At 41.7% G+C, this 64657-nt stretch overlaps 1 protein-coding gene across 3 annotated transcripts; it reads right to left on the minus strand.

Moving 5' to 3' along the window:
- Positions 1-2096: 2096 nt before the first annotated feature.
- On the minus strand, positions 2097-57255 carry rhbdd2 (rhomboid domain containing 2). 3 transcript variants are annotated; one of them, XM_060848263.1, is made up of 5 exons: positions 56848-56970; positions 47367-47490; positions 46829-47227; positions 45620-45776; positions 2097-3052 (listed from the first exon to the last, which is right to left on the minus strand). In XM_060848263.1, the coding sequence occupies exons 1-5, from the start codon at positions 56890-56892 to the stop codon at positions 2491-2493; spliced, it is 1287 nt and encodes a 428-aa protein (XP_060704246.1). In that variant the 5' UTR covers positions 56893-56970; the 3' UTR covers positions 2097-2490. The 3 variants fall into 3 exon arrangements, with proteins under 3 accessions (XP_060704246.1, XP_060704245.1, XP_060704247.1); XM_060848262.1 differs by lacking the exon at positions 47367-47490 and having other exon boundaries at positions 56848-57248; XM_060848264.1 differs by lacking the exons at positions 2097-3052; positions 47367-47490 and adding an exon at positions 39998-40213 and having other exon boundaries at positions 56848-57255.
- Between the last annotated feature and the right edge of the window lie 7402 nt (positions 57256-64657).

Genomic DNA, 64657 nt, shown 5'->3' on the forward strand with positions numbered 1-64657 from the left:
GTTTCGGGCATAACACTTCTCCAGTCCTGAAGAATACGAAAGAAAGTCAATGGCAGGACAAAAGTTAATGGCTTCAATCTTCCCATTATGTAATTGGTAAAAACATCTGTGCATACACTTCTGCATGTCAGATAAGCAATGTGATAAATTAGAGACAGGGAATCCCTAAGAAAAGTGGCAATGTGGTACAGCTATGTGTGATCATTGTAAGGCTCAATGTAAAACAATCTTACATGACCTAGTCCGTTCTTCCAGCACTTTGTCTTTGTGGCCTACACAGATTTGCAGCATTGAACATGAGGAGGTACCTGTACCGTCTTTTGTTTCTACTAATTGCCAGATAGCTTCAGATGGTAACACAAGCTTCAAACAGTGCTTTAATTTCAGATTCCCCCACCGTTCAGGCATTGCTCATTTCTGAGCCTCAACATTTGCACAATTTAATTCAGCAGTTAACAAAGTAAAAGGGGAGGTGGAAGGCCGACCACAGTTATCGATATTTGAATCATAGTCACATAGGAGTAAAAACAGTTGGCAGAATTTCATTTTAAACAAATTGCACTTTAATTTCATTCTTCAAAACGTTCTCCCTCTTCTGGCACGTTCACCTGCTCTGCTTATTCTCACTGTTGAAGCAAATCTTTGCCACTGTTTCCTTACCTTCAGCAGATTACCTGACTTATATGAGGCTTGAACAAAGGTGAAATAGTAACAGTAAACAAGGGCTTTCCACAATTGCTTTCTATACCAGTCAGTGAGGTACTTGGAAGACCAGCATTTCTCTTCCTCTCTTTCCTTACTTTCTATCGTACATGGCTCAAAGTTAAAAGACAGAGGGTGATTGTTTTTCAGACTGGCAGACTGTGACCAGTGGAGTGTCACAAGGATCGGTGCTTGGTACCTTACTTTTCATCACTTATATAAATGATTTGGATTTGAACATGGGAGGTATAGTTAGTAAGTTTGCAGATGACATCAAAATTGGAGGTGTAGTGGAAAGTGAAGAAGGTTACCTCAGATGGCAACGGGATCTTGATCAGATGGGCCAACGGACTGAGGAGTGGCAGATGGAGTTTAATTTAGATAAATGTGAGGTGCTGCATTTTGGGAAAGCAAATCTTAGCAGGACTTATGGTCCTTGGGAATGTTGCTCAACAAACAGACCTTAAGAGTGCAGGTTCATAGCTCCTTGAAAGTGGAGTCGCAGGTAGATAGGATAGTGAAGGCGGCTTTTGGTATGCTTTCCTTTAGTGGTCAGAGCATTGGGTATAGGAATTGGGAGTTCATGCTGTGGCTGTACAGGATGTTAGGCCACTTTTGGTATATTGCGTGCAATTCTGATCTCCTTCCTACCGGAAGGATGTTGTGAAACTTGAATGGGTTCAGAAAAGATTTACAAGGATGTCACCAGGGTTGAAAGATTTGAGCTATAGGGAAAGGTTGAATAGGCTGGGGCTATTTTCCCTGAAGCGTCGGAGGCTGAGGGGTGACCTTATAGATGTTTGTAAAATAATGAAAGGCATGGATAGGATAAATAGACATACTTCTCCCTGGAGTGGGGAGTCCAGAACTAGAGGGCATAGGTTTAGAGTGAGAGGGGAAAGACGTAAAAGAGACATAAGGAACTTTTTCACACAGAGGGTGGCGCATGTATGGAATGAGCTGCCAGAGGAAGTGGTGGAAGTGGTACAATTGCAACATTTAAAAGGCATCTGCATGGGTATATGAACAGGAAGGGAGGGATATGGGCTGGGTGCTGGCAAGTGGAACTAGATTAGGTTGGGATATCTGGTCGGCATGGACGAGTTGGACCGAAGGGTCTGTTACTGTGCTGTACATCTCATGACTCTATGTAATAGCCTGCCCAGTTAACAAAACTCTCAAAATTGTTTCCCATAGAGGTTCTAAGACTCAAACTCAAGACTAGTTTAGTTGGAGGTATGTCCTTCAGATATCTTGACCCATCAACTGTCAATTCTTAATTAACACATTTATCAAGTATAAATTGAACCATTTCAATTGCTCTGATATCCTAGCTTAGCTAATGTTGGTGCGTTGGCATTGCCAGTGCAGACTGAATGGACATTAAGCCAGTATTAAGACAAGATAAAAACTTTATGGTACTTTGCAAACAGAAAACAATGTTCCAATCTGTGCTAATAGTGATAATTAGAATACAGGTACAAACAAGAAATAATTAATGACTGTTAAAATAACCAGAAGATGCAATCTAGAAAAAAAAGCAAGATTTTTGCACTGAATTTGATGCCAATGATATGACTCACTATGAATCAATACACACTTTTCTACTTTCGCTTTGGCTTGAACCAGCATTTGGAAAATTTTGCATTTCTATTATCTGACAAGTGGAAATTCAAATAATAATTTTAAAACAAAGGCATCTTTGGCATTGAGTGTTGACTCCGTGATGGTGGCATGAACTCTCCGTTTTGCAGAGGTCTGCTCCAACTCAGGACCAAAGGGTAAGACCTAGTTCATGACCACAGAACAGGAATCTTCAAGGTCTTTTCTAACAGCTGGGGTCTGATCGTCACTGTGCTGGAGCCCAGGTGAATTACACAAAACCTTGGCAGCATATTGATAATCACTTTTATGATCACACGTATGTGCATGTCCAGGATTATGTGTAAGATTATGGCTATGCCCATGCCGAGTTGTGCATCCAAGATCATTACCGTGCCCTTCCCCAGGTGTGCATCCAAGATCAGGGCTGTGCCCATGCCCAGGTGTGCGTCCAAGATCAGGGCGGGGCCCATGCCCAGGTGTGCGTCCAAGATCAGGGCTGTGTCCATGCCCAGCTGTGCATCCAACATAATGGTTGTGTCCTAGTCCAGATGTGGAGCCAAGATTATAGTTCTGTCCATGTCCAGCATCATATTTAAGTCTAGGAACATATTCAAAACCATAACTAGGATTGTGCTGATGCTCAGGTCCAGACCAATATACCTTTGAATATTGGTAGTGCTGGGAATCAGTGGTTGGAGGAAAGTAATAGGTTTGTGTGGGATAGGACCCTGGTTTAGGATTGCACCTATAATAAAGAGAAGAAGGTTATTGCAGTGCTAAACTGTCATATGTATTTTTATCCTGTAGTTGTTGTCTCCCTATACGCAAGCCTATTTCAAGTTTTAGACTGTGAAGTTGTGAATAAGAAAATACCATGAATTATAACATCAAGGATGAATGCCAAAGCATAAAAAAAACATTTTTTCTTTGTAGGAAACTCGATGCTGATGAAACAGTCTGCATTCCAATTGTACCAAGTAGCCCATATATGGATTGGTGCACTGGAACTTTTGGCAAATCCTAGCTCAGTGAAAATGTATACAGGCAAGTATGTTATGAATTCTGTGTTCTATCAACACTGGAATTAATCGCTGGAGCAGTGTAAGGCTTATGACAAATAGTCAGAAATCACATGAAGTAGAAACACACAACCATTTCCAAATAGTGAATGCACTCAAATTAATTCTTTCAGACATTTTGCAGATTCCTTCAGTAAAGCCCAATTCTGACTTCCCAAGATAAAATGATTGCAAAGTTAGTCCCCTGTACTCGAGCAACTGGAATTAGATAGGTACTTCCTTGCACACCCATCCCCACACCAGCCATTCTGGATGACAGACAGGTTTTCCAATCCAGAGGTATACTCAGGCGTGAGGTATAACTTCTGGGCACAATAGAGACCCGGGTTCAATTCCCGCCTCAGGCAACTGACTGTGTGGAGTTTGCACGTTCTCCCCGTGTCTGCGTGGGTTTCCTCCGGGTGCTCCGGTTTCCTCCCACAGTCCAAAGATGTGCGGGTCAGGTGAATTGGCCATGCTAAATTGCCCGTAGTGTTAGGTAGGGGGTAAATGTAGGGGTATGGGTGGGTTGCGCTTCGGCGGGTCGGTGTGGACTTGTTGGGCCGAAGGGCCTGTTTCCACACCGTAAGTAATCTAATCTAATCTAAATTATCCTAGCCCTTACCTCATTCCTCTCCTGCCTGGCGGAATGCAGCCATTCCTACAATATCAACCAGACTGAGGGATGTTTAATATCCATCCAGATCTGTGGATACACCCAACAGGCATTGCCCCATTCCTGGAGGTGGGATTAGCTTGATCCCAATCCCACCAAGTCCCTCACTGAAGAATCCAATCCAGCGACAGTGACTCACCTATCAAGGTAGGCAATCAACACCACCAGCACCCAATCAGTTGGACTACCTGAAGACTGCACAGTCATAACATCCCAAATGCCACAATCCTTGCCTTTCCTAACATATATTCACGATCTTGATCTTGGTGTGCAGGGGACAATTTCCAGATTTGCAGATGACACTAAACTTGGAAGAATTGTGAACTGTGAAGAGGACAGTGTGGAATTCCAAACACATTGACAAGTTGGTGGAGTGGGAAGATAATTGGCAGCTGAGGTTCAATGAAGAGAAGGGCAAGGTGATGCACTTTGGTTAAAGAATGTTGAAAAGCAATATAAAATAGGTTACGCAGGAACAGAGGTGCCTAGGTATATATGTGCACAGATCATTGAAGGTGTCAGGACAGGTTGAGAGAGCAGTTAATAAATCACACTGTTTTTGGCTTTATTAACAGGGACATGGAGTACAAGAGCAAGGAGATGATATTGAATCTGTACCAGGCACTTGTTAGACCTCAACTGGGGTACTGTGTACAGTTCTGGGTCCCACATTATAGGAAGGATGTATTGGAGAAAGTGCAGACACAGGAATGAAGAACTTCAGTGATGAGGATGGATTGAAGAAGTTGGGACTGTTCTCCTTGGAGAGAAGAGTATGAGAGAAGGTCTGATTGAGACTTTCAAAGTCATGAGTGGCCAGGCAGAATAGGCATGGTAAAGCTATTTCTGCTTGTAAAAGAAACAAGAACATGTAGACATAGATGTAAAGTAATGTGCAAATGGAGCAAGGATTATGTGAGAAATATCTTTTTCACACTGCAAGTTGCTAGGGTATTGAATGCACTCCCTGGAAATCTGGTGGAGGCAGGTAAAACTGAGGCATTCAAGAGGGCAAAAGAATGATTCTTGAGATAATAAGAATGTGCAAGGATATGAGCAGGAGATTGGTCCCAGGTAATAGAACCAGACTAGCTAGTAGAGTCAGGGCAGGCATGAGGGGTATATGGTCTCCTTCTGCACCGTAATGATTCTGGAATTCTATGTTTGTGAAAACGTAAACCCCATTGATAAACAAGAGCCAATATGTAGAAGAACAAAACCTTGGGATGATTACACAAAGACTAATGGAAAAGGTCAATAGAGGTGGCATTTGAAACTTGGAACATGCCAACTCCAGTCAGCTGATCTCAGATAGGCCAGTTTGGAGCAGCTTTCTTTGGTTTGATTTACTATTGTCACGTACCAAGATACAGTGAAAAGGGTTGTTTTGCACACTGTAGAGGTATGATCATACCATGCATCAGGGAAGCAGAATGGATTGCAGAATATAATGTTACAGCTGCAGAGAAGGCATAGAGAAACAGATCAGAATCAGAAACATTTGAGAGGTCCATTCAAAAGTACATATAATTGAAGAACACCTTCTTCTGTTATGGTATTCAAACATTTATATCTTCTGCCTGATGGAAGAGGGTGGAAGAGAGTGTAACCAGAGTGGGAAGGGTCTTTGATTATGTTGGTTGCTTTCCTGAGGCAACAGGAAGAGTAAATGGAGTCAATGGATGGAAGGCTGGTTTGTGTGAGGAACTTGGCGATGTTCACAACCCTCTGTAGTTTCTTGAGAAGAGGAGTTGCCATACTATACTGTGATGCAGCCGGGTAGAATGCCCTCTATGCTGTATCTATAAAAACTGATAACACTCTTTGTGGACATGCTGAATCTCCTTAGCCTCCAGAGGAAATTGAGGCATTCTTGAGTTTTCTTGTGCTTTGTTGTGTGTTCCATGTGGATGGACTAAGACAGATTGTTGGTAATCATCACTGCCAGGAACATGACGCTCTTGACCATCTTGACTTCAACACCATTGATCACCAGCTCCTTCATGTTACTGATGTTGATGGAGAGATTGTTGTCTTTACACAATGCCGCTAAGCACTCAATCTCTTTTTTTGTATTCTGTCTCGTTGTTTGAAATCTGACCTACAACAGTGGTATCGTCAACAAACTTGTAAGTGGAGTTGGCAGAATTTGGCCACATAGTCACTAGTGTATTAGTACAGTATGGGGCTGAACACGAGGCCTTGAGGGGCATGGATATTGAGGATTATGGTTGGAGGAGTTATTGTCGCCTATTACAGTCTATGGTTCAGAAAGTCAAGGATCCAGTTAGAGAGGGGAAGCTGAGAGCTAGGTCTCGGAGTTTAGAAATGAGTTTGTTTGGAATTATGCTGTTGAAGGTGGAACTTAAGTCAGTAAGTAGGAACCTGTCATGGGTATCCTTATTATCCAGATGTTCCAGAGATGAACGTAGAGCCAGGGAGATGGTATCTGCTGTGGATCTGTGCCCTGGTAGGTGGATTGCAAAGGATCAAGGTACTTTGGTAAGCTGGAGTTGATGTGAGCCATGACTTACCTCTCAAAGCTCTTCATAATGATGGAGGTCAGAGCCATCAGATGGCAGTCATTGAGGCATGCTGCATGATTTTTCTTTGGCACCGGGATGACGGTGGTCTTCTTGAAGCAGATGGGGACTTCAGATTGTAATAAGTAGAGGTAAAGATGTCTCCGAATACTCCCGCCAGCTGGTCAACACAGGATTTGAGTGCACGGCCAGGGACTCCATCTAGGCAGATCGCTTTCCGTAGATTCATCTCAAAAAGGCCAATCTAACGTGTGCAGTGTGACCATGTGTACAGGTCCAGCTGAGGCTGTTGGGAAAGCTGATATCATTTCACTGACCTTGGACAAACCCAGCATAAAAAGCATTGAGCCTATTGGGTTAAGGTGTATTGTTGCACACAATTCTATTCGACTTTGTAGCTCATAGTCTGGTGTAAGCCTTGCCACAAATGATGGTTGTCTGTGTGATTAGCGAGGAGACAACTGGGTAGGCTCGTTTGATCATTGATGATGTAGACTGAAAGTAAATATATACCCCATAAAAAAGGGTGTGAATCTAGTACATGTGGTGGGTTCTCAGACTCAAGAGGGAGCTGCATCTGTCCAGATGAGGGGTACAGGTCGCATCGTTAAAAAAAGGTAGATGATTACACAGTGATTGCAATATGATCTCCTGGACTTGTCCTGAGAGCAAATCCAGAGTACATTAATCCCTCATTAGCCCTGGGATTTTATCTTTCCCAGGGTGTGGTGGTGGTGGTGGTATTCAGGACTATAAAGTTTCTAGCCATGAAACTCTTGCCACCATGAACATGGAGCCCTCCTCAAAGACTAGTCTGCCTTTTCTTACTCATTATGTTGCGTGCAGCCAACAATTGAACAGCCCAATGATACACACTGCCAATATGGAAAACAGTATGTTGGCAATGAAGCCAAATAAAACCTGTGCCTACTGGGCTCTAACGGTGCTGTGGTAGTGCCCCTACTTCTGAGCCAGGAACCACAAATCTTCCAGAATTGTGTAATAACATACACAATGGGATAAAGAAGCATAGAAGGGAGAGAATGAATTGATACTTTTGTCTGGCCAATAAATTGCTGTATTTCAACTATGTTAATCAACCTGTTTAATATATCCAATAAATTGATATGTCAAAGGATCACACTACAACTTGATATGATTAATTACAAGTTAATGATGATGTGAAGAAATCAGATAGTTTAATTGGTACAGTAATAGAGTGATGGATAACAAGAAGTAACAAGACAATAATCTGAGTGGCTCAGATGGACTGATATCTGTGACTTGCACTGTCCTTCTGCAGTTCAGTGTCATTTTGTTTTTTTGTGAAGTACCTTGGGATGCTAACTGCACTACTGAATATAAGTTGTTTTGTTGATAGGATCTCAATCAGGAGAGTGGATGAATGACTTCAGGACAGTGTGCTCAACCCAGAAGTGGGTTCATCATGAGGTCCTTCCAAGGGATCAATCATTCATTTTTGCCGTACCTCTGGCCAACATTCATGAAAGGAGAAGTGGTGGCCAAATGGTCCATCGCTAGGCTCTCCATCCATAGACCCAGGTAATGTTCTGGATACCTAGGTTTGAATTCTGACATGGCAGCTGATGGAATTTGAATTCAATTTAAAAACACTTTGGAATTAAGGCTTTAATGTTGACCCTGAAATGGTTGTTAGGAAAAAAAAACTCATCTGGTGTTCATTAATGTCCTTTAGGGAAGGAAACTTCCATTCTTATCTGGTCTACATGTGATTCCAGACCCACAGCAATGAACTACCCTCTGGGAGAAAGTGAGGACTACAGATACTGGAAATCAGTGTCAAAATGTGTGGTGCTGGAAAAGCACAGCAGCACATCAGGCAGCATCCGAGGAGCAGGGGAGTTGACATTTAGGGCATAAGTCCCTCCTGCTCCTCGGATGCTGCCTGACCTGCTGTGCTTTTCCAGCACCACGCTTTTTGACTATTAACTACCCTCTACCCTATTAAGGATGGGCAGTAATGTTGGCCACTACTAATGAATAAAAAAATCCATTTTGAATCTCCAGTGGATCACTAGCCATGCCATCTAAACAAGACACTCCATTCTATCCTTGGTCACCCACTTTACAAACTGTCTCTCTGTGAAGTGATCTGATGACATGATAAATGAGTTCTCATGTATGTAGAATGCACTAATTCACCGCTCAATCCACCCCCTCCCCTCCAAATACCTTAATACGATCAGGTTGCTTATCCAATAATCTAGTTTTGATTAATCTGTACATTTCGTCAACTAGCCATCAAGAAGATCATTTGGTGGCATCACAAATTCCATTCCATTCGTTCCTTCATTGTAATTGTAAAGAGATTAAATCAGATTTCTCCCATCGTATGAGGTTCAAAGCTAGACTTCCAACCTCATTCTCTCTCTCCATCTACAACACCTAACTTTATCTCCATAATTCACCCATTTCTACATAGCTTCTGCCCCACTGCTGCTGAAAGTACCTTCCTTCTTATTATTTTACCTACACTCCATAAATGCAATTGTTTCCAGGCCAGACTATCATTCAATGTCCATAAACTTGAGTTGATCCAAACCCCTTTGCCTATATTCTAATTCACAACAATCCGGTTTATGGGGTTGCAGCTTATAGGCCTACTTTGGCATACAGTCCACTAACATTTGGATTAAAATATTTGTGTCTTCATGCTCAACACACTCCAAAGCCCACTCTGCAACCTCCTTCAGTACCTACAATCCTTCAAGAACTCTGCATTCCACCAAATCTGGTCGGTTATGCATTCCCTCACAACAACTCTTCTAGCACTGGCAATTTTCAAAGAATCAGTTCATAGGATCCCTACAGTGTAGAAAGAGGCCATTCAGCCCATCAAGTCCACAGCAATTCTCCAAAGAGCATCCTACCCAAACCCACCCCATTTAGCACAGCCAGTCCATCTAACCAGCACATCTTTGGGAGAAAACTGGAGCACCCAGAGGAAACCCACGCAGACACGGGGAGAGTATGTAAATTCCACACAGAAGGTCACCCAAGCCTGGAATCGAACCCAGTTTCCTGGCACAGTGAGGCAGCATACTAACCACTGAGCCACCAGGCCACCCACAGAGATTTCTTCACTAGTGGAAACATCTTACATAGAATGTAGGAATAGGCAATTCAGCCCTTTTGAGGTTGCTTCATCATTCAATGTGATCATTGCTGATCGTCCAATGCAATTCTCTGTTCTTGGTTTCAAAGTTAAAAATCACACAGCACCAAGTTATAGTCCAATGGGTTTATTTGGAGTACAAGCCTTTGGTCGAAAGTTAGTGTTGGACTATAACCTGATATTGTGTGATTTTTAACTTTGTCCACCCCAGTTCAACACTGGCACCTCCAAATCGTTCTTGATTTCAGCTGTCTATGCCCAACTTAAGGAATTTCCTCCCTAAATCTCTCTCTGTCCAAAATGTTCCTTCAAACCTACTGTTTTGATGATCACATCCTGAAAGCAATCATCCCTTGATGTGGTGTCAATTTTTGTCTGATTACTCCCAAGTGAAGTGCCTTGGAAAATTCTCCTACATTAATGGTGTTACATAAATCCAAGTGTTTTTTTGTGACTATCCATTATATTTAAGGTCGGAAATGAGAAACTGTTTAACCAGACTTAAGAGATTAAGTGTGTACAGTTTCTAAAATTTGAAACAGAAAGGATCCCCATTTCTGTATAATGTCACAGTCCAATAATAGGCTACTATGTAATCAAATCAGAATGTGGTGTAGCATTTTCTGACTTGGCAGTGACTTGCTTCTTGCAATGGGCTCAGTTTTCCATCATATAATTATAATAATTGAACAAATTGAATACAGACAATCATTCTCTGCAGCGAATTTAATAAAAGCAAACTACAGGTTTTCACATCACATAGCCGTAAAGCAAATAATTCATCACTGTCATGACAAACATGTGTGTCCCTGTGGACAGTGGTTCTGTGAATGTTACAAATTAATTCTGTCAAGCATACAGCCATTGCATTTCAGAGAACTAGCTGGTTATCAAAACAAGCTCTGCTGAAGCGAGCAGGTGGTCTAAAGACCAATGCACCCAAGAGAGGTTCCACAGAAAGGAAATCTTTCATGGGAGATTGGGGCAAAAACAATAGAGGAATACTGAACATACACTGTGCTGTTCTGCATCCCATGAGCATCAACTGGTCTGTGACATCTCATCTGAAAATGATCCATCAAAATAAAGTCCCCATTGTACAAAACCAATGCTCAAAGAACTTTGATTTTGCTTTTCGCAAGGGTTCATAGAATCATCATAGAATCCCTATTGTGGAAACAGGCCATATGCACCATCGACTCCACACCAACCCTAAGAACCACCCCCTACCCTATCCCTGTAACCCTGCATTCCTCTGGCTAATACATCAGGCTACACATCCCTGGACACTATAGGCAATTTAGTTTGGTCAATCCACCTAACCTGCACATCTTTGGACTGTGGGAGGAAACGAGAGCACCCGGAAGAAATCCATACACAGGGAGAACATGCAAACAGTCGCCCGGGGTGGAATCGAATATGGATCCCTGGTGCTGTAAGGCAGCAGCGCTAACCACTGAGCCACCATGCTGTCCTGTTATTGTTGTTATTTTTGAGTTTATATTTCTACAATACTGGATTTTGCATGTAAAGGGTCAACGCCCAGTGCTGCATGTGACCTCTTTTTAAATGCAAAGCCTTAATGTGAAGTCTGAATTATGCAATCTGATTCATTTCATGCAAATTTGGGGAAATAGCTCCCTTGCCACAACAGTGATCCCATTCTGTGGGAGGCTCAGGAAAGACCACTACAGTGGAACCATATGCTTACCCTGGTAGCTGGATGGACCATAAGAATCAGGAGCAGGAATAGAACATTCAGCCCACTGATTCTACCTAATTATTCAAAAAGATTGTGCATGATCTAATTGTGTCCACAAGAACATAGGAGATAAGAGCAGCCATAGGCCATTCAGCCCCTTCAGCTTGCTCCAGTATTCTCTAAGATCTGCTGGGGCATCAACTCCCTTCTTGTGCCAGCTCCTCATAGATTTTTGAAATATCAGGAATTGACAGTTACCTATCTCCTCTTAAAATACCGGCAGTGAGTTAACCTCAGACATTCACTACTCTCAGAGAAGAAATTTATTCGTGGTTCAATTTTAAATGGTATCCCCTTATTCTGTAACTATGTCCACAAGTTCAATACTCCCCTCCAGAGGAAACATGTTATTCAGAAACACAGAATATAGACTTGTGCTTTGTAGATGGTGAAAAGGCTTTGGGGAGTTTGGAACTGAGGTACTCACCTCAGAATAAACAGCCTCTTACCTACTCTTGTTGCCATGGTATTTATGTGACTGGTCTGGTTAAGTTTCTAGTAAATGATAATCCCAAGGATGTTGACAATGGGGGATTCAGTGATTGCAATGTCACTGAATTTTAGGTGGATATTGTTAGACTCTCTCTTGTTGGAGGTAGTCATTGCTTGGCATGACTTGGTATGGTGCAACTGTTACTTGCCACTCAACAGTTCAAGCTTGAATACTGCCCAGATCTTACTGTATATGGACACAAATGCTTCAATATCAGAGGAGTCAAAATGGAAATAATGATAACTGTCCAATCATTAACAACAACCTCATTTCTAACTTAGGGTGGCAGAAAAGTCATTGATGAAGCTACTGAAGATGGTTGGGCCTAGGACACTTCATTTAGGATATACAGTAATGCCTCAGGGCTGAGATGATTGGTATCCACCAACCACTAGCATCTTTTTTTGAACCAGATAGAAGTGGAAAATCCCTTCATACTTGGTTCCCATTGTCATCAATTACCACACTTAGTCAAACACTGACTTTATGTCAAAGGCAGTCACTCCCATCTCATCTACTAAAGCTATAATGAGATCTGACACAAAGCCATTCATCGCCTTTACCCATCCACTAACATATTAATAATCAAATACTCTCTTAAATGCATTGATTGAATGTCCCTCCAACACACCTCCAGGTAGTGCATTCCAGACCCTAACCACTTGTGGTGGGAAGTTATTTTTCACAGCACATATGCTTCTTTTTCAAATTGCTTTAAATCTGTGCCTTTCATTCCTGTTCCTCTTAGAGTAAACAGGGAGAAACTGTTTCTATTCAATCTAAATCTCTCATGGTTTTGAAACCTTCTATCAAATCTCCTCTTAACTTGAAATTGTTCATCCCTGGAACCATCTTGTAATTCTCTTTTGCACTCTCTCCAATGCACTTCCTGAAGTGTGGCACCCACAGTATTCTAGCTGAGGCATTACTAGTGTTTTATACAAGTTCAGCATAACTTCCTTGCTCTTGTTCTCTCTGCCCCTATTCATAAAGTCTAGGATTCAACATGCCTTATTAACTGCTCTTGCCACTGCCAGTCACCTTTAATGATATTATCCACATTTACACCCACATTGCTCTGTTCCTGCATCCCCTTTAGAGTTGAACCTATTTTATACCAACTCTCTAAGTTTCTTCAAAATATATCATCTCATATGTTTCTGCATTGAACTCCAACTGCCATCTACCTGCCCATTCCACCTATTTGCATATCATCATTTTCAGTTCTACACTATTCTCCTCTCAGTTTACAACACTTGCACAATTTTGAACTACTTGCAATCTTTGAAATTGCTTTACGTACACCAAGGTGATTAATATATTAGAAAGAAAATTCCAACTGACCTTGGGATGCTCCACTATAAATCTTGCTCCAGTCTGGAAAAAAAATTAATTAACCATTTCTGTCTGTTTCCTACCACTCAGCCACATTTTTTTTAACCACATTGCTACTGACACTTTGCTCACAAGTCTGTTTTGCAGCCAGTGTATCAAATGTCTTTTAAAAGATCATGTACACCATAAAAATTGCATTACCCTCATCAGCCTCTGTTACTGCTTCCAAACACCAGTTCTCTTATAATATTTGTACCTAGTTGGGTGAAATGGTGGCTCAGTGGTTAGTACTGCTGCCTCACAGTGCTAGGGATCTGGGTTCAATTTCACCCTTGGACGATTGTTTGTATGGAGTTTACAGATTCTGTCCATGTCTGTGTGGGTTTCCTCTGGGTGTTCCCACAATCGAAAAGATACGTAGGTTAAGTGGATTCGCCATATTAAATTGCCTCATAATCTGCAGGCTACTTGAATTAGCCATGGGAAATGTAGGGTTAATGGGATAGGGTGTTTGGGGGGATATTCTTTAGAAGAGTGGTGTGCACTCCATGGGTGGATTGGCCAGCTACAAGACTATAGGGATTCTGTGATTCCAGTTCTGCAGAAACTACTCTCCACCATTCCAGTCAGGATGTCATCAGGGACCATAGCTTTTGCTTTATCCAATGCCCTGAATGACTCCTTGAAGTTGCTAGGCGTTAGCTGGAGACTGACCTTATGGTGGTAAAGGATCTCAGAGGATGATTGCAAATGCTTCAGCATTACTTTTTATACTTATGTTATGGCTTTTGCAATCACTGAGAATGGGGAAGGTCCAGGGAACAACCTTCTCTTCTGGTTTATTGTTTATTTACTCAGTGTCATTCATGACTGAATATGACTGAACAGCAGAGCTTAGATCAGATCTGTTGGTTGTGGAATTGCTTAGGTCTGTGCAGATAACTCTGCTCCTGTTGTTTCGCATGCATGAAATCCTGTGTTACAGATCCACCAGGCCATCACACTTTTTGTAATGAAAATATGAATTTGAAGCAGAAGTAGACCATTCAGCCCCTTGTGCCTGCTCCACCATTTAATGAGATCGTGGTTTGTGTTTCAAATTCCAGATTTCAGTTTACCCTAGTTACCTTCAATTCTCCTGCCTCTCAAAAATCTATCTCCTGCTGTCTTAAAAACACTTAATGCCCTCCACCTCCATCCCTGATAAATGAGGGGAGCTCCAGAGTCACACCCCCTTCTGAGAGAAACCATTTCTTCTCAGCTCTGTCATACAAGGGCGAGATCCTAATTTGAAACAGTGCCCCCTCTGGACTGACCTACAACGAGAAACATTCTTTCCACACACACCTCATCAGGACCATTCAGCATCTCACTTACTCCAACCAGGTCACCCCACAATCTTATAAACTCCAGTCTGTTTCTGTTACTCTGTGCCTGTTGCATGCAGTTCCACACACCTCACTGAATAACGGTTGTTTTCTAGGCTTCAGCATAAGGAGAGTAGCACCAGAAATACATTGGACCATTAGTTTATACAAAGCTAATGTGGTGGTCGAATATAATTCTGCAATTGCTAATATTTTCATAGGTAGGTGCATCTGTGACATGTAGATTGGAGAGATCATGGTCAAATTGATTTTTCCTTGGTGTTGATTTTCTCACCCCTTACTGAAAAAGCAGACTGTCAAATATTTCCTCTGACAGTAGTGATACTGCCATTGGTGATAACGGACTTGAAATCGTTTGCTTAGGAGATCATACTGTGCCCCTGCCCTGCAGTGCATTTTCCAAGTGTTCAATACAGAGCAGTACTGATTCATCAGCTGTTGGAGGGAAGTGGATGGAAATAAACAGGAGGTTTCCTTGCATCAGGTTCAACCTGATGTCGTAAGATTTTATGAGGTTTTGAATCAAAGTTGGAGGACCCCCAAGGACAACTCCCTCCAAACGGTGTACAACGGTGCTGCTACCTCTGGGGTCTGTGTCAAAAGAGTGACAGGACATACCCTGGAATCATGATGGATGGATCTGGGTCATTGCCTAGAAAATATGGTTCTGTGAGACTGTTACTTGATTAGTCTGTTCAAACACCTCATGCAATTATATACACATCCCTCTTTTTAGCGAGGAGGAATGTGCAACGCTGACAGACTGTTTGTGCTTTTTTTAATGTCTGAATCCCATGTCTGTTTTGATAGAGGATGGTCTGATGAGTTTTGTTCTTGTATAAGAAACCATGAGGGGACTAAGTATAACTGAGTGGTTTGCCAGGCCATTTCAGTGAGTGATTTCACTGGACAGACGATCTATGGGAGTATCTCCCTGAATTCTAACATTGACTACTTCAACATCATATCATTTGGGACATCCTGGAAAGATGCTGCATAAATGCATATCATGTTTGCTTTCTAAAGCCCAAAACTAGGACAGCCCTGCAGTTGCATACTCAGCCATTGATGGCAATCTGCATGTGTATTTGCTATAGAAAGCTACAGTACCTAGGGGAAAGAAAGAAAAGACAATGCATTGGTGAACAAAAAGCCTGCTCCCATTCTATGGGAGTGTTACAGCAAGATTATCCTGAAGCAACAATTAAAGAGAAATCCCCAAACCAATAGCACCCATTGTATTTCAATTTTAAGCACTGGGTGGGGTGGCTACTCACGGAGGAATACAATAAAAAATCAAATCCCTAGCACCACAGGAGATTTGACTGCGCAGAGAGGTAAACGAGTAGACATACAGTGGTCATCAAGGTTCAATATTTGAGTCAAACAGATGCGATTCTCCAACAGCTATCATGATTCTCAAATACTATACTGTCTGCCTAGGGTCACAGTTAAGGATATATCCGAACAGGTGCTGGATACTTGACACAAATTTGAGCCGTAGCCAGAAATATGGGCCACACTGGAACCAATGACAAGAGGCAAAAAAATGACGATGTCCTTCAAGGCAGAGTTTCAAGAACTAGAGGAAAGAAAACTATATATAAAGAAATTATTTCACAATCACAGGATTACTCCCAGGCCATGCTAGTGGGTCTGGATGAGGATGATTGTACAAGGGAACAGATGTTTGGGGAAATGATACAGAGTAGAGTGTTTAAGATTCTCACCGATTTGGGACAAGTTCTGCAGGACATACGTACAAGATGAGCAGACTATATCTGTATTAGCTGTGAAGTTAAATATCACTGTTCATGGAGGTAGGGGTGGAAAGGGAAATAGAAACAGCAGAGAAGAATGAAAATTAGTAATAGGACAGTGAAAAACCAACAATATAATTAAAATATCTAAAAAATATTGCAGAAAGTTGATTGACAAAAATAGCAAAAGTGATAAATTTGTATCTACATCAGTATCTACAGGGTAACAAATGCTCGGTGAGGTGCAGGTTCACATTTCTACACAGGACAATGACATGTTTGCTTTATCAGCGATGTAGCTCAAAGACAGCGAAGAATGGGTTCTCGATATTCCTGCTTACCAGGTATTCAAGAATGATTGAGAAAAACGAACAAAGGAAGGCTCTTGGACCACATGTTCATGATCACATGATGAAAGAGATTGCGGTTTTGGAAGAGATGCAATAAAATGTGACAGAATGATGTTGGTGATGATGCAATACAATTCCTTCAGGGTTGCTGTGGATACATGCATTTCTTTTTACTTGCAAGTTATAACCTAGAGCAACAAGATAGTGAAGGAAAATGTTCCCATTTCTTTCAGTCATGTGACTGCCGAAGAATCTTTCACTGTCTTGTTGATTACCACTGGTGTGTAGTAGAAGGATTTACAAACTGACAATAAAGCTATTTGACCATGTTATGAATGCACATTCTTTGGCCATCAAGCTCTGGAGTGGGACTTGAATCCTGTCTGAATCTAGTATAACATAATGACCTCCACAGAGGTGATATTAGGAACATGGACTAAATCAGTTCAAGAAGGCAGCTCACCACCACCGTCACAAGGACAAGGAGCAGACGATGAATGCTGGCCAACCAGTGATGCTCATGACTCATAAGCGAATGAAGACAAACTTTAATTATAGATTGGGAGAAACAGTGCCATGGGTAGTGAAGAAGAAATTAGGATTATTTTTAATCATTTTTTTCAGACATGTTTTGACACACCTTCAGGATAGGTGAGATTTGAACCTGGATCCTCTGGCCCAGAGGTACGGATGGATGTCTTCAGTCTGACAAACCATGTTGGATCTGGTTCTGGGCAAGTGGAATGTATTATCATTGGACATCATTTTAGCTAACAGTGACCACAAAACTTTTAAATTGAAAGTAATTATAGAAAGAAATCAGAAAATATTAATAATAGTGATCATCTGTAGAGAACTGACTTCAGAGATTTAAGAAGGAGCCTAATATAGATAGATTGGCAAATGTGATGGCAGGGACAAGCAGTAACAGACTCAGGAGAGAAGCAGTTTAGGTACAAAATGGGATATTCCTTTGAAAGTAAAAGGTTGAGCATCCAAAGCTCATGCGTCCTGGATGATAAGCAATAAAAATTCAAACAAAATGGAAAAAGGAGACTCGAAGCAAATATGAGGAGCAGGTGTTGGTTAATGATCAGGAAGATGATAGAAAGTAAAAGGGGAAATTGAAATGCTCACTACTGGAGGAAAAAAAGAGGAAGCAAAGTTCAAACTTTACCATAGGGAAATTTTCATTCTGAGTAAGAGGAAATGGTAGAAGTACTAATGAGTACTTTGGATCTATCCAAATGACATGAATAATACAGTAAAAAAGAGCAGTCTGTGAGCAGGATAATTTTTAAGTTATTAAGGGAATCAAGGGTTATGGGGATACGATAAGAAAGGGGAGCTGAAGATTATCAAATCAGCTACGATCGCATTGAACAGTGGAAAGATCCAATGGGTTGAATGGACTACTTTTGCACAAAGTCTGATCTTATAATAATTAGAGAGACATACTAAAAAGATAAGCATTGTTGAATGTTGGTAATTTGCCAGGTCCAGATAGAATACAGTCTAGGAGACAAAGAAGCAAAGGTAGAGAAATTAGCGGAATTAGTCACAATCTTGCAATCCACACTGGATGGACAAGTGATGCTGGAGAGTTCTAATGTTATACTAATATTGAGATAGACAAGATAGGTAAACCAAGAAATAATAGACCAACTGACCTAACATCAGCTGCATGAAGATATTAAAAACAATGAATACAAAATCATCGTATTGTGGATGTTGAAATTTTGAAACGACAATAAATCAGCGTGAAAACACTCAACATGTCACCCAGCATCTGTAGAGAAAGAACTAGAGATAACTTTCAGCTGAATTACCTTTAGTCAGAACTGAAGAAAGTTAATCATGCAAGATAATTTTAAGCAAGATGGTGAGGGTCTGATAATGAAAATAAAGTTCTCTGAAAGAATGGATAGAATGCTCTTCTCTGTGGATATAACTTCTTAGTTCTGTATTATTCTAGTTCTTTCTGGCATATCTGCGGGGCTTCCATGACATTTATATAATATGGAGACTAAAGATTATTCATAGTACTCCAAGTGCGGTTTAACCCAAGTTCTACACAGGTTTAACATCATTTCTCTGCATTTTCAATTTATCCTTTCCAAAATGAATCCTAGTATATTGTTTGCTGTTCGAAAGACTATATTAACCTACATTGTTGCTTTTAGTGGTGATTTGTGTCAATTCTACTGAGTTCCTCAACTTTGCTATCCCTTTTTAGAGGCTCGGGGCCCAATATTAACAATGGATGGATTTTGGTGAAGTTAAAATCTTGTCCTTCATTTCTAAGGAGAATGTAGTTTCTTTATTTTTCCTACCAAATTATTCTACTACACAATTATATATCTAGAAGTTAATTCACTTGTTAGATATCCATCCATCAAGTATATTAATGTCTTCTTGAGTTTCGTCAATATTCCTCTGCATTAATGATAGCATGTAAATTCCAGAATTATTGTTCGGATTTCCTACTTCAAATAGTTAACAACAGTGATCCCAGCAACAATCCTTATGAAACACCATGTTCCACCTTTGGTAGACTCTGGCATCATTTAAGCCCTCCTCTCCATTTTCTACTCATTACTATCTATTCTGCTGACCCTCCACCCAATAGAACATGCCCTGTTTCAGTTTGATCCTTCATCTGTACAACAGTACCTCAAACAGTGCTACCCTCCCTCTAGCCAGATTATGTACTCAGCTCTCTGGAATGGCATTTGAACATACAACCTTTGCCTCAGAGGCAAATGTGAGCTAGATTCGATACTCAAAATAATAGTAGCTACTAATCTGCATTTGTAGTTTGTTTCTGTCAAATAAAAGATGCTAATACCTGCCACATATAAATACATCTTAAGTATTAGTGTCCCAGATGCTGCCTAGTTAAGTATACGGTTCCTGCAATCATAGATGATTCAAAGTGACTGCGGTAAACATCTGATGTAATTAATATCTTGTGAATCTTTTTTAAGTGGGATGTTTGATTGGTAGTTGCATCTGAAGTATTTACCATTCAGCTGGATACGTTACTGCAGATGGATTTGGATGGTAGGACCGAAAGACAGAAACAAACAATTAATTGGTTAAGTTAGGGATAATATTTCTAGATGTATTCTTCTCAGCTGAGAATCTGGAATAGTACATGGGAGTAAGTATATATTTGCTGCTGACCTTTAAATTGTGCTCACCTATTATGGAAATGAAAAGATATCTGACATAAAAACATATTAATTAATTAATTAGTTATTAGAAATATTGATTCTGAAGTTTTCTGTTGGCTAACTGGATTGCCCTGGGTAGTCTCAGGAATATCCAGAGATTTGCTGCAAGTTCACCTTTTCTCATGAAAACATTTTAAATCACAAGCAGGAAGTTTCCTTATGTATGCAAGTTTTAGATCAAGCAGTATCAGGTTAGGTGCAGACACTAAATCAGAAACAAAAACAGAAGGTGCGGGAAAAGCTCACCAGACCTGAAATGTTAACTCTGATTTCTCTCCATAGATGCTGCCAGACCTGCTGAGCTTTTCCAGCAATTTCTGTTTTTGTTTGAATTAAGTGATATTTGTGTTAATTTCTCCAACATATAAACCATTATGTTTTTAACTCTGTTCTTTCTATTTCACTTTTTAAATTTCAGTTATCTTTACTCCGAATTCAGTAGGCCTCTTTCACAGGATAGTGGGTTCCTCTTTGCCCAAAGTTCACTTGTTTCAAATCTTAGTTATCAAAACTGCAACCTGTGTATACTCACCGTGCAGGCCAAGTTTTTGTTGAATTCATATAATTTAGTACAGCATTGTGCTGAATAAATTAGTTTATACAGACATCCAAATAGCAGTTCATGTATAAAGCACCTCACTGCATCACTAGAAGTTTTAAATACCCCATCTTTCATATTCCTTCTCCAAATGTTTCTCATGATCACAGGACAATTAATTTGCTTGGACTGCATTTGCTTCTTGTTCCTGCAAATGTCTACCGTAATTAACATAAATTGCTCAGCAGAAACCGTGAACTCTCTCTAACATTACCGTACTTGCAAATAGCAACAGCATAGACGTATTCAAATGTTAGTACAGAATATCAATGCGCTGAACAACTACCAGAACAGCATGCAATCAAAAAAAGGCATACACTAGTACTGTGTCAGTGTCAACAGCATGCCTGGTTTGCTTATACTTATAATCCAGAATATCTTCTCACTGCATAAACTTGGATGGTTATTTTTAGGCAAGGCACTAATTAATTACCAATGACTACATTTACAAAAGGGCAGCCAAGGGCTTAAAGGTCACCTGGTGCCCTTTTCATAACTTGCATGTTAATCTATGCTGATGCAGTTTTGAAGATCTTAAGCTTTTTTTAAGGAAAGAGGTCTGCTTCTACTTAGTTGCAGTTTTCACATTTGGGTTTGATAGAAGTCTAAAGCCAAGAACAATATAGATTTACAAGACTGTAAGCGAGTGAACTTAGTCCCTGCGCAAAGTCCTAGGAAATCTCTCTATGTTGGAGGTAGCATTTGAAACTAAACAATTGAAGCATACTTTAAAAAAGGTCATCGTGTGAATGGCTGAAGGAAGAATGAGAAGAGCATTGAACTCAAGACCAGTAGTTCAGTTCCGAGCAGCAACTCAACCAAATCATAAGGAAAGGCCAAACTATCACCAATTGATTCAAAAAGTACAAGGCACTCACTAGAATGAATGCTGAAATTGCTGCCGTTTGGAGCTTTAATGAGGGTACAAGTAGATTTCACTCTGAAGCTATTGCAAAGTCAATATCAAGGCCATTCAATTACATCAATGATGTCCAATTCTCCATGAGATTATATCTCTGAGAAAGGGAGGGAAGAACACTGGTAACATTTAAAATCATTCCAAATTCTGTTGCCCATGTTATAACTCGCATCAAGTCACCTGTACTCAGTAACTTACAATGGTGCTCAGTTAGGCAACATTTTGATTTTAAAATGCTTATTCTTGTTTTCAAATTCCTCATAGCCTTGCTCCTCCCTACCTCTGTAATCTCCTCTGGTCCCACGTCCCATCTCCGCTCCTCTAATTCTGGCCTCTGAGACTCCCTGGTTTTAACTAGTGGTGGCTACTCCTTCATTTGCCTTGGCCCCAAGCTTGGAATTCGCTCCTACTTTCCAGCCTCAATGTTCTTTCAGGTGCTCCTTAAATCCCAATGTTGTAACCAAGCCTCTGGTCCCCTGAATAATGACTTGATGCCATTTTTTGCTTCCATAACTCTTGGGACAAATTTTTATATTAAAATGTATCACAAAAGAGAAGCTGTTGTTGGTAAAATTGAACTAAATGTTACAGAACCAGTTTAGACTCCATCTTTAAATTTGAAGCTACAGACATTGCAACATTGTGTAAGATGTTGATTCCTGAAAAACATACAAGAACCAGACAGGAAGTCCCCCAGTTACATTCGTCCCAACATGGACACTCAAAATGGTAAGTCTTCAGCTGGCTGGTCTTTCTCATGTCTGCATAGATTCCCCTAACTCAGGAAGGAGACAATCAAATAATATTATTATAAGTTAGCACAGATTTTCACAAAAATAAAACACACTCAATTTTAGAAACCAAGACTAAATGGTTGATAGTTTGAAAAGAAGGATGGATATTTCTCAAATTGTTTAAGACATGCTTTATATGACAGATTTGTTTGTACATCTCTAAGCTTATGTTTAGAAACCTTCGACCAAAACACAAATCTCCAAGATGTTAAAAATCTTCCACACACATATGTTGTTAAATTATCCCCTCATTATAAACACTGAGCCATAAAGGTAACTTGCCCGTTTAAAAGCTCATGCTGCAATTACACCTGTCTGCTGTGGAGGAGCAATAATATAATTACAAGCAAAATACTACTAACTATGTCTGTATGGAGTTTCTATTCTTAATGTAAATAATGGGAATTTATAACAAAATATAAAAATATGAATCAAATTCAAAGCTTTGTAAACTAAACTAAATTATAGGTAACAACGACTGCAGATGCTGGAAACCAGATTCTGGATTAGAGTGGTGCTGGAAAAGCACAGCAGTTCAGACAGCATCCAAGGAGCAGGAAAATCAACGTTATGGGCAGAAGTCCTTCATAGGAATACTGACGAAGCGCTTTTGCCCGAAACGTTGATTTTCCTGCTCCTTGGATGCTGTCTGAACTGCTGTGCTTTTCCAGCACCAATCTAATTCAGAATCCCTAAACTAAATTATAGTTTCACGCTGATTTGATTAACCCTTAATCTGACAATCATATAATCTTGACCTTCCTCTGTGCAGTGAAACACAATACTTTAATTATCTCCTTCAGTTCTTTAAGTATATTTGGATTAGATTATGTATTACTTACAGTGTGCATTTCTTTGCTTATATTTCCAGAATGCTTTCCTGGTGTAACACAACAAATATGCTTAAAACCAATACCCCACAAATGAATAAAGTAATTAATTCCAATGAAAAGTCTCCTGGGACAATATAATTGACTGCCCTTCATGCATCTTGCAGTAATAAAGCAGATTCTGATAGTTCCACATCAAAACTATACAAAAATCAATTTTTAAAAAGTCATAGGCGTTCTCTGGTCACTCCTCAATGTAAATAAAATTTTGCAGTTAACTGTCAGTTATCATTAACTACTGCATTCTCCATGGTTCTGCCTCTGTCAATTAGAGTACATTTGCCAATTAATCAATACTCTCCACTCATAAAATAGAAATGTTTTTCTTTTACTTTGTATTTCTTGTGAATTACCTGGTGAGTAAAACCAAAAGCATTGGCAAAATAGGTCTTTTTCCATCAAATTTAAATGTACATTAATTGTAAAGTGGAAAAGAACTACTTTTAGAAAAGAAAATAAGCACGACTGACTAAAATTACTGCTGACAATGTGTTGCTGGAAAAGCGCAGCAGGTCAGGCAGCATCCAAGGAGTAGGAGAATCGACATTTCGGGCATGAGCCCTTCTTCAGGAATGAGGAGAGTGTGCCAAGCAGGCTAAGATAAAAGGTAGGGAGGAGGGACTTGGGGGAGGGGTGTTGGAAATGCGGTAGGTGGAAGGAGGTTAAGGTGAGGGTGACAGGGCGGAGAGGTCAGGAAGAAGATTGCAGGTTAGGAAGGTGATGCTGAGTTCGAGGGTTGGGACTGAGACAAGGTGGGGGGAGGGGAAATGACTAAAGTTACTGCTTTCAAAAACTGTTTTTCTGTAAAGCTTTACACTTGAAGTTTCTTCTGTTGCTAGGTAGGTTTAACAGCCACCAACAATGCTGCAGCTTACCCATTATGAACACATGTGGCGTAGCAAAACATCCCAACATTTCACAGTATGGAAAAATAATCAGATCCAAGCAACGACTGGATTAAGGAATAGAAAGGTCAATTTGGTAAGTTTTAAGGAGTAGCAAAGATAAAGACACTGGAGACCAACATTCAAGCATGCAGCATCTATTTAGAGGACACAAACCATTTGACATTTCAGGCATATAACCTTTTTGCTCAAAACTTTAACTGATTAAAGTTCCCTCATCAATTGTTGCTTGAATTTAACCAGTGTATTCCATCTTCATTTCAGATTTTCATCATCATTAATTTTGAACATGAGAGAGATTGATCCAAACAAAGTGTTGATGAGAGAAAATTCAGATGTATTAGAGACACAGATGATGGTCTGGTCATTGACGGTGGAGCAGAACACAGAGAGTTGAGTGATCTAGCTAAAGAGAAGAGATTGCTAGCTATGTTAAGAGACTGGAGAATATTGTGGAAATAGAGGAACATGTAATTTTTAAGAGATTTACAGGCATTATAAGTCAAGTAGTTTGAAACTAACACCGTGGAAATTGGGTCAATGGGGAGAGGATTGGAATGGGCTTTTGAAGAGGATATGATGAAGTAGTTGGAAAACACGGACCATACTAGGGAGAAGCAGGTGGTGATATCTGCAAGCACAAGGTTAAAAAAGATGTTGAGTGGGTCAGATTTTGTCTTAGAAGAGATGAAGCTGACCCTCAAAAACAACAGATAGTTTGGCAAAACTGCTGGAATATTTTGGAGTAAGGGGAGAATTCCATGGTGTATAATAGAAGGTGAAGCTAATCTCAGTATTGAAAACAAAAGAAATCCACACCAGTCATTAGAAGATGACGATAAAAGAGGCAATAAGCTTGCGGTCATCCTAAAATTTATGGGTAGTTCTGGAGTAGCAAAAAGTTTGACAACAGAAGGAGTTAATTGAACTAAGTGAAAGTTATTCAGGTTGAAAAAAATATAGTTAGTATAGATAGTGTTTGAAATTCGGGAGGACTGAGGTCTTGATGTCAGCAATGTGGACAGTTAGGGAAAAACACACTGATCTCCACCATCTTTATGTCACACACTATTCTGTCTTGGGAATATATCACCTTCCCTTCATCAGAGCTGGGGCAAAATTCTAGACCTCTCCCTCTATGAGAGCCATAAGGACTGCAGCTGCATAAGGCAGGGACCTTGCCGGTGAAAAAGACTGCTTAATAGCATGGCTTCATGTGACATCGGATAGTGTCCAGAGGAGAAGACACAGGAATGTTTGGATGCAATGTGAATGTACTCAGGATAAATTATCACAGTCTCACTGTAGAAAATGGAAAAGAATTTGATGAAAAAGTCACTGTACAGCCCATGAGATAACAGATACTGGGAACTTCATGAAAGCACTTTATTGTAGTGACAGATATTAGCCAGATTTTATTTTGGGCTCAGGAAAACCCAACCTGTGCACTTTTCAGCTTTCTGAAATGCACTCCAACCCATATGTGACTTTGCCTAGGACTTTTCATCTTTTGGCACAGTTTGAGTTTAGAGCAATTTGTGAACCATGATGGAGGCTACGAATGAATTAACCCTTCAGAATCTGTCATCCCATCACCAATCACCCTTTATTTACAAATGCATAGCCTTTGACAAAAGCACTGCTTCTCAATGAGTGAGGAATTCAGTGGTCAATATCCCTGACTTTTGCCCTTTTATGCCAGCTAGGTCTCCCTGATTGGACCAGGGGAGTTACCAGGCCCACTTGGGGACACATTCCTTAAGAACATATGCCGAAACATCAACTCTCCTGCTGCTCAGATGCTGCCTGACCTGCTGTGCTTTTCCAGCGCCATACTATTTGACTCCGATCGCCAGCATCTGCAGTCTTCACTTTCTCCTGGCCATATTGTATGAGGTCTAGCTGGCTGACCTCATTACAGTCACTACAGTAAGGACCATGAGTGTGAAAGTGAGCCAATTACAAGGTTCGTTTCAATTCTCCAGCACAGCAGCACAGATACAAACGTTATCTAAAAGCACCCTAAACCTCATCTAATCCATACCCGCTCAAAACAGTCAAGCCTCTTCACCCCAACGCCCACTGCCAGGTCGCTCCATGCCCCCTCAGATCTCCATAACCTACTCAGTAAAGCGTTATGTATAGTTCTCAAAAGTCAATGGGAATTATTTTCAGATAGTGTGTAAAACAATTAAACCCCTAACAATCAAACAAAATCCTAAACACAGAATAAATACTAACCAAAGGGGATAAAACTAGTGCAAAGACTGTTACCTTTCAGATGCTTTTTAGTCATTTAGAGTCATAGAGACGTACAGCAGGAAACAGACTCTTCGGTCCAACCCGTCCATGCCGACCAGATATCCCAACCCAACCTAGTCCCACCTGCCAACACCTGACCCATTTCCCTCCAAATCCTTCCTATGCATTTACCCATCCAGATGTCTTTTAAATATTGCAATTGTACCAGCCTCCACCACTACCTCTGGCAGCCCATTCCACACATGCGCCACCCTGTGCGTGAAAAAAAGTTGCCCCTTAGGTCTCTTTTATGTATTTCCCCTCTCACCCTAAATCTATGTCCTCTAGTTCTGGACTCCCCCACCCCAGGGAAAAGATTATGTCGATTTACTCCACCCATGCCATCACGATTTTATAAACCTCTATAAAGTCACCCCATAGCCTCTGACAGTCCACAGAAGACAGCCCCAACCTATTCAACCTCTCCCAATAGCTTAAATCCTCCAACCCTGGCAACATCCTTGTAAATCTTTTCTGAACCCTTTCAAATTTCACAACATCCTTCCAATAGGAAGGAGACCAGAATTACACGCAATATTCCAAAAATGGCCTAACCAATGTCCTGTACAGCCACAAAATGATCTCCAAACTCCTGCACTCAATACTCTGACCAATAAAGAAAAGCATACCAAATACCTTCTTCACTATTCTATCTACCTGCGACTGCACTTTCAAGGAACTATGAACCTGCATTCCAAGGTCTCTTTGTTCAGCAACACTCCCTAGAACCTTACCATTAAGTGTATAAGTCCTGCTAAGATTTACTTTCCCACAGTACAACACCTCACAGTTATCAATATTAAACTCCATCTGCCACTCCTCACCCCATTGCCCCATCTGATCAAGATCCTGTTGTAATCAGAGGTAACCTTCTTTGCTGTTTACTACACCTCCAATTTTGGTGTCATCAGCAAACTTACCTCTTATGCTCACATCCAAATCATTTTATATAAACGATGAAACATAGTGGATCCAGCACTGATCCTTGTGGTACTCCACTGGTCACAGGCCTCCAGTCTGAAAAACAACCCTCCACCACCACCCCCTGTCTTCTACTTTTGAGCCATTCTGTATCCAAATGGCTATTTCACCCTGTATTCCATGAGATCTAACCTTGCTAACCAGTCTCCCATGGGGAACCTTGTCGAATACCTCACTGAAATCCATATAGATCATGTTCCACCACTCTGGCCTCATCAATGTTCTTTGTTACTTCTTCAAAAAACTTAATCAAGTTTTTGCGACGATTTCCCATGCACAAAGCCATGTTGACTATCCCTAAATCAGTCCTTGCCTTTCCAAATACATGTACATTCTGTCCCTCAGGATTCCCTCCAACAACTTGCCCACCACTGATGTCAGGCTCACTGTTCAATAGTCCCCTGGCTTGTCCTTACCACACTTCTCAAACAATAGCACCACGTTAGCCAACCTCCAGTCTTCTGGCATCTGACCTGTGACGATTGATATACAAATATTTTACTTTCCTAGCTCCCCACAGAATTCTTGAGTACTCCTGATCAGGTCCTGGGGATTTATCCACTTTTATATGTTTCAAGACATCCAGCACTTCCTCCTCTGCAATATGAACATTTTTAAAGATGTCACCATCTATTTCCCTACATTCAACATCTTCCATTTCCTTTTCCACAGTAAACACTGATGCAAAATACTCATTTAGTATCTCTCCCATCTCCTGCGGCTCCACACAAAGGCCGCCTTGCTGATCTTTGAGGGGCCCTATTCTCTCTCTAGTTACCCTTTGTCCTTAATGTATTTGTATTTATCCTTTAGATTCTCCTTAACTCTACTTAAAAAAAAAACACAAACCAAATCAAAGGCATATTTTGTTCTCGTGGTCTCTTAAATGTTTCAGTCATTCTTGGATTAAAAGGCCACCTGCTAGACTGAAACCATTACCACATTTTGCAACCCAGCCAAGCATTCATAATGGCTACAGACATCAGAACATAAGCTTCCAGCTATATTGCCTGAAATTAACAGAACAGAATGGTTCCTAATTTCCATTTCAAGGCATATGTCTGTTAATAAATGAAAAAGAACAGGTGCAGAGACTTGTTTCAACTCTTCAAAAGCAGCATTTGAAGTACATTGATAGTGCTTGTGCTTTGTTAATGTAAAACAGGTGATTTGGTGATGGTTTATTATTTTAAAAGAGCTGAGTGCTTGAAAGGGCTGTTTTGGCGCAATAGCAGTTTCTGAGCCAGGAGGCCTGCGCTCAATTCCCATCTGCTCTAAATATCTCTGAATAGATTGATTGAAAATATCCACATCAATTGTACCCTTCCCCAGTGTAGTGTTTCTCGGCTTCTGACCTGGGAAAATGTATAGAGGGGAAAGTTGGCAACTAATGCTTGTACTAAAGTAGTGCAATAAACCCCTTGTAAGCCTTTCAGAGTTATTTTTTCTGCCTAACTCAGAAAATCGGTTTATTTTCTCAATCTTTGCTCCTGTTTTATTAAATGCAGTACAGCTAAAGAAGCAGTGACAACAAATCTCTTGCAATTTAACCAAGTAACCAATTTTCATAAATGAGCAGAGATTAGAAATGTTAATCCATCTGTTTCACCATAAATAAACAAATCAGGAATGGTACACTGCTCACTGACCCAGGAATGCTGAGGTTAACTTTCACATCAAGACCACTACCGAGGTCAAAATTGGCTACGAGACCAAGAATCCAACCTGTGATTTTCATAGTCACTATATCTGTCGAAAGTATTATTTACATACTAAGCAAGTGGGAAACACAACAGCAATATCAGCCTCAGATATATTCAGTCAGATCTGTACCTCAACTCCATTTACTTGGTTTAGCTCCATAAACTCTTAACACATACCATCCAAACTTAAATCTATCATTCTGTCCTTAAAGCACCGAATCTCCCAGGAAGGGAAGGCTGGAGAGACAAAATTCCAGGTTTCTACTAGCCTGTGTGAGAAAGGGTATTGCTTGACTTGTCTCCTAACTATTCTAGCTCTAATTTTGTATCTCCTCATTATTTATGTCTCTCATCAAAATGGATGGTATACATCTCCTCAGCATTTCAATGTTCAAGCAGAGGATGCAGAATACAGTGAAAAACTAGCAATGATAAAATAAACCCTTTTTTAAAACTGACTTCAGCTGGACTGCCAGCTCATTTATCCTTCTTCAAAAAGACTATAGTTGATAATCTATTCGAGCCAGACAATCCAGGTTCACATTCCACCTGATATAGAGGTGTGTCATAACATGTCCAAACGGGTTGCTTAAAAATATTTTACATAATTCTTCGGTACTTTTACAGAAGGAAATTTTCAAAAACTTTCTCACTGTTATAGTAAGTCACTTATAGAGTCATAGAGATGTACAGCATGGAAACAGACCCTTCGGTCCAACCTGTCCATGCTGACCAGATATCCCAACCCAATCTAGTCCCATTTGCCAGCATTTGGCCCCTATCCCTCCAGCCACTTCCTATTCATATAACCATTCAGATGCCTTTTAAATGTAACAATTGTACTAACGTCCACCACTTCCTCTGGCAGCTCATTCCATACACATACCACCCCCTATGTGTAAAAGTTGCCCCTTAGGCCTCTTATATCTTCCCCCTCTGACTCTAAACCTATGCCCTCAGCTTCTGGACTCCCCCACCCCAGGGAAAAGACTTTGTCTATTTATCCTATCCATGTCCCTCATAAGTTTGTAAACCTTCATAAGGTCACCCCTCAGCCTACTTCTTTAATAGTTCTGCTTAATTTGGCTTTTAAAAGCCAAACTGAGTTGATGAGAGAGTTGTACACACTATACTAAATGTGAAAGTTCTCTATGGGAACCATTCTTGTAATAAGCCATTTTTAGCTTGACCACAAATGAAACAAGGCAAAACGGAGGACTACAGATGCTGGAGACTAGGATCGAGAGTATGGTGCTGGAAAAACATAGCAGGTCAGGCAGCCTCCAAGAAGCAGGAGAATGGACATTTTGGGCAAAAGCCTTTCAACAGGAGTGGGGCTGTGAGCCAAGGGGGTGGAGAGATAAATGGGAGGGGGTGGGGCTGGGGATAATGTAGCTGAGAGTGCGATAGGTATATGGAAGTGGGGTTGATGGTGTTAGGTCACAGAGGAGGGTGGAGCGGATAAATGGGAAGGAAGATGGACAGTAGGACAGGTCATGAGGGTGGTGCAGAGCTGGAAGGTTGGAAATGGGATAAGGTGAAGGGGAGGGGAAATGAGGAACTGGTGAAATCTACATTGATATCGTGGGGTTGGAGGGTCCTGAGGCGAATCTTCTGCTGTCACACTGGCACCGTTCTTCACCTTTTCCTCCGCTACATTGATGATTGTATCTGCACCATCTCGTGCTCCCACAAGGAGGTTGAACAGTTCAACAGTTTACCAACACATTCCACCCCAACTTAAGTTCACCTGGACCATCTCAGACACCTCCCTCTCCTTCCTGGACCTCTCCATCTCCATCACCGGTGACTGACTCAACATTGACATCTTCTACAAACCCACCTACTCCCACAGCTGCCTAGACTACACCTCCTCTGACCCTGCCTCCTGTAAAAATGCTATCCCTTATTCCCAAATTCTCCGCCTCCGCCACATCTGCTCCCAAGAGGACCAGTTCCACCACAGAACACATCAAATGGCTTACCCTTCTTTAAAGACTGCAATTTCCCCTCCTATGTGTTTGATGATGGCCTCCAGCGCATCTCATCCACTTCCCACACCTCCGCTCTCAAACCCCATCCCTCCAACCGCAACGTGGACAGAACCCCCTGCTACATAAAGTGCTTTAAAAAAGCAGGGCATTAAAGAGAAGGTAACTGAATGTAGAGAGAGGGCTAATGAAAACTGAAAGGAAAATGAAGTATAGATTTTTCAGTTGGTGGATCTGTATTGTTGCAGGCCTCTGTGTTATGCATTTATTTTCCGTTTATGCAATTAGTTCACAGGCCTGAGGAATGTGTTTGAATAATGCAGACAATACCAATTTAGAGGCACAACATACTATAAAAACAAAAAGAAGAGAATAGGATAATAAGTTAAAATGAGTAGGCAGCTAGACAGTAGTATCAATGCAGATAAATATGAAGGAGAAAATTTGGGAAAAGGACAAAGTGAAAGTGAGTTGGCACAGCACGGTGGCTCAGTGGTTAGCACTGCTGCCTCACAGCACCAGGGAGCCAGGTTCAATTCCAGCCTGTCTGTGTGGAGTTTGCACATTCTCCCCATGTCTGCGTGGGTTTTCTCCGGGTGCTCCGGTTTCCACCCATGGTCCAACGATGTGCAGGTAAGGCGAATTGGCCATGTTAAATTGCCCATAGTGTTAGGTGCATTAGTCAGAGGGAAATGGGTCTGGGTGGGTTACTCTTTGGAGGGTCAGTGTGGATTTGTTGGGCCGAAGGGCCTGTTTCCACATTGTAGGGAGTCTAACCTCAAGTCTGCAGTCTGCTCTTAGTTTGGGTTCTGCCAAACATGGAGTCTTGGTCCAAACATGGCCATAACTAGAAAATTCAAAGGGAGAAGTGGAAGTGAAAGCCTTGGCATCAAAAGCATTGACTGATTACACCATCATGGTACCCTGGCAAATCTGAAATCAACAGGAATCATGGAAAAACTCGCCACTGTTTAGAATCATATCTGTTTTGGCCAGATATCACAATCCTAGGTCTGTGCTCCTGGAGCTCCTCAGAGTATCCTGATAATTATGTCAGAAGTGAGAGTGTTTGTTGATGATTGCACTATTTTCAGCACAATTCACGACTCTATACTAAAGTAGGGTCTGCCAATGCACAGCAACACCCGGACAACATCAAAATGTGGGCTGATGTGGTAAATAACATTTCTGTCATGCAATGAACATCTCCAACAAGGAAACCTGATCATCTATTCTCAACATTCAATACCATTACCATCAACATGCTGGGGCTACCACTGACAGAAATGGAACTGGAACAGCACCCCCTGCCCCGACACACACATGCACACGCACGCACATAGTACCGTGCCTACAGGAGCAGGTCAAAAGCTGGAAATTCTGAGGTGAATAACTCACCTAGATTCCCACAGACTGCACATTTGCCTGCATGAGTGCATCTCCAGCTACACTCAAAGAAGCTCAACACCACCCAGACAAAGCAACCTATCTGATAGATACACCATTCACCGACCAAAACATTCATTCCCTCCAGCACAGATATACAGTGACAACAGTGTCTACATACGAAGATGCATTGCAACAAATCTTCCATGCTCCTTTGACAGCAGCTTCCCAATCCATGAGTTCTATCATCTAAAAGTGCAAGATTGTAGACAGATTGCCTACAGATTCTCCTCCAAGCTACACACCACCCTGACTTGGAATTGTCGTTTCTTCACTCTTACTGGGTAAAAAAAAAGTCCTGGAACTCTTCCCCCTCCCCCCCCCTCCCCTGTCTTCTAACACCAGTTAGGAAACACAATTTTTGAGTTTGCCAGAGAACTCCACACACCATGAAATAATTAAATAAAAAAGAGATTGGTGGAAGTAATGCAAGCCCATTAGAAGCAAGGAAAATTAAACTGTAATGGCGAATAACAAGATATTAAACAAGCACTTTGCAACCATATTTAGGTGGAAGACACAAGTAACATTCCACAAATAATTGGTATCAAAGGTATTAATGAGCATTAGGAACTGTAAGAAATTCAGTATAAGAGATACTTCTGAGCAAACAAATGGAACTAAGCAGCAACAAATTTCTTGGACTTAAGGATTTTAAAAGACATAGCTGCAAAGATAGTGTGCATTGATTTTTATCTTCCAAAATTCCATAAATTCTGGAATAGTTTTCAAGATTTAGAAAGTAGCAAGCCTATGACAGGAGGAAGAGAAAAATCAAGTAACTGTAGGCGAGTTAATCTACTAACCTAGAATCTACCATTAGGGATCTGGTAACAGGGCAATTAGAAAATCATCCAATGATTAACTGAAGATATATAAATGGGAAATATTGTTTGAAAAATCTGGTTACAGGTTTTTGATGATAGGAGTACGAGGATCTCGTGAGCAAAGATAACCTAGATGAATGTTTTCAGGATAGGTTTCTAGAACAGCATGTTCTGGAGCTCCTGGGAGCAGGCAATACTAGATGTAGCATTGTATAATGAGGCATGATTAGTTCATGCTCTCATACTGAAGGTGCCACTGCATAACTCAACCAAATGACTGAATTTTATAGTTGAGGAAGAGAGGAGTGGGTGTGAGACTAAGTTTTTACATTTAAAAAGTGGATTACGGTGGCTTGCAAGCAAAGGTTATCTAATATGAATTTGCAAATAATAGATGGGTTAATACATTCCGAAGTAAAGAGAAACTCCAAGAGATGGATCAATGTCCATAATTAACTAGAATTGTTAAATGTAGTATCAATCTAAAAGAAAAAGTAAAAAAATTGTGTAAAGACCGGTGGCAGGTCAGAAAATAGGCAGAATACACTGACAGCAGCGTCTACATACATAAGAGGAGGTGCCAGAGTTGGACTGGCTTGGACAAAGTTAAAAATCACACAACACCAGGTTATAGTCCAACAAGTTTATTTGGAAGTACTAGCTTTTGGAACGCTGCTCCTTCGTAAGGTAGCTAGCTAAAGTCCAACACTGGTACCTCCTCATCATACACACATAAGATGCATTGCATGAACTCTTCAAGATTCCTTTGACAGCACCTTTCCAGCAAAAAAAATGACTAAAATATTAAGAGTGAAAATTAAAATTACCAGAGAAAACCAGACAAAAATATAAAATCAGAGGGGCAGAGTTTCCACAAACATCTAAAGAAATAAAAAGTGAACAAAGTATAAAAGGTTAGTATGCAGGTACAAAATAATTAGGAAACCACTACAATGTTATCATATATCACAATGGGAATTCAAATGAATAGTTCCAGTTAAAGCATAGATACAGGTATAGTTTTCTGAAAGATCACTTCAAATACTTCAATTTCAATGGCTCACTATATATATCTGGATGTATGCTCTACAAAATAGTACCAAAATATAAACGAATGTTATCCCAGAGATTATTTTGCTGTTTTTAGCATAAGTTGTTGAGGCAGATTGTTAGGAACCTGATTTACTGTTACAGCAATGTCTCAGGAGTAATCTAGCAATTATGAATCAAATTGTTGGGCTGAAGGGCCTGTTTCCACACTGCAAGTATTCTAATCTAATCTAAAAAATTAAAAGGTGATGTGCATCTCCCTGATCCTACTGCAGCTTCACCTCCTCCACAGATGCAGTAATTCTTACTTATCTCGACAATTATCAAAATTCCTCAGCTGATCTTCAAAAAAAGTTCACGGTGAAAATTTCCTTAAGTTGATAGTTGTATTGATTGTAAATAAATATATTAATAGATGTTTTGTGGTTTTGTAAGATCATCCTATTGTTTCAAGTATTTTACGTGGGAATACACCCTGTAATTCAATGCCATCTCAGAAGTCACTTTACACAAATAGATTTTGAAATGAAAAATCACAACTCGACAGCTGCTTAAATGATTAATGTCCTAGGTGTTCATTAGTGAGGAACTGGAAAAGGATCAAAAAAATGCAACTGAGCTTGAAAGAGAAAGACAGTTGATACAATAAAACAGCCAAACATCGGCTTCAAAGCAGACAAAAACATTAGATCTAAAAGAAACAAAGCCTAAAACACACTGAATATAGTATGACTTTCATACAAATCCTTTCTATTAAATCAGACACCTACACTATACCAATTATTGATTGTTTAGTTATGCAGAAACTGTGCCACAGTGGCCAAAATGCTCTCCCTTTGTTTATTTATTCCTTTATGAGAGCCTTTGATTGGGACCTAACCCAGTGACATGGCTAAAATTGGAAACTATGTGGGTTCCCAATGGCACTAGACTTTGGGTACATTTGATCCAATTTTTAGTTCAAACTATCTTAATCTTTGAACTTTGCTTGTTGGTAAGATTGATTAACAGTAGTAATCACGTTCTTGCTGTTTGGCAAGAATTCCAATTCTGTAGCACTTTCGAGGCAGAAGGTCTTTATGGCTGGATTCATTTCTTGAAAATGCTATTGTTACAAGCATACTGAAGAATGGCACTGCAGAATAATGGATATAATCATATTAACTCTTTTGGAATTAGTGGCTTTTCGCAGAAGATGGTGTCAGAGTTGTTTTAGGAAATTCAGCACATAACTGAATTAGGAGACATATATGCCTAATGATGAGCAGTAGTCAGTGAGAAGGTGCCGATAGATATAGATAAAGTGCATTCGTTTAGCAAGACTGTACAGAACTGAATTAATTTGGAATTTCTCAACGAAAATTTGATTTGGCAGTCGAGATTTATTAATGAATAGTGCTCTTCAGCATCTGACATTAAAGAACATTCTTAAAATACTAAGATGTTGCAGAAGCAAAATGTAATTTAAAAGAAATATTTTTCAAAGTACAAACCACGAAACTATAAAGAATGGCCAATGATAAGAATTAAGAAAACAGTGTTTTAATGCTTAGTTGACTTTGAATAAAACCATCTGGATTGAGGTAGATGCTGTAAGTGTATCAATTAAATACGTAGTTAAAATCAAGATTAACAGATTGAAACATTAAGTGAATCAATTAAATTCTTTTAAAAAAAGTCATTTGGTAGCTCACAAGCTTTTTTTTAAACCATTACTGCCACAAAATCCATCCTCATTTGCCATCAGCACTCCTTCAAAATTGATGGCAATTAAAGCAGAAATCCAGAACTAGTTCTCAGAGATTCCATTTTTCTCCATAGTTGTGCTATTGAGGTTCATACAGGCTGCAAACAAGTGGTAATGAGAGCACTGACAAGAAACTGTCATTGTACACCATCAGTAAGACAATTAAAACTCTTCAAAAAACATCTTGGGACTGACATGTAACTGGGTTTTTAAAGTGTGTAAGTACATAATTACAGCTGAACCGCCTCATTATCTCTGAAAAAAGCATTTGTGGATGTCAAATTTCTCAATGGTAAAGGTTAAAAACTATATTTTTAAATTTTGTGATATTTCAGCTTCTAATTTAATCACTTATCTGTGTCCCTTCTTCCACTATTCATTTATGGGATGAGTGTCACCGGCTGGACCAGGACTTAAAGCCCATCTCTAGTTGCCCTTCAGTAAATTGTCTTAATGAATCATTGCAGTCCATATGTTGTAGGAACACTGGCAGTGCTGTTGCAAATGGTGGGATTCCCATCGGTCTGATCTCCTTGTCCTTCTAGGTGATGGAGGTCATGAGCTAGGAAACATCTTGGTGAGTTGCTGCAATGTGGTTTATGGAGGGTATACACTGCTGCCACTGTATGTTGGTAGCACAGGGAATGAATATTGAAGATATTAGATGGGGTGTCATTCAAACAGGTTGCTTTGTTCTGGATGGTGTCGAGCTTTGTGGACTTTGTTGGAGCTAAATTCATCCAGGCAAATGGAGTGTACTCCATCAGACTTCTTACTTGTGCACAATGGATGGTGGATAGGCTGAATTACTCGCTACAGAATTACCAGCCTTTGAACTGTCCTTGCAGTCACAGTAATAATTTGGATGGCCTAGCTCATTTGTACTCAATTGCAATCGCCACAGGGGATTCAGTTATGGCAATACCATTGTATGGATGTAGGTTTACTCGCTGAGCTGGAAGGTTCGTTTACAGACGTTTCATCACCATATTAGGTAACATCAACATAATGAGGCAGCTCAGCTGTAATGATGTACTTACACGTCATTTTAAAAACCCAGTTTTTACATCTTAGTTGCCAACAAACACATTGACTTGGATCCTATTTGCTACTCCTTGAGAAAAAGAACAGGAAATGACGTCACAAGAAATATGTCACTACAGGAAATGACATCACTAATCCAAGGAAACCCAAATACACAATTAGAAAGGGGGCCACACCACCAGTGCTTAATCCGGAGGCTCAGTGATGACTTTAGCTAGTCTAGTGACAAAACATGTGAAACGAACCTTTCAGCTCAGTGAGCAAACCTACATCCAGAACATCAACCTGAGCTACAAATCTTTTCAAAACCTGCTAATACCATTGTATGTCATGGGGGTTGAATTTTCTCGTGAGAGAGGGTCACAGCCTGGCATTTGTACATAACATTTAGGAATGTTACTTGCCACTTGTCAGGCCTAAGCCTGAAGGTTGTCTAGGTCTTGTTGCATGTGGACCTAGGCTACTTCAATATGTGAGGAATCATGAATGTTGTTGAGTAAACTATTTGAATGTGTTCCATCATTTCATAGGATGATAGCTGATCGAGTTATGGTCTCAACTTCACTTTCTCATCTGCCCACATAACCTCTGGCTACCTTATCTATCAAAAATCTAATTCATATGACATAAGATACAGGAGCAGAAATTAGGCTATTCAGCCCATTGAGTCCGCTCTGCCATTCAATCATGGCAATTCAGCCTTGAGTAAATGCAATGACCCACTGGAACAAAATTCCACAGACTCACAACCCTTTAAGGCAGAAGTTTCTCCTCATCTCCATCTTAAGAGGTGGACCCCTGATTCGTAAACTATGTTCCCTGATTCTCGTCTCTATAAGCTCCAGTAATATCACCTCTCATTCTTCTAAATTTCGGTAGATACAACTTTCTTCACAAGATAAACCTTTCACCCCAGGAATGAGTTAAGTAATTCTCTGAACTACTCCTAACTCAATTATATATTTTCTTAAATAAGGAGACCAAAATTGCATATAATACTCCACGTGGTCTCATGATGGCTCTTTCCAGTTGCAGTCAAACTTCAACTTTTGTATTTCATTTGCCTTCCCAATCACTTGATGGGCTTACTTTTTGTGATTCATGAACCAAGACACCCAGATCTCTCTGTACTACCAGTTCTGTAACTGCTATTTAAATAGGAAACAGCTTTTCTATTCTTGCTGCCAAGCAGATGAGCTCAGAATTATCACATTGTACTACTTTTGGCAAATTTTCACTTAACCTATCTACATCCCTTTGCAGAATCCCTACCTCACCTTGATAACTATCCAGCTATCTAGGACTCATCATCAGATTTAGCTAGCATATATTTTGGCCATTTATCTAAGTCATTAATATAAATTAGAAATAGTTGAGGCCCCAGCACGGATTCCTTACCAATGCAAGAGAGCAGAGGTGTAACTCAGCCCTCCACCAATGTTGTTCTATCACTGTCTGCCACAAAGTCCATAACTTCATGGGCTGTAAAGGCCTTGAGGCTGTGAAAAGTGTTATATAGTGCAAGATTTCCTGTTCTCATTCTTATGACACTAGCCTAATTGAATAGAGTAAGGATCAAAGCAACATGAGAATGATATTCCAACCCCAAAAGACCCATTTATTCTTACTTTCTGATTCCTATTAGAAAATCCAATGATTCAGCCGATTCACCCGCTCTATGGTGTGCTAAAATGGACGTTCTAACATTAACAAGAACTCAATTAACTGCTGTGCTCTGTCCTTCCATAGATGTGCTAGAATGATGCTAACAGATGTTAATACTTGAACTGCAGTTGAAACACTTCCTGACCTAAACTTGTGAACTTTAATCGCTACCTAGCACGTTCAATTACAGATTCAATTTTGATTCCTCCTCATAAGATTGAGTGTTTATATTGATAATGTGTTACTAAAATGGTAATGCACTTACCTGGTAGCACTGTCTATTTTACTAGTATGAATTTACACATTTAATTCTCATTTGGTGAATCCCTGATCTTTTTCATGAGTCTAAGAGGAAAAAAAAAGGGAGGACAAAGAGAGTGAGCAAAAGAGGATAAATGCAAAACAGTAGAAAACTGAAGGAGAGAATGAGTGCTGATTGGAACCTTACACAACAGAAAGAAGAAAAAAGTACATATTAGTTATAAGAACTTACAAAGACAGAAGAAATGGACACTATTGGGCAGGAAGCACAATATGGGGTAGTGCAAAAAAGACGTGCAGGATGTTGCTGAGTTTGATGGAGAGGCAGGAACGTTTTCTCATTAGAGTATTGACGACTGGCTTTACAAAGGTTTATAAAATCACGAGGAGCACAGATAAGGTGAATAGCAAAGCTCTTTTCCCTCGGGTGAGAAAGTTTAAAATTAGGGGGCATAGTTTTAAGGTGAGAGGAAAAAGGTTTAAAAGGGAGCTGAGGGGGAACTTGTTCACACAGAAGTTAGTTCATATGTGGAATGGACTGCCAGAGGAAGTGGTAGATGCAGGCACAGTTACAACATTTAAAAAACATTTGGAGAGGGACATTAATAGGAAAGATTGGAGGGATATGGGCCAACTGCAGGCAGATGGGACTAATTAGTTTGGGGAATTTAGTCAGCATGGACAAATTGGACTGAAGGGTCTGTTTCTGTGCTATATGACTCTATAACTCTATGACCTATAATATTAGCCTAAAAACATAACGATAAATATATAACTGTATACATATAAACTATAAAAAAACTATGTATAGATTGTTGAACTCTTTAATTTTTCCTTGGTAGACAGAATGTTGTACAGTTGGTTCTCATCACCTTGCTTCTCTGATATCATCTGGCCTGTATAAATTTGACATGGTTGACAGCTATTTAAAGTGCATCGGGTTCCGAGTCAAAAGGACATGAAATTGGTTACTGAGAAATCCTCTCCCTGAATTTATGTAACAGTCACTCCCACCTGGCAAACCACCTGAAAACAAAATATTTCTGTTAGGCAGGGTTTGAAATAACTATGTATTTGAAGAGAATGAGTAAATGTCCTCCCCCAATGGAAGAAGGGCCCCACAGAAGTCCTCAAATACAATCGGTATCTAAAATCACAATCACAATTTAGGCAGCAAGCTTGAAACTGGGCATTTTACCAATATATTCTTTTCTTCAGAAGAATTTTGTTTGTTATGTAAGCAATATTTGGGATTGGTATTTAAGGTGCCACTGTTAGGGTGAGCAGTAGGTACTCTCAAATCGATCCCACCATAAGGTCTACAACTCGTAATGGATTAGTGAGACCTTTCTTCCATTTCAAACATCTGCTAATCAATCTGCCATAATATCGTACTGTTTTAAACTTAACAACCTCATCTAATTAATGGCAACAGAATTCCAGTTAAACCCCCACCTCGATGATTTCTGGCTGTTCAGTCAGCTACATTCTAGCCATATTTACGCTGGTACAGTTTACTTGGTACTAAGAGACTGAAATCTAGCTGTCTCCTCCTGAAGTTCACACTTTCAAATGTACATCTGTTAGACCTTAGTCTTACAGTTCCAACTAGTGGATATTTAAACAGGAGAAAGCGAGTTGAATTTAGGATAAATTTATCAAGTTAAATAGTTGACACTGGATTCATACTGCCAGCGTAAAGCTGCCATTGATATGCATTCCTATCAGAACACAGGCTTTCATAAAATGTTTGACTTAAACCACAATTTGAAAGAATAATTTGGAACTGTCTGTTAATCATTCCTCTGGGAATTGTGTACTTTGGTGAATGGATTCTGCTCTTAAATGTAAAGTTTCTAGTGGTGCTATGTTCATTCACCAGCATTTTCGACACCAAGAAACTCCATTTTAAAAAAAAGGAGCTTCAAATGTCAGTGACTAGACCCCGCTGTGAAATATGATAACAAGCATTGTACAGCAAATTCATACTTCATTTTCAAATACAGAGTGTAATTCTCCCTTGACACCACAAACCATGATAATGGTTTAATCTGCTGCAGTGACAGATAAGGAGAGCAAATACCAACTATAAAGGAACACCACAATATTGTGGTTAAACAACAATGTAGCAAATGTACATATCAGGTGTGAATGAGTGCAGTTATTTTAAACACCTTATTTGGCTGATCAATATTAAGTTGGTACTTTGAGGACTCCACACACTCGAAAACAAATGGGGCAGAATCTTGTGCGGGTTTGATGGAGTGGGAGGACAGTTTGTGAGGGATGCCTGTGGCAACATGGCTGTGGACAATCAATGCTCCCTTAATGCCACTGCTGGCATTAACCCATCTGTGCGTAGGGAACCGCTTGGAGGATTCTTCATTCAAAGGTATTCAGTGTCTGATTGAAGGAACTGGCATCAAGGAAGCATGGGAGTTGTGGGGTCATTTCATAAGTCCTTGCTGCCAACTCTGCTGCCCCGTACCCTGTAACCCTACCTCCCAGCACACCCCACCCCAACCCACCCCCACACACAGATAACCTTTCACCCGTAGCATGATGATCCATGACCTTGGAGACCATAACAGCAGCACTATCGCCTCACCAATGGCACTGCAACTAACTGGTCAACAGCTCTCTACCCCTGGATCCTGGATCCCTAGGAGAAGGCCTACTGTAGGCCTGTCAATGCCGAAGTGGAATGATATGCAGACGAGCTTCACTAACAAGGAAGGGGTGACACAGGACTCTTGCTGGCTGTCCAGCCACTGGCCAAGACCTCCATAGGATTCATCCCATTAAGTGGATCATTATCCTATGATACCAATAGCATTCATACCTTAAACAAAAAATAGTGAATCCTCAAAAATATGTTAAATTGCAACTTTTATAGTGGGTTATTTTATAGAAAGAGGAAACCTGATGATGAGTGATTGCCCACAGAGAGCTATTTTGGAAAATCATTCAGAAGTTAAGGGTCCAATTAGTAACATTTCAAAGAATATGAACATGCTGGGAAGATATATATAAAGGACTCAATTGCAGACTTTAATTTTCCTACTGCAAAATGGCATCCCTCTATACCCCATTCTCCAAGTTACACTGCAGAGTGCAAAGTTTACAAGTCAAGTACGGATGCTGTGCTTGCATTTATGCTCAAAAAGGAACTGTACCACTGTCCCAAAAATAACGGCTCAGTTGCTTATACTTCTACCTCAAAGGACAGTAACATCATTTCATAGCTCTCACAGCATGCAGTTCGGAATTGGGTTTGGGGGGGGAAATGATTCAACAAATACCATCACATAGAGTCATAGAGATGGAAACAGACCCTTCGGTCCAACCTGAGCATACCGACCAGATATCCCAACCCAATCTGGTCCCACCTGCCAGCACCCAGCCCATATCCCTCCAACCCCTCCCATTCATATACCCATCCAACTGTCTTTGAAATGTTGCAATTGTACCAGCCTACACCACTCCCTCTGGCAGCTCATTCCATTCACGTACCACCCTCTGTGTGAAAAAGTTGCCCCTTAAGTCTCTTTTATATCTTTCCCCTCTCACCCTAAACCTATGCCCTCTAGTTCTGGACTCCCCGATCCCAGATAAATGTCTATTTATCCTATCCATGCCACTCATAATTTTGTAAACCTCTATAAGTTCACCCCTCAGCCTCTGACGCTCCAGGGAAAACAGCCCCAGCCTGTTCAGCCTCTCCGTAGCTCAGATCCTCCAACCCTGGCAACATCCTTGTAAATCTTTTCTGAACCCTTTCAAGTTTCCCAACATCTTTCTGATAGGAAGGAGACCAGAATTGCACGCAATATTCCAACAGTGGCCTAACCAATGTCTTGTACAGCCGCAACATGACCTCCCAACTCCTGTACTCAATACTCTGACCAATAAAGGAAAGCATGCCAAATGCCTTCTTCACTATCCTATCTACCTGTGACTCCACTTTCAAGGAGCTATGAACCTGCACTCCAAGGTCTCTTTGTTCTGCAACACTCCCTAGGACCTTACCATTAAGTGTATAAGTCCTGCTAAGACTTGCTTTCCCAAAATGCAGCACCTCGCATTTATCTGAATTAAACTCCATCTGCCACTTCTCAGCCCATTGGCCCATCTGATCAAGATCCTGTTGTAATCTGAGGTAACCTTCTTCACTGTCCACTACACCTCCAATTTTGGTGTCATCTGCAAACTTACTAACTCTACCTCTTAAGCTCGCAGTCAAATCATCATATACAATGCAGCAACTAACACAATGGAGAGCATTTGAATTTGAATGAAAAAATATACACTTTAAATGCAAGATTTAATAATACTTTAGCAAAAAAAAAATTAAAAGCAAGTAAGCATTTTTAAAAGCACGGGAGGTGGACATTTATTTGCAGTATAACTCTCCCATTTAAAATTTGTGAATAGGCTTGTCCAGGACACACTGGAGTAAGTAATGGCAATTGCAATGGAACAATGGACTGCATTTGAAGAGGGGAATGTTCAGAGACAGTCAAGGTACGCGCTTACAATTGGAACAGGCAGAACAAATAAAGCCAGATGAAGTAGGCAAAAAGGATGTCAGATTGATAACAGAAGTAAAAGCCAGGCTGACACAGAAAATTCAAGGGGAAATGTAAAAGGAAATAAGAGACAAAAAGGCAGATTATGAGAAGAAACTGGCTGCTAATATTAAAAAAAAGGAACCCAAAGGTTTTCTAAAGAGAACAGTAGAGAAGTGGATAATTAGGGACCAAAAAGGGGATGCTAAGTGGTCTGTTTACAGCTGAAGGAGTCACAGTGAAGGAGGAGGTCATTGGTAGAATAGATGAATAAAAAGAAAACATGTATGTGGGATGGACTGATAAGTCACCAAGATTGAATGGAGTTGAGGGGAAGGCAGAAATTACAATGGTGGTGGCCATAATCATCTGTCCTCCTTTGAGGATGGAGAAGAAATGGAGAGTTCCATTTTCTAAAAATACTTCATGGGATGTGGATGTTGCTGGATTGGCCAGTATTTACTGCTCATCCCTGTTTGTCCTTGAAAGGTGCGTCACCCTCTCGAACTGCTGCAGCCCATGTGAGGAAGGTCCTCCCAGACTTGTGTTTGGAAGAGATTTCCAGGATTCTGACCCCACTTTAGAAGGTCCCATTTTCACTATGTACATTTTATACATATTTAATGACTCTATCTCCCCTTTACCACATTAACACTCACTGCATCCTTCGCTCAGGGCACCATGAAAATCTGTTCCACTTGCTCCTCTATCAATAGCTTAAAACCATTATTTTTGAACCCCATTCTGTTCTGAATAAATCATGTCAGATTTCACTCTTTTTTCATTTCCACAGATGCTGGCAGAACTGCTGAGTCTCTCCAGCATTTTCTGTTTTTACGTTTGGGGCACTAAGCTTTATAAATTAAGGCAGGAAGTTTGAAAGTTAGGAAATTAATTTACTACCTTTAGAAAACATTAGTCTGCCTCAACTGGAGTACTATGTCTAATTCTGGTTACCATGTTTGAGTAAGCTTAAGAAGCTTTTAGCTAGGATACAGAAAAAGATTTGTTAACATAATTCCAGGGATGAGGGGAGATAGATTTGAGAAGATGGTGTGGTTCTCCTTTGAAGGGGAAAAGTTGAAAGAAACTGTAATAAAGGAGCTCAAAACCATGAGGCACCTGGACAGCACGGATAGGGAGGAGGGTCCCCTTTGGCAGCTGGTTCTTGATGCTGAGGAGATTGATTTAGAGTAAGTTGTAAAACAAACAATGATGATATACGTAAATATAGTTTTTATTTAGCAAGGGGTTAGAAGCTGGAATACACCAACTGAGAAGATGGCGGAGGCAGTTCAATTGTGACTTTCAACATAGCATTTGCACAGAAAGGATTTATAGGGTTACAGAAAAGGGGCCGAGGAGTGGAACTAACTGGATCTTGCAGACAGCCAGCATGAACTCAAGGAGCCAGATAGCCCTCTTCTGATGTATAATGTTTTATGATTTTGCTTTTTAAATACAGAGCAGGATCCTTTGATGCCTGCACCTGTACATTTGACACTTACTGTGGTGCTCAACCAGTCACAGCTTGCTCCTTCATCCAAAAGAAACAAAGATAATAGTACCACTCATTGCTGGGAAGAAAACTAACCAGATATTGGCACATCTTATCATCGTGCAGACTTCTCTACTTGCACACATGTGGGCATCATCTGCACTAGCTACACACTTAACTAGTACTCAATGCTAAGGCTCACATCTCACTGCTTACAGCAGTCACTTTGATTAAGTACAGAAGGCCTATAAGAACTTGTGGAACCATACGTACAGGAATCCAGGTCCTTGTGGAATCAAGGGCAAAAAGGAAGAAACATGTACTCTTAAAAAAGGTAAGCTTGGTTGAAGTAAAACAGCTACTTACCTGTCTGTTATTTCGACATTTCTCACCTCCCATAAGGCAGAATAAAATGTGATCCCTGGTATATCCTTCAGATAAGTAAAAGGAAAATTCCTTTCCATAGATGCAGCTGTCATCTCGTGCAAATCCAGAAAAGGAAAGAACCGCCGACCGTAAACATCTTGCAAAGGATTATTAAGGACTAATAGTATTGGTTTCATTATGTACAATAATTTACTTTTTGTTTTTTTACTCAGGTATTACGGCAAAAGAATTCTTCAAGAATCTAGGGTGAAAGACCCAAAGCGAAGAAAATCAACAAGGCCAAAAATAGTAAAAATAAATCAAGCAAGCAACAATAAAATAATGTCAAACTTGAGACTGTAAAAGCCTGTAAATATTGGTGAAGAATTAAATAGAAGGAATAGTTTTTGATTTTGTAAGAATCTGGTGAGTAGGAAGAGAGTGTAGGTTAGCTGATTTTTAGTTAAGAAAGAACAAATTCAGCAGGAGCATAAATTAAAGTGAAAATATCAGAGAGAAAAAAGGCATCAGAAGATATAGGCAAAACTATGAAACAGAACTTAGAAGCAAGAGGGATTGCCTAAAAAAATGACAATTTTTTTCTCTTGTGCAAGAGGCTCAAAAGCATTAGAAAAACAAGTCCAGATGCGCAAAGAACATTCAAATAAAGAGATAAGTAAACAACATGGAACATTTACCATTTCCATATACAACAACAGAACCCAGTCGATCAGGTATACAAGAGGCTAAAGCCTCCTACATCATTCACAAAGTTTCTTAAAGCCGGATGATGGGTTAAAATGTCTCAAACCTTGCTCACTTGACTGGAGAAATCTCTCCATCTGAGGTATCCTTAATCCTGATTTAGCACATCAGTTTGGAATGCTATTAGTACAGTGTACAGAGGAATCTCGATTCTCTGAATGCCTCGGGTGGGATTTGATTTGGATAATCAAATTCTTGGATAATCAAATGTTGGATAACAGTTTAGCCAAACATCGAGACATTGCGATCTTGTCCGGATAATCTGAAATTCAGATAATCGAATGCCAGATGATCGAGGTTCCTCTGTACATACGAGAGTTAACATTGTAATGACAGATTACGATATGACCATCAAACTGTTAGGGAATGGATATATTTTGGCCAAATACAAAATTAGAACAATATTTAAGATTTAGTTAGCAAGACTTTTTGGAAAAAGGATACATGCAATTCCTGCTCCCAATCCACAAACGTTGCCTATGATCGATGATCCCGGAATGAAAATTGCAATGGCGAGTAAAATGAATGGGAGGTAAATCAATTTAATAGTTGTTATAAAGACAATGTGCTTCATAGGGGACAGAAATACAGACATCCCCACACAGGCAAATGCGAGTGTAGTAAATCCCTGAATTTCTTTTAGGTTATGCAGTCCAAACATCATTGAACCAATGAAGGTATAGATGATTCCAGTCAGAACTGTAAACAGGAGAGTGAGGTATGCGTACTTTACTGTTCCGACGTTCTTCTCCATAGCACCACCGAAATACCATAGCATAAGAACGTTGCACACCAGCGAGCTCATACTCTTATGGATGAACACATAACTAAGTAACTTGTACACTGTAGTTAAACAAAAAGAAATAGATGTTAGAGATGAATATACAATATAGCTTTCAAATAATTGCATGGGTAGTACAGAACTTAAATTTTGCTCTCTGTGCTGCTGAATATATAAATCAATGAATACGGTGACTAATACCATGAGGAAGGTGATGTGATCCGACTTCCCCCTGAGTATCCTGCCCTACAATGGAGCCATTACGTTTCAGATACCCTCCTGTGAAGCAGCTGTAATTGAAATCTCCTGCCAGAAATGCGGAGCTCTGTCATGACAGAAAAAAGCAGGAGCAGAATGTTAATCAGACTGGTTAATCCAGTCTTCCGATAATTAGACCCAGTCAGGACTGGGGGAGTACCCTATCACACAACATACAAACACTGAGTTCCACGTAGGTTTGCCTTCTATACATACACAACACACCCAGCTTAAAAAAACTTCCCAAAGGAGAAGATAAAAAACATCAAACATTTTTTTAAAACGCACTTGCAAAAGTGTACTAAAATCACTAGAAGTAAGAAAGCTCACTACAACGGCTGAGATTAAAGATAGAAAAATAGCTCATTTTGTTACAATGTCTTCCTCTCCAAATTTCTGCAAAGAAAAATGAAAATGTACAATACTGTATCTAGACTTTCTACTTTGGGCCTGAACACAGATTTTTACTATTCTGGCCTTGTTCAATATTCCAGCTCAGGGATGAAGGGGTAGACAAATTACCATCACTGCTCTAATGTTATTGCATCCATTCAGGTTAACAAAAACACACCCGGGTCCAGCTTGAGCTGCTGTCTTGAACTTCAGGTGAGAACAGAATAAGGTTTATCTGCAATAACAACGGGATTGGAGAGCTGACATTCACTGCTTTTGATCACATGAAGAATGGTGCTTGGATAAAATGGTTGGGCCACGTCGGAGCTTGTGGAACTGAACCAGAATGATGTGACATCCTCAAAAGAGCAAGAATAAAAAGAAAAGAAACTTTGAGTTTCCCAGCAAGGTAACTGAATCAATGGAGGATCTTGTGGCCAGTTGGCCTCAGTTCTGCCCTCTCAGATGAAACCATTTCTATTCTGTCCTCACAGTATACTTAAATGGCTGTTCTTCTGACTGTTAGCTTTCACTGGTATGCTGGTCAATGGTCAATGCCAAATCAGATAAAAGAATTTATTAAAACCTGATGAAATGGATATTGACCTGAAACGATAGCTGTTTCTCTCTCTATAGTTGCCAATAACCCAAGTATATGCAACATTTTCTGTTTTAGTTTCAGATTTCCTTTGGCTGCAGTACTTTGATTTTATATTTTACATAAACAAGTTCATCATTTATAGAATCTTTTTATGTTGCAAGGCAATTGGCTTCCAGTTGGAAGGCTGGATAAGGACATAGTGGAATTTCATTTTTAAATAATACTTTTGGATACATGAATAAGCTCCAGAATCAAAGAGACACTCACATATAGGTTCTATTTGCTCCCTCAGCTGGTGTGTGAAAGATTTTACCACCGTATCCAACAAGGAGTAGGGGATTTTACCTAGTCTACGAGTAAAATTTATGCATCACTCAACAGAATTAAAATTTTAATTGGTCATTTAATGCCTAGAAAACAAGTGACCATTTTTCAGAAGTTAGTAATTGGCTGTAAAATGCTTTGGCACATTCCAGAGATCATGAAAGACACAACTTTAAAGGAAGGTGGAGATTTTCCTGTTTCATTGATTCCCAGTTTGTAGTTTCCATAAAGCTCAGGCAGCATTTGGGGCAACCATATTCTAACCCCTAAAACCTCAGTTTAAAGAAATTATTCTTGTGGTGCAGTGGTAGTGTCTCTGCCTCTGAGCCAGAGGCCGGGGTTATCATACCTGTGCTACATGTACGTCAAACACATCTGGGCTGGTTGACTAAAAGTGCCCAAAATTGCAGATAGTTTTTATTTTCCAAGACTGTGCAAGTTACCATGCAAGAACATATGAAATAAGAGCTGGAGAGGTTCATGTGACCCTTCATGCTTGCTTCACCATTCAACAGGACCAAGTTCAATCTTTGACCATGATTTAATTTTCTCACACAATCCCCATATCCCTTTGTACCCAGAGCTTCAGTGACCTTTGTCCTGAATACGTTATACAAGTCCTTTTTGGGGCAGAGGATTGCAAAGATTCATAATCCTTTGAACAAAGAAATTCCCCTTCATCTCATTCCTCACTGACCAGCCACTTTATCATCAGCAATCATCCATTACTGAGTATGATTATCCACCTAGGAAATTGTGTTCTAGGTAGATGCCTTGTGGGGGACACCTTATCACATGGGAATACTGTTGCACATCAGTAGACACATCGTCCTTGACAGAAGGTCGGTCCAGTTCCAAAGCCGTTAATATCACGAGTGTCTTGTTTTGGGTTTCGCTCTGTCTGAATTTCCCTCTGGATTTGCCATCATGATGGCCCTGCCAGGAGTTGAGATCTCCTGATGACATCACTGTGTGGATCAACATTCTCCAGGAACAGGCCTCTCCACCACAGCATGGTGGCAATCCGTGGAAATCCCATTATTCTGGGATTGTGACAGGGTATTCTTAATCTTGAAAGATCTTCTCAGCAATTTTTTATGTGTAATTAGTATTTGCTCAGCTAATTATTGTGCTTCAACTTCTGTGCGATCATAAATCTTGTAAATGAGCCCGACTACTATATTTAGTTTCAGCTGTATAATGTGACTGATCAGTGTTTTCCAATCTTCAGAGGAGCATGGCTAGAGTTTACCATGGATCAGTGATAAACATCCTGATACTCCAGTGCAATACAGGGTGGGGGAGCTGGGCATGATTGGACATGCCTTCTTTCAGGTGAGACATTAAGCCAAGTCCTCATCTCTCACCCCACATCCCAACAGGTGATTGTAAAATACCTCGCGGCACTGTTTCAACTGCTTTCTAATGTCCTGAGCAACATTTATGCCTCAACCTACAGCATTTTAACTGATAATCTGGTAATTATGTGACTGTGTTTGAGTCCTGACAGTGAAAGTTGGCTGCCGCATTTTCTACATTATAACAGTAGTTGTTAGTTATAAAATCAGTTTGTACATCCTAAGGTCATGAAGGGCATTACATAAATGTAAATCTTTCTTCTCATTCATTTTCAGTGATCTCTTACAACCACTAATGCAATGAAAATGATAATCAGTAACATGCTCGTACCGTTCTGAGCATATATAAGGAAGTACATTTCTGATTTCAGGATATGGCAATGCACAATCACCCCTGAGCAAGCTTGCTCTTTGCTTCCCTTGGTGAACAGTGTTTCTTTTTTCCAATCTAGCTCCCAAATGCCTGGGCTTCATTCAACATCGAGACTAAACTTCTGCATTGGATGCACTGGAAGACTGAGCTGCTATGTCACTGGTCCTAATTTTAAAAGCTTTTTACCAATGCACCCCCAACCCCACACCCCCCCCCCCCCTCCCACCCACCCCCAATCTTGTTGCTATTCCCTGCCAAGTCTGTAACTGACCTACTAGTTTAAATTGCTGTTCAGCTTTAGTTACAGTCTGATTCCTGGCCAGGAATGTAGTCCCTCTGAGCAGAATCTCTTTCTGCAGGACTTCTAGATCTTACAGTGACCTCCACTTTGTCACTGTATTTTTTGCTGCCCCACCCACCTCCTGTATCTTCATTCCCACAGAAATTCTTTAATTAATGCTTCCACCCTCTGTCAACATAAGCCCAGCCAAAACTCTGGCTGCCCACACTTTAACTCAGTCCTATTCACCCAGCACCCCTGTGTTTGCTGACCTACACTGGCTTCCAATTAAGCTGTGCATTGATTTAAAAAATTCTCATCCTGGTTTTCAACTCTCTCCATAGCTTTATTCCTTCGTATCACTCCAGCCCCCTCCAGTCCGACAAACTGGACACCTGAACACCTCCAATTCTGACCTTCTGCATGTTCCAGATTTAAATTACTTCATCATTGGCAGTTTGCCTTTAGTTGTCAAAGCCGTAAGCTCTAGATTTTCCTCAGTAGTGTCTTTACCTCCCTTCTCTCCTATAAGATGCTCCTTAAAAACTGTTTGATCAAGCTTTTGGTCACGTGCTGTAAAATCTCATTATGTTACTTGGTGTCAGATTTTGTTTGATAAGGTTCCCGTGAATTGTCTTGGGACATTTTACTGTGTTAAAAGGTTCTATATAAAGACTAGTTTTGTTGTTGAACAAGTACAGGATTAGATAATATTGACACAGACTGAGGACTGAATAGCTTCTTTCCACATGGGAGTGCATGTGATTGTCATGTATTCACCTCTTTCTCCATCAGGTGCAGTTCCTTAGGGATCAAGGAGCCACTCCGGTTGGCTGGGTTCTGAGATGGCCGATAAGTCCAGAGTAGATAGTGCCGCATGTAGGACATGTGGCACTTGAAAGATCTTGAGGAGGGGGTGGTGGTGTTTGGACAATTGAATATATGCTCCAATGCTTTGACTTATCTCTACATATTCACAACAAACAAACAATGTGCTCAGCACCTTCCCAAATAAAAAATTCACAATTTCGGTTGGAGGCAAGCCAGGGTCTCCCAGAGTCAGTAAATGTGTCTGGCCCTTTCGGGTTTGCTTTCAGGATTCATTTTCCCTTGTCTTTCCAAGTGGCTCCTGCCCTAACTAATTTCAGGTCAACTGCTTTGGGAGTCTAATGTCAGACATTCAAACAACATGATCTGATCAGCAGAGCTGGTTTTAAGTGATTGGTATCTCAAAGCTGAGCAAGTGGGCTTGGGAAAGGACACTGCTGTTGTATTGTCTTCTTTGCCACTGGATTTAGAGGATTTTATGAAGGCATTGTTGGTAGTAAACTTTTCCAGTGCTTTGAGGTACCTTATTAAAGATTGTCCAAGTCTATGAAACCCATGAAAGAAAAAGATCATGCTGCATGGTAAATGTGACCTTTGTCTTGGGTTTGAGATCCTTATCCTCAAATATCTTTTCCCTCAGCTGGGTGAAAATCAAGCTGGTACAACAGTGGTGATGATGAATTTGTCAATACCTGCATTTGTCAAGGAAAGGCTCCCATGCTGTGAAAAAGTGTCCACACATTTCAAGATCCCATCATTGATCTTAATCAATTTTATTGAGGGGGGGAGGTTGTTGAAGGGATTGTGCTGCAGCAGTTGATTGAAAGAGGACCTCTGTTTTTCAGATGTTCAGTGAAAGGTGTACTTTCTCATCTGCTTCGAAGATTGAATTAATAAATGACCCAGAATTCATCATAAATGGTCACAACAATGTTGAAGATGTTCCCTTCCACGTCAAGAAAATGTACGATGATCATACTCCTGGTCCTAAATGCCATACCTGCTTTGCTGCTATTGTGACTTTCAAAGTACCACAACAGTTCATTGCCCTTCCCACATCACTGCAATCATGATAGAATTGGGTGGAGGAGTCCAGAACTAGAGGGCACAGGATTAGGGTGAGAGGGGAAAACTTTAAAAGGGACCAATGGGGCAACTTTTTCACGCATATAGTGGTGCGTACATGGAATGAGCTCCCAGGGAAAGTGGTGGAGGTGGGTACAATTGCAACATTTAAAAGGCATCTGGATGGGTATATGAATAAGAAGGTAAACTTCCGCCCCTCACATCATCGCTGATGTCACACGCTCAGTGACTTCCACCACCCCTACTGCTGTGTCTGCCACCACTTCCTCCCCCACCAACGCCACTCACCTGCATTCTGCTGACACGCCCCCCACAGACCCCACTGTCATCATTCCTGCCCCACAGAACCCTGAGGGGAGCACCACCCCTGCTCATGACTCCACCCCCATTCCCCCCACCATCACATCCACTCTAGTTACAGATTCCGCCCCCACTCTCAGCTCCACACCCACACCAGATCCCAGCTCCCAGCCCTGCTGAGTTTTCACCATCCCTCCAGACCTCCCCCTCAGTGAGGACGAACGATCAGTCCTCAGCAAAGGACTCGCCTTGATTCCCCTCTGCCCACGCATCAATGAATTTAATACACGCCGTGACGTTGAAAACTTCTTCCTCCGCCTCCGAGCTTACTTTCACAATCAGGATTCCCGCCCACCTTCCGAGGGCCCCTTCGTCCACCTCCAACACACTGCATCCACCTGGATACCCCGCGCTGGTCTATTACCTGCCCTCGACCTCTTCATTTCCAACTGCCGCCGGGACATTAACCGCCTCAATCTGTCTACCCCCCTCCCTCACTCCAACCTCTCACCCTCACAACGCGCAGCCCTCCAATCCCTCTGCTCCAATCCCAACCTCACCATCAAGCCAGCGGATAAAGGGGGTGCAGTGGTAGCCTGCCGCACTGATCTCTACACCGCTGAAGCCAAATGGCAACTCGAGGACACCTCTTCCTACCGCCCCCTCGACCATGACCCCACCCCCCATCACCAAACCATCATCTCCTAGACCATACAGAACCTCATCACCCTCATAGTCCGGGAACCCCGCACTGCTCGGTTCTATCTCCTTCCCAAGATCCACAAGCCTGACCACCCTGGCTGACCCAATGTCTCAGCATGCTCCTGCCCCACTGAACTCATCTCTACCTACCTCGACACTGTCCTATCCCCCCCAGTCCAGGAACTCCCTTCATATGTTCGAGACACCACCCATGCCCTCCACCTCCTCCAAGACTTCAGTTTCCCCAGCCCTCAACACCCCATCTTCACCATGGATATCCAATCCCTCTACACCTCCATCCGTCATGACCAGGGCCTCCAAGCCCTCCGTTTTTTCCTCTCCCAACGTCCCCAACAGTACCCTTCCACTGACACTCTCATTCGTTTGGCTGAACTGGTCCTCACCCTTAATAATTTCTCCTTCGAATCCTCCCACTTCCTCCAGACCAAAGGGGTAGCCATGGGGACACTTCCATGGGGACACGTATGGGCCCCAGCTATGCCTGTCTCTTTGTTGGCTACATAGAACAGTCGATCTTCCGTAATTCCACCGACACCACTCCCCACCTCTTCCTCCGCTACATTGATGACTGCATTGGCGCCACCTCGTGCTCCCGCGAGGAGTTTGAGCAATTCATCAACTTCACCAACACATCCCCCCCGACCTTAAATTTACCTGGACCATCTCTGACACCTCCCTCCCCTTCCTGGACCTCTCCACCTCCATTAATGATGACCGACTTGACACTGACATTTTTTACAAACCCACCAACTCACACAGCTACCTGGATTACACCTCTTCCCACCCTACCTCTTGCAAAAATGCCATCCTGTATTCCCAATTCCTCTGCCTCCGCCGTATCTGCTCCCAGGAGGACCAGTTCCACCATAGAACACACCAGATGGCCTCCTTCTTTAGAGACCGCAATTTCCCTTCCCATGTGGTTAAAGATGCCCTCCAACGCATCTCGTCCACATCCCGCACCTCTACCCTCAGACCCCACCCCTCTAACTGTAACAAGGACAGAACCCCCCTGGTGCTCACCTTCCACCCTACCAACCTTCGCATAAACCAAATCATCTGCCGACATTTCTGCCACCTCCAAAAAGACCCCACCACCAGGGATGTATTTCCCTCCTCACCCCTTTCCGCCTTCTGCAAAGACCATTCCCTCCGTGACTATCTGGTCAGGTCCACGCCCCCCCCTACAACCCCCCCTCCCATCCTGACATCTTCCCCTGCCACCACAAGAACTGCAAAACCTGTGCCCACACCTCCTCTCTCACCTCTATCCAAGGCCCTAAAGGAGCCTTCCACATCCAAAGTTTTACCTGCACATCTACTGATATCATTTATTGTATCCGTTGCTCCCGATGTGGTCTCCTCTACATTGGGGAGACTGGACGCCTCCTAGCAGAGCACTTTAAGGAACATCTCCGGGACACCCGCACCAATCAACCACACCGCCCTGTGGCCCAACATTTCAACTCCCCCTTCCACTCTGCTGAGGACTTGTCCTACCTGCCAATCTTCTTTTCCACCTATCCACTCCACCCTCCTCCCTGACCTATCACCTTCATCCCCTCCCCCACTCACCAATTGTACTCCATGCTACTTTCTCCCCACCCCCACCCTCCTCTAGCTTATCTCTCCACGCTTCAGGCTCACTGCCTTTATTCCTGATGAAGGGCTTTTGCCCGAAACGTCAATTTTGCTGCTCCTCGGATGCTGCCTGAACTGCTGTGCTCTTCCAGCACCACTGATCCAAAAAATGAATAGGGAGGGTTTAGAGGGATATAGGTCCAAATGCTGGCAAATGGGACTAGTTTAGAATATCTGGTTGGTATGATCGAGAGTTGAACCCATAGGGTCTTGTTTCCATGCTGTACATCTCTTAATGACTTCACTCCCCTGCTGAGTCTGTGTCTGGTTCAACTAGTTTTACAAATTCTCCCTGTTCTCATCCAGAGATCACATACACATCCATACAGCACTATGGACAGACTGTGATAGCGTCGCACATCAACACACAGGATCCATTACACTGTACATACCTATACCCTCTTCCAAATCTTTTGAGGCTTGGAAGATGTCACAGATTGGTATAACTTAGGTAGAAGCCATTCAGCCCATTGTGCCTGCGCTGGCATCCCAAGGTGATGTCACCTAGCTCCTTTCTCCCTATAACCGTGCACATTGATCCTTCTCAAATAAAAATCTAATGGCCTGTTAAAAATCACACAACACCAGGTTTTAGTCCAACAGGTTTAATTTGAAGCACTAGCTAGTGCTTCCAATTAAACCTGTTGGGAGTATAACTTGGTGTTGTGTGATTTTTAACTTTGTACACCGCAGTACAACACTGGCATCTCCAAATCAAAATGCCCTGTTGAAAGACTCGATTGGCCATTGCCTTGGTACACTCTTCGGGTAGAGCATTCCACATCCTAACCACTCACCAACTGCAAAGGTAATTCCTTGTGCCTTCATTGCTACTATTATTGCACAACTTGGACTTTCCACACAGCATGGAGTTTGACCGTGCAAAGGTGAGGACTGCAGATCCTGGAGATCTGAGTCTAGATGAGAGTGGTGCTGGTAAAGCACAACAGGTCAGGCAGCATCCGAGGAGCAGGAAAATCGATGTTTCAGGAAAGTTAGGATATGCTCTACCCAAGAGCATTCCATATTTTTTTTTAGATTACTTACAGTGTGGAAACAGGCCCTTTGGCCCAACAAGTCCACACTGACCCGCTGAAGCGCAACCCACCCAGACCTATTCCCCTACATTTACCCCTTACCTAACACTACGGGCAATTTAGCATGGCCAATTCACCTGACCTGCACATCTTTGTGACTGTGGGAGGAAACCGGAGCACCCGGAGGAAACCCACGCAGACACGGGCAGAATGTGCAAACTCCACACAGTCAGTCGCCTGAGGCGGGAACTGAACCCGGGTCTCTGGCGCTGTGAGGCAGCAGTGCTAACCCACCGTGCCACCCACATAATCTAACCACTTGCCATCTGCACAGGTAATTCCTTATGCCTTTGTTGCTATTATTATTGCACAGCTTGGAGTTCCCACAGAGCGTGGAGTTTGAGTGTGTCAGACCCTTCTTGCACTGACTGTTGCTCAGTCCCAGCATACCTGCCCCCTGCCCCTGCCCCTGCCCCTTACCTTGCAGGCGGCTGGTGAAGTGCCCCAGGGTGAAGGTGTGCTCATTGAACATCTTGTACCTGCAGGTCAGGTAGAACATGATCCATCCGAGCAGGACTGTGGAGACAGTGGTGCAGGGCAGCACGGGGATCACCGACTTCACCATCCGCACCAGGCTGGGCGGTGGCGTCTGCTGATGCTGCCCGCGGTGGGGGTGGTGGCCGGGAGCATTGGCAGACTGCACCTCGCTCCTCTCCGCCATGGCCCCGCCGGCTCTCTGGAAATTCGGTGCGAAGAGAAGGAGGCGGAAGGCCGGGCCGGGTTGTTCGCGGACGCTGCCTCTGGTGGCAAGCGGGCAGTAATTTACAGCCCGGCTTCACAGGCCCCAAAGTGACGCAGCGCGCATGCGCGCCCGGCCTCGGGGTCCAGCCCGTCGCCATGGTAACCAGCCACTGTCCACCTACACCACTACAACTTCATATATTGTTCTCCTTTAGATCAGAGCACCACTTTGCAACTGCATTCACATTATCTCATCAATTGTTGAAACATCATTATTTTAATTCTGAAGTATGTTTTCACCCTGCTCCTTTCTAACTTGCTGCTAGGCCTAAATACAAACATAGACCTGCATTCCTCTAACAAAATAAAGAAATGCTGGAAATCTAAAACAAAAACAGTAATTGCTGGAGAATCTCTCCAGCATCATCTGTGGACAGACAGCACAGTTAACGTTTAGTCTCCAAACAAAGAACTGCAGGTACTGGAAATCTGATCATTTACAGCCAAGATAAGTACTTTTTAAAGTGTGGCCACTGTTGTAAGATTGAAACCTTAGCAAACAGTACATACAAAGCAAACTCCCACAAACACAAATATGGTAATAATGAAATAATCTTTTCTTTCTTGATGTTAATTCAGCAATATACCTTGCCCAGGGCACTGAGGACAACTCTGCACTCTGAGATAGTGCCTTGGGATCATTCACATCCAAACAAGCTCATGATTCCTCGGTTTAACCACTCATAGAGCTATACAGCACAGAAATAGACCATAAAGTCCAACTTGTCCATGCCAACCAGATATCCTAAATTAATCATGTCTCATTTGCCAACATTTGGCCCATATCCCTCAAATATCTACACATTATTATACACTTGTCTATAATGAAGAAGATACATAAGGAACTAAAATATATTTCGGATGACAGACAAGAAACATGAATACTGTTTCTCTCTCTGAGATGATGTCAGACCTAATGAGTATTTCTCCTTAGAATATTTCAAACATTTTCAGTTTTTATTTCAGATTTACAGTATCCGCTGTAGTTTTGTTTGTTTTAATTGTTTTGCTAATGATCCTTGTGTTGTCTGAATGGAGTTTGCACATTCTCCCTGTGACGCATGGGTTCCTCCCGGGTGCTCAAGGTTTTCTCTGAAAATCCAAGAAGTACAGGTGAGGGTGAATTGGCTAAATGGGCAAGCTAAATTGCCCGTAGTGTTTAGGGATGTGTACGTTAGTTAGGTGCACTAATCAGAGGTAAATATAGGGTAGGGGAATGAGTCTGGCTGAGTTACTCTTTGGAGGGTCGGTGTGGACTTGTTGGGCCAAAGGGCCTGTTTCCACACTGTAGGGATTCTAATTTATATTAAAAAAAACAAAAACAGAAATTGCTGGGAAAGCTCAGCAGGTCTGGCAGCATCTGTGCAGAAGAATCAAAGTTAATGTTTCATGCTCAGAACATTCTGAGGAAGGGTCACTCAATCCAAAACGTTAACTCTGATTTCTCTCCACAGATGCTGCCAGACCAGCTGAGCTTTTCCAGCAATTTCTGTTTTTGCTTCTGATTCATAGCATCTGCAGTTCTTTAGTTTTTACTTTAGAAATGAACTTTACAAACTTCTGCATTGCAGACCATTTCTCGTGGAAAAAAGACTGCAGAGGATGTGTGGAAAACAAGCACAGAAATATGATTCAGCATGCTTTGAGGAACATCAAACCTGGAACAGCTATATACCCACAAGAAGGCCAGAGATGACATACCTGCAAAGGTTCCCCAAGTGTCAACAACATTACATTACTAGACAATTCGGTGGATGGCCATGCTGATCAGACTCCAAAGAGTCACTAAAGAGGAAAATTTGAAACAAATGTGTCCTGGCTGCACACAGCCAAGGAAGCCATCAGACTATTGAAGACACTTCTCAAGTGCTGCCAAAAACTGTTCTCCAAATTAATGTCTCCAAGACCAAGATCATGTTTCAATCAGCACAAGTCACATGCTGTGAAGTTCGCTGTCAGCTCATGAACTGAACATTGTTTGGATAATGTTTATAACTCTTGTGTGGAGCAATATGTGTGTAAATCATAACTAGCCACAATATGTTCTGTCTGTCTGTCTTTCAGATGCAATAAGGTTTTCTGAACAGTTACATTTAATTTATTGTAGAACTTAACTTTTATTAATGTTTCCCCATAGCTCATTTCCTTCACAATTATGATATTTCTGTGGGAGCGGAGGCAAAAGTTGAACAGCAGAACAAGGCATTAAAAAAAAATCACAGAAAATTTACAGTACAGGAGGAGGCTTTTGCCCATCATATCTGTCCCACTTGGAAAAGAGTTACCCAAGAAGACAGTATGGTCTGCAAATGTTGGAGGTCAGAGTTGAGAGTGTGATGCTGGAAAAGCACAGCAGGTCAGGCAGCATCCAAGTAGCAGGAGGCACCAATGCAGTCATTAATGTAACGGAGGAAGAGGTTGGGAGTGGTGCCGGTGTAACTCCGGAAGATGGACTGTTGTATGCAGCTGACAAAGAGACAGGCATAGCTGGGACCCATGCAGGTGCCCATGCCTACCCCTTTCGTCGGGAGGAAGTGGGAAGATTGGAAGGAGAAATTGTTGAGTGTGAGGATCAGTTCAGCCAAATGAATAAGAGTGTCAGTCAAAGGGTACTGGTGGGGACATTGGGAGGGGAAGAAACGGAGGGCTTGGAGGTCCTGGTCATTTCAGATGGAGGTGTGGACGGACTGGATGTCTATGGTGAACGTGAACCCCAGAGGGATCTTGAGGTTCTGTCCACATATAGATCATCACAGAATCTTTACAGTATTCAAGCAGGCCATTTGGCCCATCAAGTCCACACCAACCTTCTAAAGAACCATTCAGACCCATCTCATCCTGGTAACCCTGCATTTCCCATGGCCAATCCACCAAACCTACCAATCTTTGGACTGTGAGTGGAGACTGGAGCAAACCCACATGGACATAGGGAGAATGTGCAACTCCACACAGACAGTCACCCAAAGGTGGAATTGAACCCAGGTCCCTGGTGCTGTGAGGCAGCAGTGCTATCCACTGAGCACCATGCCAAGGGGGCATACAGGACACTTGCCTTTATCTGTCGTGGTATCGACTATAAGAGCAGGGAAATTATATTGGAGCTGTTCAAAATGTTTGTTAGACCACAGCTGAAGTATTGTGTTGAGTCATGTTCATCAAACTATAGGAGGGCTGTGATTACACTGCAGGGAACATTCACAGGATGTTGTCTGGGTTGGAGTATTTTAGCTATGAAGAGAAATTGGATAGGTTTGGGTTATTTCCTTTAGAGCAGAGAAAGCTGAGGAGGTACCTGATTGAGGTGTGCCCAATAATGAGGGGTGTGAACAGTAAGTAGCTGTTCCTCTTCGTTGAAAGATTGATATTGAATGGGCATAATTTTAAGGCAAAGGGCAGGAGGTTTAGAGGGGATTTCAAAGAGTGTTTTTTTCTTCCAGAAGGTGGTGGGAATCTGGAATGCACTGCATGGGAGGGCAATAGAGGCAGGACACCTCACAACATTTAAAATATACAAAGATGAGCACTTGAAATGTCAAAACATTCAAGGCTATGAGGTAAGTGCTGGAAAGCAGGATTAGTAAATTGGCACAGACTTGATGGGCTGAAGATGCTTTTCTATACTGAATGACTCCCTGATACTATAACTATATGATTCCATTTAGCCCTAAAGAACACAGCATTGGCTCATGTCCACGTGGTCTTACTCACATTCTACTATAGCCTTAAAGAAAGGAGTCAATGCTACACTCTCAAATTAGCAAAGAATTGACAAGCATATGGATAATGTGAATGCAAAGCAGATCACGCTCCAATTACAACAGGAGCCAGAGCCTCCAGAATGCTAAGCAAGGTAGAGGTGTTGATTCGGGATCCTCTTCCAGGCCCTTGTGCAAAATGAATGTGTTCAACAGGAAAGATAATATATAGTGATAATGATAATAATCATGTCAAAGATCCTGAGAAGACTTGATAGGTTGGACATCAGGAGAATGTTTCCTTTCATAGGGTGACCATGAACGTGGAACAAGAGTAGGTCACTGGGCTCTTTGAAGTTGTTCCACCATTCAATAAGATCATGGCTGATCTGATTTTAACCTCCTCTATATTACTGCATACTCGATAATTTTTTTGTCCGCTTGTAATCAGCTGATGATACTAAGCTGGGTGGCAGGGTGAAATGTGAGGAGGATGTTAGATTACAGGGTGACCTGGACAGGTTAGGTGAGTGGTCAGATGAAGTTTAATGTGGATAAATGTATGGTTATCCACTTTGGTGGCAAGAACTGGAAGGCAGATTACTACCTAAATGGAATCAATTTAGGTAAAGGGGCAGTACAAAGAGATATGGGTGTTCTTGTACACCAGTCAATGAAGGTAAGCATGCAGGTACAGCAGGTAGGGAAGAAGGCTAATAGTATGCTGGCCTTCATTACAAGAGGGATTGAGTATAGAAGCAAAGAGGTTCTTCTGCAGCTGTACAGGGCCCTGGTGAGACCACACCTGGAATATTGTGTGCAGTTCTGGTCTCCAAATTTGAGGAAAGACATTCTGGCTATTGAGGGAGTGCAGCGTAGGTTCACGAGGTCAATTCCTGGAATGGTGGGACTACCTTACGCTGAAAGACTGGAGCGACTGGGCTTGTATACCCTTGAGTTTAGAAGACTGAGAGGGGATCTGATTGAGACATATAGGATTATTAGAGGATTGGACACTCTGTAGGCAGGAAACATGTTTCCATTGATGGGTGAGTGCCAAACCAGAGGACACAGCTTAAAAATATGGGGTAGACCATTTAGGACAGAGATGAGGAGAAACTTCTTCACCCAGAGTGGTGGCTGTGTGGAATGCTCTGCCCCAGAGGGCAGTGGAGGCCCAGTCTCTGGATTCATTAAGAAAGAGTTGGATAGAGCTCTCAAGGATAGTGGAATCAAGGGTTATGGAGATCAGGCAGGAACAGGATACTGATTAAGGATGATCAGCCATGATCATATTGAATGGTGGTGCAGGCTCGAAGGGCAGAATGACCTATTCCTGCACCTATTGTCTATCCACCTCTGCCTTAAAAAATATTTAAAGATTCCATATCCACTGCCTTTTGTGAAAGTGAATTCCACAGACACACAATGCTCTGACAGAAAATGTTCCTTTGTTTCTGTTTTAAAAGGGCACCCCCTTATTTTAAAATTATGACCCCTAGTTCTCGACTTTTGGACCTGAGGAAAGATCCTTTTAACATTCACCCAGTCAAGTCCCCTCAGGATCTTATACATTTCGATTAAGTTAACTTTGGTATGCTTTCCTTTATTGATCCGAGTATTGAGTACAGGAGTTGGGAGGTCATGTTGCGGCTGTACAGGCCATTGGTTAGGGCATTGTTGTAATATTGTGTGCAATTCTGGTCTCCTTCCAATCGGAAAGATGTTGTGAAACTTGAAAGGGTTCAGAAAAGATTTACAAGGATGTTGCCAGGGTTGAGAATTTGAGCTAAAGGGAGAGGCAGAACAGGCTGGGACTGTTTTCCTTGGAGCGTTGGAGGCTGAGGGGTGACCTTATAGAGATTTACAAAATTATGAGGGGCATGGATAGGATAAATAGACAAAGTCTTTTCCCTGGGATCGGGGAGTCCAGAACTAGAGGGCATTGGTTTAGGGTGAGAGGAGTAAGATATAAAAGAGACCTAAGGGGCAACTTTTTCACGCAGAGGGTGGTACGTGTATGGAATGAGCTGCCAGAGGATGTCTTGGAGGCTGGTACAATTGCAACATTTAAGAGGCATTTGGATGGGTTATGAATAGGAAGGGTTTGAAGGAATATGGGCCAGGTGCTGGCAGGTGGGACTAGATTGGATTAGGATATCTGGTCGGTGTGGACGGGTTGGACCGAAGGGTCTGTTTCCATGCTGTACATCTCTATGACTCGACTAAATGCCATACAAAACACACTTAGCTGTCTAGCCTTTCTTCAAAAGGCAAAGTTAAAAAATCACACAACACCAGGTTATAGTCCAACAGGTTTAATTGGCAGCTCTAGCTTTCAGAGCACTGTTCCTTCATCAGGTGGTTGGGTTGGGCTAGATGAAGGAGCAGTGCTCAAAAACTAGTGCTTCCAATTAAACGTGTTGGACCATAACCTGGTGTTGTGTGATTTTTAACTTTGTACACCCCAGTCCAACACTGGCATTGCCAATTCAAAAGGCAATCCACTCATTCCAGGTATTAGTCTCTAATAGTCCTGATGAAGGGCTTGTGCCCGAAACGTCGAATTTCCTGTTCCTTGGATGCTGCCTGACCTGCTGCGCTTTAACCAGCAACACATTTTCAGCATTAATCTCTAATATTCTTTGAACTGCTTCCAACACATTAATATCCTTCCAGAAGTACTATAATGCTAGAAATAGGGGACACACTTTTAAAATAAAGAATCTCCCATTGATGGCAGAGCTGAGGAAATTTTCCTTCCTCAGAGAACTATTTTCACGAGAAAACAGTGGAGACAGGATAATTTAATTTATGAGGAGAAAGTGAGGACTGAAGATTAGATTAGATTACTTACAGTGTGGAAACAGGCCCTTCAGCCCAACAAGTCCACACCAACCCACCAAAGCGCAACCCACCCATACCCCTACATACACCCCTTACCTAACACTACGGGCAATTTAGCATGGCCAATTCACCTGACCCGCACATCTTTGGACTGAGGGAGGAAACCGGAGCACCCGGAGGAAACCCACACAGACACGGGGAGAACGTGCAAACTCCACACAGTCAGTCGCCTGAGGCGGGAATTGAACCCGGGTCTCAGGCGCTGTGAGGCAGCAGTGCTAACCACTGTGCCACCGTGATGCTGGAGATCAGAGCTGAAAATGTGTTGCATTTAATTTACGACTGAGTGAGATAGATTTGAGATAGACAAAGAATTAAAAAAGGTTATGGGGAAGGCCAGTGTTGAAGATAGAGTTGAAACCAAGTCAGATCAGCCATGAACTTATTGAATGGCAGGGTTTCTGAGATGAACATACCACCAGCTGCCCACGATGTTGTGAGCAATGTCAACAGACCCTCACTGAGAAAGAGGAACCATTGGGACACCCTGAGAGGATGATGCAGAGGTAAATAGAGCCAAGATGAGCAGACGCCTCTACAACGAGACAAAAGCAAAAATGGCGGGAAAAACTCAAAAGGTCTGGTAGCATCTGTGCAGAGAGAGAGCAGAGTTAATCTTCTCGGTCCAGTGACCCCCCCGGAGACTTGTTGCACATGCACTCGGCCCCTCCAGAGTCCCAGAATGTGGGCGTGTCTCCAATGAGCCACGTGCACTCGGCCCCTCCAGAGTCCCAGAATGTGGGCGTGTCTCCAATGAGCCACGTGCACTCGGCCCCTCCAGAGTCCCAGAATGTGGGCGTGTCTCCAATGAGCCACGTGCACTCGGCCCCTCCAGAGTCCCAGAATGTGGGCGTGTCTCCAATGAGCCACATGCACTCGGCCCCTCC

This window comes from Hemiscyllium ocellatum, chromosome 31, assembly GCF_020745735.1.
Source record: "Hemiscyllium ocellatum isolate sHemOce1 chromosome 31, sHemOce1.pat.X.cur, whole genome shotgun sequence".
Taxonomy (NCBI): Eukaryota; Metazoa; Chordata; class Chondrichthyes; order Orectolobiformes; family Hemiscylliidae; genus Hemiscyllium; species Hemiscyllium ocellatum.

Bases quoted from the DNA above. Each gene is read 5' to 3' on its own strand.
- rhbdd2 (XM_060848262.1), bottom strand. From the start codon at position 57,088: ATGGCGGAGAGGAGCGAGGTGCAGTCTGCCAATGCTCCCGGCCACCAC. The intron at 47,228-56,847 runs GTAAGGGGCAGG...GTTTAACTACAG, and splicing joins CTTCACCAGCCGCCTGCAAG to TGTACAAGTTACTTAGTTAT. The intron at 3,053-45,619 runs GTAAGTAGCTGT...TCTTTATTATAG, and splicing joins AATGTCGAAATAACAGACAG to GTGCAATCCTAAACCAGGGT.